This window comes from Zingiber officinale, chromosome 3A (assembly GCF_018446385.1).
Source record: "Zingiber officinale cultivar Zhangliang chromosome 3A, Zo_v1.1, whole genome shotgun sequence".
Classification (NCBI taxonomy): Eukaryota; Viridiplantae; Streptophyta; class Magnoliopsida; order Zingiberales; family Zingiberaceae; genus Zingiber; species Zingiber officinale.
The window spans coordinates 131,134,441-131,206,529 of NC_055990.1; the positions used below are offsets into that span (position 1 = coordinate 131,134,441).

General features: G+C 37.2%; 2 protein-coding genes across 20 annotated transcripts; both read right to left on the minus strand.

The window, feature by feature from the left end:
- Window positions 1–22,625: 22,625 nt before the first annotated feature.
- Window positions 22,626–45,043, minus strand: LOC122052444 (pentatricopeptide repeat-containing protein At1g66345, mitochondrial-like). 13 transcript variants are annotated; one of them, XM_042613958.1, is made up of 9 exons: window positions 44,035–44,646; window positions 43,834–43,939; window positions 43,540–43,699; window positions 43,160–43,339; window positions 41,111–42,903; window positions 40,814–41,018; window positions 40,513–40,710; window positions 31,129–31,197; window positions 28,410–28,496 (listed from the first exon to the last, which is right to left on the minus strand). In XM_042613958.1, the coding sequence occupies exons 2-5, from the start codon at window positions 43,856–43,858 to the stop codon at window positions 41,631–41,633; spliced, it is 1,638 nt and encodes a 545-aa protein (XP_042469892.1). In that variant the 5' UTR covers window positions 43,859–43,939; window positions 44,035–44,646; the 3' UTR covers window positions 28,410–28,496; window positions 31,129–31,197; window positions 40,513–40,710; window positions 40,814–41,018; window positions 41,111–41,630. The 13 variants fall into 13 exon arrangements, with proteins under 13 accessions (XP_042469880.1, XP_042469883.1, XP_042469893.1 ...); XM_042613954.1 differs by having other exon boundaries at window positions 40,513–40,736; XM_042613956.1 differs by having other exon boundaries at window positions 40,513–40,753.
- Window positions 44,800–50,242, minus strand: LOC122052446 (double-stranded RNA-binding protein 1-like). 7 transcript variants are annotated; one of them, XM_042613961.1, is made up of 7 exons: window positions 49,803–50,242; window positions 46,665–46,882; window positions 46,355–46,574; window positions 45,898–46,011; window positions 45,547–45,639; window positions 45,416–45,481; window positions 44,800–45,335 (listed from the first exon to the last, which is right to left on the minus strand). In XM_042613961.1, exons 1-7 carry the CDS (start codon window positions 50,083–50,085, stop codon window positions 45,040–45,042), a joined length of 1,290 nt encoding a protein of 429 aa, XP_042469895.1. In that variant the 5' UTR covers window positions 50,086–50,242; the 3' UTR covers window positions 44,800–45,039. The 7 variants fall into 7 exon arrangements, with proteins under 7 accessions (XP_042469895.1, XP_042469896.1, XP_042469894.1 ...); XM_042613962.1 differs by having other exon boundaries at window positions 45,547–45,627; window positions 45,889–46,011; XM_042613960.1 differs by having other exon boundaries at window positions 45,889–46,011.
- Window positions 50,243–72,089: the final 21,847 nt, after the last annotated feature.

Consider the following 72,089-nt stretch of genomic DNA (forward strand, 5'->3'; position numbering starts at 1 on the left):
CGCCTACTATCCCTTCAACTGGGACACATCACTTGATCACTCTCCTCCAGTGATTTACTTTTACTTACCATTTTGTCAGACATCCGGTCAGCCCATCGACCTATCTAGACTTCGTGCCAGCTATTCAGTCGACCCATTGACCTAGCTGGACTTCATACCAGCTATTCGGTCGGTTCGTCGACGTAGTTGAATTTTGTACCAGCTATCTGGTCGGCCCGTCGACCTAGCTGGATTTCGTACCAGCTATCCGGTCGACCCGTTGACCTAGCTAGATTTCGTACCAGCTATCCGGTCGGCCCGTCAACCTAGCTGGATTTCATACCAGCTATCCGATCGGCCCATTAACCTAGCTGGATTTCCTGCACACTTAATCAAGTGGTTAGATCATAACAAAGTCTAACTTAACTTACTCATCATTCATCAAAACCCGAGTTAGACCGTTAGTGCAAAATTGCACCAACAAGTTTAAATCGATTCAAGTAAATGGGTCGACACAAATCAAATCATAAATATTTGATTATGTTGCATCATCTTTACTACAAAATAGACTCTTACAAGTTTAATATTATTTCTTGTAGGTTAGATTGTGATTTTTTTATGATGCACTATGCAGAGAGTTTGATGTTTCAACGATCAACGGACTTTATACAAGCTGAAATGAGAGCTTATAGATTTAGGCTTGGCTATAAAATAATGACTGACAAAAACTTTAAATTGTGAATTGTATATTTGTAATTTCAAATAAGTGTAATATTCTGTTCTTATAATGACTGACAACCTGTCACATTTTAATTTACAAAAATAACAATCACCAATTTAAATTATCCCATATCTATTGTTTTACCTAGCCTATTTGAAATTCTAAACTAATTCACAAATCACAATCCGTAGCAAGTTTTTAGTTTATAGAATGGAGATATAGTCTCAGGTTTTAGATATCGGGATCAAAAAATTAGATTGTGATCGGTTAAACAAAGCAGGCGAGGGGCTAACCAATCAAACCCAACTTGGGCTTGATATCAGATAATATCATGCCCAATATTGGGCATAATATTATCTCATATTAGGCCCACAATCAAATTTTTGTAACGGTCGATAACCTATAGAGAGCTTTAAATAAGTAATGCATAGCACCGTTGGAGTCCTTTCAAGACTAGAAACTCAGACCACTTGAAATGGGTTCAATCAGAGAAGTCTAAGTCCATCAGTGGGTTTTGATCGAACCTCACTGATGGACCTATGACACTTAGATTTCTTTAACTTCACGTTCCCTAGGAAGGTTTGAGAGGGGAGAAGCAAGATATAGTGCTAAATCTTGGTTCCAACCACCACAAATAAAGTTCTTGCTCCGTTCCAGTTGGCACGAAACATTTCAATCTTATGGATTTCCATTCAATGAACAACACACAGCCTATCGAATTTTAATATCCAGGGATAACACCTATCACCAATTTATTTTTAAGTAAAAAATTACTTAGATATTTAAGCTAAATTACAATACAATTAGATATTTCCAATGTTCTTATTATAGACTTCAAATCAAGTGTTCAACCTAGCCTATTTGAAATTCTAAACTAATTCACAAATCACAATCCGTAGCAAGTTTTTAGTTTATAGAATGGAGATATAGTCTCAGGTTTTAAATATCGGGATCAAAAAATTAGATTGTGATCAGTTGAACAAAGCGGGTGAGGTGCCAACCAATCAGACCCACGTTGGGCCTGATATGATACCATATCAGGCCCAACATGGACTTGATATAAGAGAATATCATACCCAACTTGGGCCTGATATTAGATAATATCATGCCCATATTGAGCTTGATATTATCACAAATCAGGCCCACAATCAAACTGAAAATTTTCGTAACGGTCGATCACCTATAGAGAGCTTTAAATAAGTAATGCATAGCACTGTTAGAGTCCTTACAAGACTAGAAACTCTGACCACTTGAAATGAGTTCAATCAGAGAACTCTAGGACCATCAATGGGTTTTGATCGAAACTCACTGATGGACCTATGACACTTGGATTTCTTTAATTTCATGTTCCCTAGGAAGGTTTGAGAGGGGAGAAGCAAGATATGGTGCTAAATCTTGGTGCTAACCACCACAAATAAAGTTCTTGCTCCATGCTAGTTGGCACGGAACATCTGAATCTTATGGATTTTTATTCAATAAACAACGAATTTTAATATTCGAGGATAATAATAACCATTTGTTTTAACTCATAACTTAGTTACTTTAGAGTTCCCAAATTACATGCCTACTTTATATTTCCAAGCAGACCTTGTAGACTTCAAACCAGTGTCGGACCTAGCCTATTTGGATTTCTAATAAATCCCAACGGTTACCAAGTTTTAAGTTTTCATAAGAGAGATATGGTGTGAAGTTGTGTCTCTTTTCACTAATCTACACCATCATGGCAATTTGAATATTGTGATGTTTATTTCACTAAGCAATAGTATTGTTATTCCTGTGACAATTTAGTTTAAACATCTTATATCATACATACCATTGTATTCAACAACAAATACTACATACATAGATATAAAACTAACAACACTACATAATTGTACTTTTACAGTCCCTACCCAACTTTTTTACTTACAACACTATGGATAATTAATCCGATGTTTTATAGAACCTGTCCCTCAAAATTGATACAATTACATTAATTCTATTTTTTTTTTCATGTCTCCTTGTTTGAAGTCCATCTTTAGATCGTATAGAAGACATCGAATGTATTGCATCACAAAGAAGCCACAGTCAATGCTGTAAATAACATTAGAAATTTAATATTTGATATCTTATATCAATATGGCTTACATGGTTTCTTGTTGTGGGCATTCTATTGTGAGAGATACTCATTGGTCAAAGGGATGCTGCCTTTCAAACTTTTGATCAATAGCAGCAAGGTGCTCATGACTATATTGTTTTAAATCTAATACCTGTAAGATTAAACAAGGAATAAAAATTTTACATCAACTATCAATTATACTACATTTCTAACATACACATGAATATTGGATGTCCATCGCTGTTTCAAAATCATATTTGGATTTACTTCCACTTGCTAGAGAATTGTAATGATTGAACGTCATTGATTTGGTATCAGCCATTAATAATTGAAAGTGTACATTATCACTACACAAAGGTATAAAAATATACATAAACTCTTCATCTTCTTTATCTGTCTTTATCACTTGTTGCATGCCAAACTTGCTTGAAGATTTTATTGAAGACTACAAATATACAAAGTCATACATACTTAAAAAAATAATAAAATGTATTCAAATATTATATATTCTCAAATCATTTAGATTTCTTACTACGAAGAAGGTTGAACAATATATAGACTTGTTATATGGCCTACCAGAACAGGATGCCCCCCTAAATAGTATTTTACAATACGTGTCAATTACCTTCCCTTTTGTCAAAATCTCTCCATTCACACCAGATAAGAAGGAATGTACATTTAAACCAAAGGGTGGATCATTCCAAATTGATTCACTTGTAAAACTGCAAAGTAAATCAATGACTATAAATCACATAATAAAATTCAGAAAATCATATATTTATCTATATTAGAGAACCATTTAATTATCTTGACTTATTACTTAATTAAATCAACTATATATTTAACATACTTTATGGTCTCCAATTATTTTAACAAGTAGGTCACATCTTCGTCTTATTTTTTCTTCTTCGAAGTCTTAAATTGCTTCTTCACAAACTATGCCCACAAACATAAAACACATTTAATTAATGAATTAAATCAAACAAAATACTATTTTATATGCAAATACATACTTACAGCAATGGCTTGTTTCCTCATTTTGTTAAGTTGGGCAATCCTAGCTATATCTTTCTCTGTCTCTTCTTCATAATTGCCTTTCATTAATGTGGCAATGTCTCTTTCTTCTTCCATATCATCCACATCAAATTTTCATTTCCCCTTGTCCACAACATCGGATTCTTTGACAAATTTTTTACCCTTTACTTCTGGTAAAAATTCTCCATAGGCTCACATATTTGTATATTTCTCCGCTTCCTCTTAGGTAAAATCTGGAGTCACAATGGACTATCAATTGGAGTATCCCTATAATCTTAGCGACTTCTATCACGTCCTCTCCTACTTCTTGTTTCAAAAGCTACTAGTTTACATTGAGGATTGACAGCAAGATCGCTTGATTGAGATTACATGCCTTTATTTTCTATTATTTCTAGTAATTTTTTTACCCTTTCATTCAAATGCATGTTCTCTTTGTTAGTTCCTTAATTCGGTTTGCTTGACTAATACAATTACAACATCCCTTATTACTTTCACTTCCTACTTCATTGTCTTCAAATTGTAATGTCTCCTTTGGACGTGGAATGTCATCAACGAAATCAAGATTCTCAACCAATGATTTTTCATATTGGGTAGGGATTAGGTCAATCATAACCTGTCATATTATTAAAACAAATGGTAAAAAAAAGCATATTAACCTAACTAAAGTGACAATTTCAAACTTTACCTCTTCAGATGAGACTCAATCCAACAAATTCCTCACTTTACTAATATGTGAAGGAATATTCCTCAACTTAATTATTCATGCTCCTTCAATTTTGTATGGTTTTTGGATTGGAATATGCTCCAAAAACCATGCTTGATTCATCATCACAAGTGTTAGATATTCATACACATCCACAAAATTTTGTTACATTTAACATCAAAAATATGCTCACTGCCAAAAGACCAGCAAAGTCCTTTAGGTAAGAGAGGTTGGTGTTAGCATGTATTGCCTGAGTTGATGAAAATATGTCCCCAATCTTAGTTAATTGTGGAGCTATAAATTCATAGATGATTTCAACCCAATTGAATCTAACAAATTTCTCAAAATCATCTACTATATCTATAAGACATAAAAGGACCTTATATGTACTAGAAGAAAATAATGTTAGGATCATTGGCGGTCAGCTAGAAGGGGGGTTGAATATCCTCTGCACAAAAACAAAATAAACGAACCTTTCTCGAACAACTAACTTAAATAATGAACACTTGCATTAAATAATAAAGAAATCAAACAGACAGAGGTTCAGAGAGTTTTTACTTGGTTACAACCGGGGAGGTTATTAATCCATGGAAATAAGGTGCACTACTTTCTCCTTCAGGTGGAGAAACCTCTTTATAGCAATTAACGCACAGAAATGAAGACACTAAACAAAAAAAGAAAAGTGCACAAGTGTTGCTCAGTAATTCTTATTGTTTTTTAGCTTCTAGACCAAGGTTGTATTTATAGTCTTGGTCGGGGTACCTGGAAGTGTTCCAGGCGCCTGGAGTGGGCTAGAAATCTATCTCTGATGTAACGGTCAACATCCACATTGAAGTGGATAAATACGGGGTTCTGAGCGCCCGGAAGGGTTCCGGGCGCCCGGACCCTAAAAGTCAACATGGTTGACTTTTTAGTCTGGGCCCTCTGCTCCGGTTCCACTCACCTCGGTCCGGGTCTTCCGCTCTAGCTCCAGCTCTGCTCGCTTGGTGATTTCGGCCATCCGGAATAAGGCTCACCCGAACCCAACTTCGGACCTTCGAGCAAACTTTTGCTTCGGCTTCTCGTCCCTCGAAAATGTCACCCGCCTCCTTCTCGTCCACCCATGTACTCTTCCGTAGCACCTTGTCCCTCGGACGCACCGAGCCCACCGGCTCTCTTCCGTGCTGTCCTTCTCGCTAGCTGCATCTTTTACTCGACTTTCTGTGCTTCTAAGCTCCTGCACACTTAGACACAAGGTTAAACACAATAGGATCTAACTTAACTTGGTTGATCACATCAAAATCACCTTGGGGTACCAACAATCTCCCCCTTTGTGATGTGAGCAACCCAAGTTAAGTTAGGGTAAACCAACATAAAATAATATAAAGTAAAAATAATAAATTTTGCAATAAAATGCAAAAAATAAAAATTTTAAAGCTACCTCTCCCTAGACTTAATATTCCCTTCTTCCCCTTTGATCACATAAAAAATGGGGTACCTTAAAAAGTATAAGGATACTTTTTCAAAATTAAGAAAGTTTAACTCTTAAAACATTTTGAAAGTTTTACAAGTTTTTGTAAAGGAAAGCTGATATTAAAAAAAACTCTAAGTTAAACAAATTTGAGAGAAAATTTTCTAAGTTTTATAAGTTTTGACAAAAAATATCTAAGTTAAACAAATTTGCAAGCAAAAATATTTTTGAGAAATTTTCAAGTAAAAAAAATGTTTGAGTGACTATTTAAAGCATTATCTAATTTCAATTTAATGCTCTATCAGTTAGTCAATTAAATATTTTATTTCAATACTTGGCTTCCAGGCTGTGGCGAGACACTAGACCTTCTTGGTTATTGGAGCAACAACCACTTTCTAGACAAAGCCTCATAAGGAAATTAAATGTTTAATGTACTCTCCGAAAGCCCTAAGTCCAATTAAACTTTAATTAAGATAAGTCTTTGGAATCCAATATAGGTTCCTTCCAACTGGGTTAATTAGGAATTTCTTTGGAATGTATTTTTGAAAAAATTTCCTAATTTGTCCTTTACGATATTTAAAATATTAGTTCAAATTATATCTTCTAATACTTGTACTATATGTGCATGTATGATTTTTCAAGTTTTTTATTTCTTTTTGTAAATTGTCATTTTCTAGCTTTAATTTATCAAAATCTTCTAACATTAATTTTAATTCATTATTTTCTTTTTCTAGTTCGCAACAGTATTTAGATAATAATTTAACAAATTTAAATAACTTATCGGGAGGCAGAGATCGTACCTGACTTAGCTCATCGATCCCGTTATCCGTAGCTCCCCCTGAACTGCTGCTTTCTTCCGATGTAGCTCCCCCTTCATCGATGCTCATTTCGGACGAGCTTGTTGGGGCAATTTCCCTAGGTCAAGTTTGACCAGTTTGACTAAGCTTGAGTTGAGTCAAGCTTGAGTCAGGATTTCAGTTTTGATGTTTGACAATATATGGAGATTGCTAGGGCAATCGTCTGGTTGTGGAGATGGTCAAAGGGTTGACCAGGTTGATGAGAATACAAGTCAAGTAGGTCAGGGATGATAGGAGACTTGACTGGGTAAGTCCTAACTGGAGGTTAGACGTCTGTAAGTCCTAACTGGAGGTTAAGCGTCTAGAAGTCCTAACTAGAGGTTAAGCATCTGTAAGTCCTAACTGGAGGTTAAGCTCTTGAAGGCAAGGCGTGAAGGATGGGGAGATATCCGAGAGACACAAGGCTGATGGAGGAGACTAGAAGGCTAGTTCAAGGTTAGTCAGTGTGGTGGTATAATCCGACAACTAGGATAAGGCCGAAGGAAGCTCCTGAAGGCAAGGCGTGAAGGATGGGAGATATCCGAGGGACGCAAGGCTGATGGAGGAGGCTAGAAGGCTAGTTTGAGGTTGGTCGGGTGTGGCCAAATACTAGGCATGGAGACCCAACAGGTCACGGTTGACCGGGAGTTGGGTTGCAGGTTTTGAACTTGAGTTTGGGTCAAGTTCAAGCTGGTCAATCGATCAGACGATCGATTCAACCAGGGTCCAATTGATCAGTCGATCGATTGGAGTATGCTGCAATTGTGGGAAGGCCCAATCGATCGGTCGATCGATTGGGATGTGAAATCACGAGCACAGAAGCTTTCCCAATCGATCGGGCGATCGATTGGTAGCTACCAATCGATCAATCGATCGATTGGGTAGCAGAAGCTCTCGCGCGGACGCGAGAGCACAGAAAGGTGCTGAATCGATCGAGCGATCGATTCAAGCAGTCCTAATCGATTGGGAAGTGACCGTTGCACAGGATGTAGGTTATGGACGGCTCCGATGGAGCGGTGCTGACGTGACAATCGATTGGGGATGAATTCGATCGATTGGGAGCACTGCTTAAAGCCTGGGCGGAGCATTTTCTCCGCAGTTCTTTGCGAGCTTTCTTCCTGCGATTTTTCTACGATCTTCAGCGACTTTCTCCGATCTTCACTGCCAGTTCTTGAAGGCTCTTGAGAGTGTTCTCTCAAGGTTCAAGAGGCAACAACAAGCACAAGTAAGTAAGAAGAGTGTGTATTCATTTGTATTTGTATTTCTCTTTCTTGTGTGAGTGTTGTGTTGTAGTGTGAGTTTGTACGAGGCTTCTCCTCCTCCGGCTGCGACCGAGAAGGAGGTTTTCATAGTGGAGATAGCGTGTCGTATGTGGATCCTTGGATTAGTCATCTCTTCTTGAGGTGGATACCAAGTAAACCCTAGGTGTTAGCATTGTGAGTGTTTGTCTTCGAATATTCCGCTGCACAACAACAAGACGAAGCAAACCGACGCAAAGTGCGACGAAACGCTATTCGCCCCCCCCCTCTAGCGGGCACATCGATCCCAACAATTGGTATCAGAGTGAGGTCGCTCTTCTATGGACTAACCGCCAAGAGAGCAATAAGCTAGAGGAAGAAGAAGATGGAGTCCGAAGGACCGCTCGGATGGGGCATCCAGATTCCACCTCCGTATGACAAAGAGGACTTCAATTTTTGGAGAACTCGGTTGGAGACATGGTTCCAAATGGATTGGAACCAGTGGGTTATTTTGGAGGACCCATTTGAATCTCCAATAGACAAGAAGGATAAACGCCTCCAACCTCAACATTGGACCGAGGAATAAAGGGAGCAAGCGGAGGCGGTTAAGGAGGTAACAAAATTTTTGCTAAATTTATTACCTTCTAATATAATTTTGAGTGTAGGTGAATGCACGAGTGCAAGTAATCTTTGGAAAAAGATCATTGCCTCTCATGAGAACCCCACTCAATTTCAAGGAGTGGATGAGCCTAAGGAGAAGGGCTCATTGGTCCAAGAAGAGAAGGACCAATCCGATGTTGACATAAGGTCAACATTCGAGGAGAAGAAGGAAGAAGATGAGAGATCTTCTACATCTTCAAGAGAGGAAGAGGTGGAAGCATCCTCAAGGGTTGAAGAGGTTGAAGCATCCACATCCTCAAAAGGAGAAGAAGAAGAAGATGATGCAACCTCCACAATTCAAGTTACATCAAATGGAGAATCAAGCATCATCCCTACAAGCAAAGGTATAGAAACTTCAATTGTAAATAACAAAAATGATATCATTTGTTTTGAGTGTAGGAAGCATGGGCACTACAAGAGTAAGTGCACCAAATTGGCCAAGAAGAAGGGTCAAATAGTACCAAAGGACAAGGAGAAGCCCAAGGAGATTGGTCCCACGGAACGCAAGAGCAAGGAGCACATTGTGTGCTTCTCATGCAATCAAAATAGGCATTACCGGAGTCAATGCCCTAAAGGGAAGAAGTCAATCAAAGTTAGAGGAGGAAGCACAAGTCTAGGGGAGCTTTGAAGAGTAAACCCAAGGTAAACTTTAATAGTGCAATTCCTCTTAGTCATGATAAAATGCATGTTAGAAATAATTCTTATCATGTTAATGCAAATTATCATGAAAGTAGGAAGCATGTTAACGTTAAGGGAAAATACATTCCTCCTCACGCTAGATTTACCATACCTAATGTTAGGAAGGTAAATAACAACTTAGGCAATAACTCTAAGGACTTTAGATATATGCCTAAGAATAAAAATGCTCATAGGGGTCAAGAAAAATCCAAATCTATGGATTTAATGACGGAAAATCAAGTCTTGAGGACAAGACTTGATAATTTAGAAAGGACCCTAGCAAGAAAGGAAAACATGCATAGGGGTTAAAAAGAGCATAACCTAGGAAAAGCTAGACAAGAGCCATCCAATGGCTATAAGGGTTCGGAATACAAACCTAAAGCCAAGAAGGATGTGACTTCCTTTCACAGGGTTCCATATAGCTATGGGACCAACCCTAGGTTTAGAGGTCAAGTCAAAGATACTAGGGAAGGAATCCCTAAAAGTATTTTTGGCAAGATCAATGTGACTAAGACTTCTAAAAAGTCCAACAAAGTCACAAAAAAGGTCACAAGGGAGGTCATCCCTAAAGTTGACCTAGTAAAGGTGACTAAGGCTTCAAAAAGGCCAAATAAAGTCACAAAGAAGGTTACAAGGGAAGTTATTCCTAGAAGTGACCTAGTAGAAGTGACCAAGGCTTTTAAGAAGCCTAGAAAGGTCCTTAGGAAGGTATCTAGGGAAGTCATTCCTAGTGAGTACCTAGAGCATCCAAGGAGCGCTAATAGGTTTTGAGTTCCTAGGAGCATATTCTCTACACCCTAGATGAGTTTAAAGAGTATCAACTCCAATTGGAAGGGTAGTTAACCCAACCTTGTTAAAGTTGACACTTGAGAGCATTTTCAAGGTTATTGTTAACCTTTGAAAATGAAAAGGATTGTAGGGTTACTCTTTGAAAGAGTAATTAATATATGTGCCAAAATTTGAAGAGTTGAACTTAATCTAAATTGGCACACTTAAGAAAAGTATAAGAAAAATCAAGTTAGAATTTTGATACTTTCTTAAGGAATTAAGAGAAAACTCATGCTTTAATCAAATGTGATTTAAGTCTTGAAGAGCAAAAATGTGTCAAAGTTGGAGAAGTTGAATCTAATTTAAAATTGACACACTTGCGAGAAACAAAAGAAATGCCAAATTTGGAATTCAGCATTTTCTTATGGAATTAAGGGAAATGTAAACCTTAATCCAAATTATCACTCTTAGAAAGAGTAAAATGTGCCAAATCTTAAGGAATTATGGTTAAATTAAATTGGCAAAATTTGGAGAATCATATGAACTACCAAGTTGAGATTTTGGTATGTTCTTAGGGAGTCAAGGGTAAATCCGGTCTTAAAATATAAGGTAATTACTCCTTGGAAGAGTAAGTTGTGCCAAACTTTGAGGAATCACATTTAATGTAAGTTGGTACACTTGGAGAAAGGATAAGAAATGTCTAGTTGAGATATTAGTATCTTCTTAAGGGATTTTAAGAGCAAAATTAAGTCTAAATCTAAATGTTTGATCCTTAAAAGGAGTAATATGTGCCAAACAAATATTTGAGGATTGAAATCTTAATTTCAATTGGCACATTTAAAGGAAAACCATAAGAGATACTAAGTTGAGACTTTGATGTTCTCTTAATGGGTTAAGGAAAATATAAGCCTTAATCGGACTGATTACTCCTTTGGGAGGATAAATATGTCAAAATTTGAGGAATGTGCTTAATTTTAATTGGCATAAATAAATCAAGAGAGTAAAGAAATGTCAAGTTGGGGTTTGACACCTTCTTGATGAAATTGGGCAATCTAGGATTTAACTTTAAGATTAGCTAAGGTTTAAGGACACTTAGATAGGTAATCTAGGTACTTTATTTATGCTAATTTGCCATGATTTATTTTCCCATCATATGTCATGACATCATATTTATTCTTTTTGCATTCATTATTATTATGAAAAACACAAAAATACCATGTCATGTCTGCATACATCATGTAGCTATAGCATACTTTTTTTCTTTTGAAAAATGCTTATTTCGATGTATGCCATCAATCATCATGCATTATGTTAATTTCCTTATAAATTAAGGACTAAAGGCATTTATTATGGATGGAAATATCTCAACAAGTGGGATTATACCAAATGACATCATAGGTGGATGATCATAAGTCTCACAATGCCTAGGTAGATATGCATGATCCCTTAGTTTAGGGCAAAACCAAATTCACATCTCACAAAGAACCATAAGGTGGCTTGTATGTATTTTAGTACACATTAGATACAAGTGAGATGTTAGGATGGTGAACAAAACTCAAGATGTTGATCTAGTACATCTTATGGAGTTTTAGGTTCATCAAAACACATAGTTATGTGTCTTCCAATCATTGGGAAAGCTAATGTACAAGTCATGTGCATTGAGCCCAAACAACATGGTTGGATATTGGTTTTGAAAATGATTTTAAAATGCTTTTTGAAAACCTTGGTAAAGACTATCTTTTGATAGTAATCATCATTGAAAAGTTAAACACAAACTAGGAGAAAACATTGAAGTTTTCAAGGGTTTTTAAAGTTGTGTCAAACTTTGAAAATAGAAAGTATTTTCATAGAAAACTATTTTTCCTTGATAAAGTATACCCTAAATAATGACTACATGAGTTTTCATGATTTTTAGATTTTTGTAGAATTTTTGGGGAGTTTCTGAATTTCGCTGAAATTGGATTTCAGAGAAATCAGAAACTCAATCGATCATCCGATCGATTGGATTGGGTTCAATCGATCAGTCGATCTATTGGGAAGTCAATCCCCACAAATAAAAGGGTAGTGAATCGATCATCCAATCGATTGACCCAGGTTGGATCGATCAGTCGATCGATTCAGAGAGAATTTCTGTGAGCAGTAGCTTGCTAAATCGATCAATGGATCGATTGAAGTGAATTCAATCGATTGAGTTCCAACTTCAATTGATTGGGAAGTCTGATTTTAGCTGGAAAAGCCTGATTTCAGCACTTCAAGTCACTTTGAGTTCTGTTAACCACTCCAACCCCCTTGGAATACATTTGTTTACATTTAGGAGAAGTTTTCATGGTGAAAACAAATATGGATTGGTTAAGAAAAAAACCAAAGTGAAGTTTAGGATAAGATTTAGCTTCAATTTTGAATTTTGGAACCTTAAAACTTCAAGTTTTGATTTTCAAGGGTCGTTAACTATTCCAAACCCCTTGGAATACATTTATATACATTTAGGGGAGTTTTCTTGATGAAAACAAGTTTGGATTGGTTAAAATAAATCAAAGTGAAGTTTAAGATGGGGGTTTAGTTTCAATTTCGAATTTTAGAACTTTAAAACTTCAAGTTTTGATTTTCAAGGGTCATTAACCATTCCTAACCTTTTGGAATACACTTGTATACATTTAGGGGGAGCTTTCATGATGAAAACAAGTATGGATTGGTTAAGGTAGACTCAGGTGAAGTTTAGATTGAGGTTTAGTTTCATTATTGAATTTTGAACCTCAAAACTTCAAGTTTTGGTTTTCCTAACTGTTTAGGAACACCAAGTCATTGTTGGTACTATAATAGAAGTTTGACCATGTTTTTAGGGGGAGTTACTCTTTGAAAACATAAAAATCTTTTCAAAGACCTTGGAAGGGGGTTAAACCTTTGTGATGAATTAATACTCAGGGTCGAGTATTAGAGAGCAATGGAAGATTGGTTATCTTCATTGCTAGGATGATAAATGCTCTCGGATGAGCATTGTGGAGTAGATTACTGCTCAAGGGGGAGCATTGGGTTAATGAAGGAGATCGGACCTTCATTGGTAATATGAAAAATACTTTTGGATGAGCATGGAGAAGAAGATTACTGCTCAAGGGGGAGCATTGAATACAATGAATGGGAGTTTCATTGGGAAGTTGATGCATGCTCTAGGATGAGCATTGTGAAGTGAAGTAGAGCTCAAGGGGGAGCTTTGGCGGTAATAAAGACTATGACATCTTCATTGTGGGGTTGTTAACAACGTATGAGGTTGTAAACAATGAAGAGTTAACTCTTATGGAGACTGATTTGTTTTCTGATTTTGATGTGTGACAAAGGGGGAGAATGGAAGGTTAAGTTAGGCCTTCATCCCAAGAAGAGGTTAATGCTATAGGATTTAGCCTTGGTATAAAGAAGAGGTTAAGGCTATGAGAATTAGCCTAACTTAGAGGTATTGTCAAACATCAAAAAGGGGGAGATTATTAGGGCAATTTTCCTAGGTCAAGTTTGACCAGTTTGACTAAACTTGAGTTGAGTCAAGCTTGAGTCGGGATTTGAGTTTTGATGTTTGACAGTATATGGAGATTGCTAGGGCAATCGTCCGGTTGTGGAGATGGTCAAAGGGTTGATTAGGTTGATGAGAATACAAGTCAAGTAGGTCAGGGATGACAGGAGACTTGACTGGGTAAGTCCTAACTAGAGGTTAAGCGTCTGTAAGTCCTAACTGGAGGTTAAGAGTCTAGAAGTCCTAACTGGAGGTTAGGCAGTGGTGAAGTCCTAACTGGAGTTTAGGCAGTGGTGAAAGTCCTAACTGGATGTTAGACATTTGGAAAGTCCTAGTGAAGAGCTAGGCAAGGGAAAGTCCTGGTAAGGAGCCAAGCAACGGGAAGTCCTAGTGAGGAGCTAGGCAGGAGAAAGTCCTGGTGAGGAGTCAGGCATTTGGAAAGTCCTAGTGAGGAGCTAGGCAAGGGAAAGTCATGGTGAGGAGCCAGGCAACGGGACAGTCCTAGTGAGGAGCTAAGCAGGAGAAAGTCCTGGTGAGAAACCAGGCAATTGGAAAGTCCTGGTGAGGAGCCAGGCAAGTGGAAAGTCCTGGTGAGGAGCCAGGCAGTTGAAAAGTCCAAGTGTGATCTTGGTACAGGTTGTAAGTCCAAGCATGTGGTCTTGGCAAGGTAAGTCCTAGTGTGACTTGGCAAGGAGAACTAGATAACTAGGATGAGGCCGAAGGAAGCTCTTGAAGGCAAGCGTGAAGGATGGGGAGATATCCAGGGACAAAAGGCTGATGGAGGAGGCTAGAAGGCTAGTTCGAGGTTAGTCGAGTGTAGTGGTATAATCCGACAACTAGGATGAGGCCGAAGGAAGCTCCTGAAGGCAAGGCGTGAAGGATGGGAGATATCCGAGGGATGTAAGGCTGATGGAGGAGGCTAGAAAGCTTGTTCAAGGTGTTGGTTGCTACTCGGAAAACCTAGAGGTTCCACTGTACAAAAATTTTGTACAAAGGTCTGAACCTTTTTCCTAGCTACCATGTGTTCTTTTAAATTAAATTTTGGATCGCCTGCGGAACTTAACACGTTTGATCCAAAACTTAATCTATTTGTTCTTTTAGGTTTTAACTTGAATCTCCTGTGGAACTTAACACGTTCGACCCAAGTCTCCTTAAGTTATTAATTCCATTAAATACTAATTTCCATAAAAGGTTCCCAGTACTGACGTGGCGAGGCACATGGCCTTCTTGGATATGGGAGCAACCACCACCGACTAGACAAAACCTTTAATAGAAAGCTAATATTTAATTTCCTAAAATAACTTTAGGTTAACCAAAGAGAACAATCAAATCACAAGGAAAAGAAAGAAAACAAAAGAACACAACATCGAAAAACATATTCAAAATACTAGATCATAAGCCTCTTGTATTTGGTATTATTTCCATAAATAACTAGCATGATGCGGAAATAAAAATTACTAATTATACCTTGTAGAAAAACCTCTTGATCTTCTACCGTATTCCTCTTCTAACCTCGGACGTTGTGTGGGCAACGATCTACCAAGATGAGAAACCACCAACCACCTTCTTCTCCTCCAAGCAAGGTTCGGCCACAAAGGAAGAACTTTACCAAAGAAGAAAATCAAAATACTAACCAAGCTCCAAGAGATGCTAACTTTCTCTTCTTCTTCTTCTTCTCCAAGTAGTATCCGGCCACCACAAGAACTCCAAGGGAGAGGGAGAGGTTCGGCCACCACAAGAGGAAGAGAAGGAGATGATGGCCGGCCACACCAAGGAACAAAAGAGGGAGAGGAATAATAGATGTTGTGTCCCATGAAGGCACCCTCACCCCTTCTTTTATATTCCTTGGCCTAGGCAAATTAGGAAATTTAATTACAATAAATTTTCCTTAATTTCCTTGACTTGATTTAATTGAGAGAAATAAAATAAAATTTCCCAAATCAATTTCAAGGGGCCGGCCACATCATTGTAAAACAAAGGAGGAGAAGTTTTAATCAACAATTAAAACTTCCTAATTTGTTTCCGGAAATTTTAAAAAATAAAATTTCTCTTTAAAATCTCTTCATGGTTAATAAAAGGAAATATCTATAATTTTAATTTTATTAACATGTGAATAATTTTAAAGAGAAAATAAAACATCTCTCCAATCTACAAATAAGGAAAGAGATCTAATCTCTTTCTTTAATCTTTTGTAAATCTTTTACAAGAGAGATATTTTAATTCTAATTCTCTTTAAATTATATCTTCCACATTATAATAAAAATTAAAATTAAATTTCTTTTTAAATTTATTTTGGCCGGCCCTACTAGCTTGGGTTCAAGCTAGGGCCGGCCACCCAATAATATACCTAGGCCGGCCCTAGCTTGGTTCCCAAGCTAGCTTGGCCGGCCCCTTATTGGTGGGTATAGAAGGTGGGTATAGGTGGGTATAGAACTCTATAAATAAGAGGCTACGATAGGGACCGAGAGGAGGAATTGGTTTTGGTCTCCCGATAAAATTAAGCATCCCGTGTTCGCCCCGAACACACAACTTAATTTTATCAATGATAATTCATTCCACTAGAGAACTATCATTGAACTACCGCACCAATCCCAAATTACATTTTTGGGCTCCTTCTTATTATGAGTGTGTTAGTCTCCCTGTGTTTAAGATATCGAATGTCCATTAATTAAGTGAGTTACTGACAACTCATTTAATTAATATCTAAGTCCAAGAGTAGTACCACTCAACCTTATCGTCATGTCGGACTAAGTCCACCTGCAGGGTTTAACATGACAATCTTTATGAGCTCCTCTTGAGGACATTATCAACCTAGTATCTCTAGGACACAGTTTCCTTCTATAATCAACAACACACACTATAAGTGATATCATTTCCCAACTTATCGGGTTTATTGATTCAACGAACTAAATCTCACCCATTGATAAATTAAAGAAATAAATATCAAATATATGTGCTTGTTATTATATTAGGATTAAGAGCACACACTTCCATAATAACTGAGGTCTTTGTTCCTTTATAAAGTCAGTATAAAAGAAACGACCTCAAATGGTCCTACTCAATACACTCTGAGTGTACTAGTGTAATTATATAGTCAAGATAAACTAATACCTAATTACACTACGACCTTCTAATGGTTTGTTCCTTTTCCATTTTGGTCGTGAGCTACTGTTTATAATTTATAAGGTACTGATAACATCATCTTCTGTATGTGACACCACATACTATGCTATCTACAATATAAATTAAATGAACAACTACAAACAAATGTAGACAATTAAACCAAATGTGATTCTTTATAAATGTTTACAAAGCTTAGGCTTTCAGTATACATTCCAACACAAGGTTGGTCGGGTGTGGCCAAATACTAGGCATGGAGACCCAACAGGTCACGGTTGACCGGGAGTTGGGTTGGAGTCTTTGAACTTGAGTTTGGGTCAAGTTCAGGCTGGTCAATCGATAAGGCGATTGATTGAACTAGGGTCTAATCGATCAGTTGATTGATTGGAGTGTGCTGCGATTGTGGGAAGACCCAATCGATCAGTCGATCGATTGGGATGTGAAATCGCGAGCACGGAAGCTTTCCCAATCGATCGGGCGATCGATTGGGAGCTACTAATCGATCGGTCGATTGATTGGGTAGCAAAAGCTCTCGCGCAGATGCAAGAGCACAGAAAGGTGATGAATCGATCGGGCGATCGATTTAGGCAGTCCCAATCGATCGGTCAATCGATTGGGAAGTGACCGTTGAGCAGGATGTAAGTGATGGACGGCTGCGATGGAGCGGTGCTGACATGGTAATCGATTGGGGATGAATTTGATCGATTGGGAGAACTGTTTAAAGCCTGGGCGGAGCATTTTCTCCGCAGTTCTTTGCGAGCTTTCTTCCTGCGATTTTGCTGCGATCTTCAGTGACTTTCTCCGATCTTCACCACCAGTTCTTGAAGGCTCTTGAGAGTGTTCTCTCAAGGTTCAAGAGGCAACAACAAGCACAAGTAAGCAAAAAGAGAGTGTATTCATTTGTATTTGTATTTCTCTTTCTTGTGTGAGTGTTGTGTTGTAGTGTGAGTTTGTACAAGACTTCTCCTCCTCTGGTTGCGATCGAGAAAGAGGTTTTCATAGTAGAGATAGCGTGTCGTGTGTGGATCCTTGGATTAGTCACCTCTTCTTGAGGTGGATACCAAGTAAACCCTAGGTGTTAGCATTGTGAGTGTTTGACTTCGAGTATTCCGCTGCACAACAACAAGACGAAGTAAACCGACGCAAGCGCGACGAAACGCTATTCACCCCCCAACCCTCTAGCGGGCACATCGGTCCCAACAGAGCTTACTTCGTGTTCATTTCGATGACTTGCCATAAGTGCAATTCCAGCGGTTTCTTCAACTTCTGATTCAGACGACGTTTCATCCCACGCCACCTTTAGCGTCTTGTACTTGTTCATTTGGACAGACTTCTTATTCTTTCCTTTGTCCTTGTCGTTGTTATTTAACTTAGGGCAATTGTCTTTAACGTGTCATTCTTTGTTGCATTGGTAGCATCTGATTGTCTTTTTCTTCCTACCCTGTGGATGGTTAGTTTTTCTAGATTTAAATAATTTTTTAAATTGCCTTACCATCATTATTGTTTCGTCATCATCGAGAGAAGTTTCTGACTCTAGTTCATCCTTCGTTGCCTTAAATGCAATGTTGTGCTTCAGCTCCTTCTTCGTATCTGCACATCTCAATTCATGCACTTCAAAAGTTGAAAATAATTTTTCTAAAATAGTTGAATCTAAATCTTTATATATGTAATAAGCATCTGCTAAAGATGCCCATTTAGTATTCCTAGGGAATGCGTTAAGCGCGTAGCTTAGCGAATCTCGATTACTTACCTTTTCTCCGAGATTCGTGAGTTCAGTGATGAGCTCCTTTATCCTTGATTGAAGGTGTGCGACGGTTTCGCCTTGTTCCACTTTGATGTTGCTGATCTGGTTTCTGAGCAGATCCTATCTCGCGAGTTTCGCTTCCGAGGTTCCTTCATGTAGTTCCAAGAATTTTTCCCAAAGCTCCTTTGCAGACTCGTAGGTTCCGATCCGGTTGACTTCTTGTGGAGGTAGAACGCTCAGTAGGTGGAACTCTACTTTGTCGTTTGCCACGAATTAGCCTGCTCCTTTTTGGTCCAGTGGTATTTTTCTTTGCCTTCAAGTACTACAAAACCAAACTCCATTATTAAAAGCAAATCGAAATCAATTTTGAAAAATACCTCCATCTTCTTTTTCCAGCTGGTGAACTCCCCCTCGAGCTTTGATGGGTAGATGCTTGGTCCGGTCATCTCGTGTGCTTCATTTGGCAGTTAGTCCTCCTGAAACGTCTTGGTTCTGATACCACTTATTAATATCGTTGACGGCCAGCTAGAAGGGGGGTTGAATAGACCCTACACAAAAACAAAACAAACGAACCTTTCTCGGACAACTAACTTAAATAACGAACACTTGCATTAAATAATAAAGAAATCAAACAAAGGCTTAGAGAGTTTTTACTTGGTTACAACCGGAGAGGTTGTTAATCCAAGGAAATAAAGTGCACTACTTTCTCCTTCAGGTGAAGAAGCCTCTTTACAGCAATTAACGCACAGAAATGAAGAAGCGAAACAAGAAAGAAAAGCGCACAAGTGTTGCTCAGTAATTCTTGTTGTTTTTTAGCTTCTGAACTAAGGTTGTATTTATAGCCTCGGGGCGCCTGGAAGCGTTCCAAGCGCTTGGAGTGGGATAGAAATATATCCCTGACGCAACGATCAACATCCACGTTGAAGTGGATAAATACGGGGTTCTGAGCGCCCGAAAGGGTTCGTGGCGTTCGGACCCTTAAAGTCAACATGGGTGACTTTTCGATCCAGGCCCTCTACTCCGGTTTCGCTCACCTCGGTCCGGGTCTTCCGCTCCGGCTCCGCTCGCTTGAGTGATTTCGGCCATCCGGAATAGGACTCACCCAAATCCAACTTTCGACCTTCGAGTAAAATTCCACTTCGACTTCTTGTCCCTCGGAAATGTTGCGCGCCTCCTTCTCGTCCGCTCGCGTACTCTTCCGCAGCACCTCGTCCCTCGGACGCACCGAGCCATCAGCTCTCTCCCGTGTCGTCCTTCTCGCTAGCTGCGTCTTTTGCTCGACTTGCTGTACTCCTAAGCTCCTGCACACTTAGACACATGGTTAAACACAATAGGATCTAACCTAACTTGGTTGATCACATCAAAACCACTTTGGGGTACCAACAAATAAGACACAAACAAATATATACAAAATATAGAATTTTCATAATAATAAAACATCATAATCTTCTTCAACACGACTGGCATAAAATTTAAGCAACTCCTTAATTCTTGATCTGGTAGCTTCATTTTTATTTGAGAAGTTAGAAAGAGGTCACCTGATGTTTTAGTTAAATTTATCGAAACCGAAGCACCACGATTTGCAATACCAAGCAATAATGAAATGTCTCTTTTTGTGAATGCAACTGATACACCTAGAAAATGAATATCAGACCCAACGTTATAAATGATAATATATTATATATGGTGATATATAATATATGATAATATCATGACAAACATGGGTTTGAAATGATTCTATATCAAGCCCAACGTTAGGCCTAATATTCAATCATATTAGAACCACATTGGGCCTGATATGAGATCATTTCGAGCCCTCAGTTGCCATGATTTACGAATAACCAAGGCCGTCAGCGAACCAACATAAATAAATATTAAGATTTCCAAACTATTTTATTTTAATAAACTACTACTTCGTGCTTAAAATTCACAATTATACCTGACAATCTAAATGTTTGAGAAGTTGAATTCCAATTTTAAAATATATTGACCAATATACCACAGATATGTTGCATATCTTGTATGTCTAAGAAAATACTAAAGGAGAACTGTTTGATCATGACTACATGTCGATCATGTAAAATAACACATCTATGATGTCTTCCTTTCTTTGTGGATTTTTTAAAAAAACTATTAAAGTGACCTAACACGTTGTTCCAATGTAGTTTCTATCCAAACTGGTTCAGGCTTTGCAAATCTGATAGTTTCGAAGGTGAAACCTTTGCGGATAATTTAACAGCAGAGGATAAAACACCTAACCCACTTCCTTCCGCCATTATGAAAGGTGAGAATTGGCAGAAACCCTAAATTTCACTGCAAAGACTGAACCAGTATGGATTTTTGTCGGAAACCCTTGATGTCGCCTGACAGACACACGAAAATGCTTACGTACTCTTTCGTTGGGGGATAATCTCACAACTAAAAATGTGTGAAAGTTTTTCACAATCATAGAGTTAAAAAAGTGAGGCTTGCACGCGTTGAGAGAGGGAGGGAGAAAAATGTTGACGTCATTATAATTCGAATCATCAATGAACTTTTTAAATCTAAACAATTCAAATGTACTTCGAATGCCTAGAAAAATGGGATAGCAAAAGATAATGCTAACGAGAGGGGTATAAAAGGACTTTCATATTTATTAATACGCCTTTCGATAATTATAAAATTATAATACACCTTTTGGTAAATATATAATTCTGCTTACGTTGTTTTTTTTTAAATAAAAAGCCGTTTTTTTTTACACACTAAAATTTTATCGGATAAAAACTAAAAGACCGTATAACATCTTTTTTAAAAAAAAAACAAAAAATATAATTATAATTCTTATTGAAGTTTAATGACTGTTATAACATTAAAAAAATTCATTATCATTTAAATTACAATTATTATATATTAAATATTATTATATCAAAAAAAAACTTCGTCAATTTATCAAGATTACTTACTTCAACATTATTAAAATTACTTTAAATTAATTATAATCATTTTAAAACAGTTATATTAGCTACTTAATTAAACAACTAAATATGTAAAATTGCACATTATAATAATTAATCACAACGGTGGCCCTAAACCCCAACGAGTGGGTAGGGGGTGGTGTCAAATCGAATAAATTGAATCAATTTAGGTCGGGTTGAATTCTTTTTTAAAATCCCAACTCGATCCGAATTGAAATACAATCCGCAACCTTTAAATCCGAACCCAATCAACTAGACTAATAATAATCCGATTCAAAATAATTTTTTTTATTATTTTTTTAATAATTTTTCACTTTTATCTCAATATTCCATCATTATCATACTAACATTAATATTAATATACATAAAACATCTTAATTTTTAAAATAAAATTTAATTTAACATAAAAAAACCTACTAAACTCTAAATTCATGTCAACCCGATCTATAAATTTTCAACTAAAAAATTTTCCAACTCGAACTCAAAAATTTCCAATCTGAACTTGATTTCTTTTAAATAGTCTGTCTCGAACCGTCAAGTTATATTCATTTTTAACACCCTGCATGTTGATATAGTAACTACATATATGATTGTTCTAATACATCTTATAATCAATTCTCAACCAATATAAAATATTTAATTAGATATTTGATCTCTCTCAAAGGGTCATTATATATCCTCACGATTTATCTATCTATATCTGACCAAGTGACCGATGCTACTGCACCGCCGAGCCTTTTCACCTGTTTTACTCCAATTAATCAAAACTGCTTCAATAATACCAAAAGTAAACATATTTTCAGAATAAAGACGCCGTTTTAGCTCTTTTAGCTTTTGCCCATTCTGATTTGGTTTGAGATATCAAAAAATAATAAAATTACAAATCAAGCATTAAAAAAAACAAATTAATTTATACTTGCGATTTATTTTGATGCCACAACGAATTCATTCACAACATAGTAAAAAAATTTATGTTGACATATTAGGATATTTGATGCAAATTAGTTCAATAAAAATATGGAACCCAATCCAATTGATATATTGCACTAACTCTTATTCCATGAAAAATATGCACGAATTCTGTAATTTCTTGAGGGCATGAAACTTTAACAAACAGTCCATATGAAAGAGTTCAAAGCATCTGCATTAAAAGGCAACTCCCTTAAAATCATAAAATGCAAATGAATAGAAGTATCATAAAAGTATAGATGGTGACAATATTAAAAGTATAAACAATTGTCTTGATCGATTTTAGGATTCCAAACTGGCCACGACCCAGCTATCATCACTTGCAGATTCTTGATTCTTGATGCTTGACAAGACCATGATCAGCTGCAAATCATTTAGCTAACTATAAACAAACATGATGAACAACTAGAGCATGTATAATGGTTCACCTTGTAGGATTTCACCAATTTTAATGGCACTTCCAGGTTCTTGCTTCTGTACATGGTCATGTTCATCTTCTGCACGATCAGCTTCAAAATTTAAGCAATTATATTCAGACATGATAAAAATCTATACCATAGTGTTTCATCTAGTTGGGTTTCACCTTTCTGAATTGTAATTGCTTGCTCTCGTTCCTGTACAGGATCATGCACATCTACCTTATGAGATAAGCTGCAAATATCAGCTATTTACAGCATTTTTGTGACTAGAAGCATGAAAGCATCTGAACATGGCACTAACTCCTTTTGAATCATCTCATCGTAGAAAATAAGTGCTCTCTGTATATCACCTCTATTGCAATATGCTGTGATCAATGAATTATACATGCAGCTAGTAGGGGTCAAACCTTTCCTCCCCAAAATGCCAATAAATTTCTCAGCTTCACTCATTTTTCCACATTTGCAAAGGTTTTGAACCAAGGACTTGTAGACCCCCACATTGAGCTCAAGACCCATATGCACCATCTCATAGTAAAGTGTAATGATTTTCTGAGAATCTCTAGTAGTCCCATAGCCATCAATTAGAATCAAATATATTTCCTGATCAGGGACAAGCCCCATGTTCAACAAAGATGTCAGAGTTTTGTTGGCTTCCTCAATATTTCCTACTATGCAAAGTGTCTTTATCATCTCATTGCAAGTGCCAAGACTGGGCAAAAATCCACCTTCAAGCATCTTTTCACTATATCTCAAGCACTGATTTGTCCACCCATTTCTTGATAGACCAATTATCAGATGATTATATGTCTCATCATATGGTTTTAGTCCTACTGAAACCATCTCTTCCATCATTTGAACAGCCTCTTCGATTCTTCCTTTTTGAGAATAAAATCCTATTAGACAAGTGTAAACAAATGAATTAGAGGTGCATCCCCTGTTGATCATTTCGCCCTTGGATTGAAGTGCGGAGTCTAGTTTGGACAGCATGCAATAGCTAGCTACAATCAAAGAGTATGCAATATCATCAAACATCATGTTTCTTTGCAACATTCTCTTCAAAAGTGTGATTGCTTCTTCCGCCCTGCCCTCCTCAATGATCCTAAAAGCCAGTGCAGTGTTCACAATAATGCTAGGGGCACATCTACTCCCGCGAATTCTATCCAAAACACTCACTAACTTTGGCAAAACCCCTTCCTTGAGCATCACATCAATCATAATTTCGGTCGTCGTTTGATTTGGGTATATTCTTCTTACCAACATATATTCAAATATCTTCCAAGCCAAGTTATTCTGATCAGATCTCTGTGAAATATGAAGCATTGTGTTAAAGCTAATTATATTCGCATCGAGCCCATGATCTCCCAAGTATTCGCAAGCATCAAACGCTTCACTGACCATTCTCTTCTTCGAATACACCTGCAGCAAAAGATCAAAAACACGATGTCCGGGAAAAACTGCTTCGTAAGTGCCAAGAAGCACCTCCACAATCGATGCATTTTTGGATGCAACTCTCTCTGTATACTTGCTGACTGCCGACTCTAGCAAAGCACGCGCATCGATAAGAAGACCAGAACGAACAAGGACATGAACAATGAAGCAATAAGATTGCAGGCCATGTTCGAAATGTTTGGTCTGGGAGCACCAATGGAAGAAAGTTAGCGCCTTTTTTGCATCAGTGGGCTCCTTGAGGTAAAGTATCACTCGCTCCACTTGGGGTTCGGTGAGTTGTACTGATCCGAAACTAGTGGTTAGGTTGTCAAAGCTCCAACCTTTGTTGTTCACATCGTTGATTACAGAGGAAAGATTGCAAAAGATTGGTTCGTTTTGCAGTTGTCGACAGTGGACTGATTCTGCATGGGAATTATTAGCAGAGAGGTGGAGAGATTGGTGACGAACGAGTATCAATTCACTGCCGAAGTAGCTGCTTGGATCATATTTTGAGACGAACATCAATTTTGCCCTATTGATCCAAAAAAAATATTTAACTTGGAAAGAAAAAAATGTTAAGCAGTTCAATTTGAATTCACAAGAGACAAGAAAGAAACAGTTTAAAAAATAGAATCAGAGTGCAGATTCAATGTAACAAAGAACAAAGAGTCCGAAGTCATTGCTTTGCAAACTCTTGGGATTAGTAGCAATGTGCAATCCAAAGACAAAATTTACTGATATATTCTAACAAGAAACTTAAAGAGTTTTAGGATAAGCTAACCTTATCTTCTTCAGCCTCTCAAGGTTATCCCTCAGATTCAAGTCCAAGACATTTGAAACAACCTGAGAATACCTGCCATCTTTGTAATCTTTCTTCCTGTTCAAGAACCAATCAGGAATCTTGAACTGGTGTGGGTTCGCAACAACCGTCATCAGATTCTCAAGTTCAGCAGCAGAAAGCTCGCCAGCCCTACAGAAAAGTAAAACTTACTAACGCAATGAAATAAACTCAAAAGACTACTCTGGAGCAGCTTCATTAAAGAATCTTTAGAAAGAAAAAACTTTTAGATCCTTTCACTGTGACAGAAAAGATGAACTTGCAAAGATATTTAAAGGAACGATAGGATCAACAACTTCCAATGATAGCAATCCATAGGAGAAAAAATGAAACAACCTTTTGCTCATCTCGACGTCGGCCTTCTTGTAAACAATATTGGCGAACCTGCGGCCAATACCTTTGATAGAGGTAAAGGCGAACATGCTCTTTTGCTTCCCATCAACGTTCGCGTTCAGAACACGAAAATATGCTGGAAATCCTCGTTGGCGATCAGCGACCGCCGAAAACAAAAAACCCCCTAGTTATTCGGAAGAAGGAAAAGGCAATTCCAGATGGAAACAACCGGGAGATCCATCGTAGAACTCACCATGGCGACAGCTAGGGTTCTAGTACGCTCTTCTTCTCGCAGTGAGCGGCGGCAAAGCAAAAAGTAAAACACTAGGAGCGATCGATCTATTCATTAGGGTAACTGGGTAAGAAGAGTTTGATTTTTTAATCATGCTTGTCATTGGATAAGAGGTCGTTTAACAAGTAGGTCCCACTCTTTTTTTTTCCATTTACATATGCTTTAAGGTGAGGTCGAAAGGGTCGAACACGCGTGCGGGTTGGAACCAGACAGAAATGACTCGGGTCGAATCGAATTGTAATCACCTTTTTTTTTTTTTTACATAATTCTTATTTGATTTGAGTTAATAAAAAAATCTAATTTTAATTTCTTATAAATCAAGCAAATTTTCTTTAAAAAACAAATTTATTTATCCTCGAGACTTATTTTGAAAAAACAATGAATTCATCCACAACATAGGAAAAAAGAAACTCAAGAGATTAGAATATTTGATGCAAATTAGTTCAATATTTTATTGAATTGAATCCAATTTGTATATCTCCACTAACCTATTCCATGAAAAACATGTATGAATACTTAAATTTTTTAAGGGCATGAAAATTTCATAAATAGTTCATATGAAAGGGTTTATAGCATATGCATTAAAAGGCAACTCCCCTAAAATGCAAGCGCATATAAGTATTCGAGGTCACAAAAGTATAGATGATGATAATATTAAAAGAAAAGGAAAACAATACTCATCAATCAATATTCAATTTAAGCCACAAAGATGTCTTTCTGAGAACCAAGAATTTGTCTCTGCACATAGTGATATAGAAAGAGAATACGCAGCAAGGACCCAGGAAGCTGTCTGTGCACAATCGCATTGTTATAACATGACAAGGTCTGCCGCCTAAAGAACAATTGCCTTGATGGATTTTAGAATTCCAAATTGACGGCGACCCAGCTATCATCGCTGAAGGGTAGAGCGATTCCACCTTCAGGTAAAACCATGTCAGCTTTGCGAGGATAAACTTGGACCCTATTGCACAGCATTGAGCGACTGCTTCCCGGCATGGGAAGTTCACTGTGTGCGCTTGTGAAGTTATGACGAGTGGAGCAGTCAGGACTGTAGGATGATGCTGAGCTACCAGATTCAGGGAGATCTTGTAGGGGTTGTTTTCCATTCTTACTAGCACTGATATGCCCTTGCTTCTCCACAGGATCATGCTCATCTGCCCATTATCAGATGAAAAAAAAAAAGGCAAATTGAAATTGGAATTTGATTAATATTGCAAGTGCAATGATTCACCTTGCAGAATTTCTTTAATTGTAATGGCACTTGCAGATTCTTGATTCTTGACATGACCAAGATCAGCTGCAAATCAATTAGCTAACTATAAACAAACATGATGAACAACTAGAGAATGTAAAATGGTCCAACAAACATGATGAACAACTAGAGAATGTAAAATGGTCCACCTTGCAGGATTTCGCTAATTTTAATTTCACTTCCAGATTCTTGCTTCTGTACATGGTTATGGTCATGTACATTGTCATGTTCATCTTCTGCCCCACCAACTTCAAAATTTTAGCAATTATAATCAGACTTGATAAAAATTCATACCATAGCGTTTAAGACTTCATTATGTATGCCAAAAGCAAAATTGTTATAGCTACTCATGAGTTGGATGGAAGATGGAGTATATGAATGAGGCTCAATTTATAAGCATTATATGTGGTTTTTATACATTATATAGTGCTCAGACCATGCATAGACAAGTATACTTAAATTGAAGAATAAGCTAAACAAGAAAATCATCTACACACCAATACAACCTGTCTTTGAAGAGTTTGTGTTGATTATTGGCACTAATGTTGAAGCAGCAGGTTCAGATTCCATATGCTCTTCCAATATTGAAGATAAATGGGAAGAAAATCTGCTCGACCTACCTGAAAGGTATTAAATAAAATTGATTTTTTAATTCAATATAGAATAGCTAGATAAAGAATCAAAATAACTTCAAAATCACTTGAGCTGATTGTCTAAACAATATATTCAATTCTCCATGAGTTAAACAAATTTCTAAAGTAAATTATAAAACAAAAATATTATTAAATAATCTCACACAACCCTTACCATCATATTTTGACAGAGGGTAATACTATTAAAATTTCTAATAAGACAGGAAAAAAGTAGTTTTAGGATAATATGGGTGGGGACGACTACCACCCATACTACCCCTACTGAGAAACCATAAAATATGACATATTTGAGGGGGAAAACCGTAACTTACTTTGGTAAAGATAAGAATATGCGATCTTTGCATTCTGCCTGTCTTTTGGTTTTCGCTGCATCTCCCTGAAATAATTTGCCTTTGATTTCAACAGTGGCAGAGAAAGTAGGAACATGACTTTCACCATATCTCGTTGTGTTATACTCTGGCATAGGCAACCCTTCTTTTTGGACTAATTCCTGCAATAGATTCTTATACATAATGCCATCATCCTGCAAAAGAAAAAAAAAACAAATTAATGAATCAGAGCCAATTATTAATTGTAAAAAAAATAATGCTTAAAAAGCTGAACCATTGCACCTGCTGATCACCAAACAATGACATCAAAGCAACTTTTGCAGCAGAATGTTCAGCTTCCTTAACAGTATGACAATATGATGTGCTCTCAAAAGTTTGCTCATCAACTTTAACAGTAGCTTTGAATTGAAGAGCATGACAAACATAGGTATATGTTGGTAGACATTTAGCTTGCTTCTGAAGATATATCTGAGGTTGGTTCTTGTATGAAACTTGATTGCCTTTCAACAAATTCAACAAAATGTCATTATTATAGCAGCTTATGGAAATACATGATAGAGTTACAAACAGAACTAACTTTAGATTATACTAATTCTCAAACCATATTTATTTGAAATTTAGGATTCTTTAAAGCACCTGAATTTCACATCTGTACACTGGGAAAAAATATTTTCCACTGAAGTAACAATATTAATTTCAATAAATAGTTAATTAATCATCTTCCATGATCCTATTTGCCATTAAGAAATATTTTGCTAATTATATATATATCTTAAAAGAGTCCATAATATTTGGAACAACCACTGCTCGGTGGCAATGATGATATATTGCAAGAAGATGTAAAGTTAAACCATATATAAGAAACTTGATGGAAAACTTTTGAGCAAACTTCCATCAGCTCTGAAAATTTCCAGCTCATAACAGTAAGATAAATCCCTTGCATGAGGAGGGCATAAATACCCCAACAAAAATACAAACTAAAAAAACACATTTTGTAAAATTTGTTTTATCCAATAAACAAAAGCAAAAAAATTAAAATAGAAATAACATGCCCAAAGTAGTCCAAGGCTAAGTTCTATTTGTGATTGTCCAGTCCAATTTCAAGAACGAAAACATGCCTGATGCAACAAGAATATCGTAACACAGAAAAGCTCAGACTTTAGACTCACCTTAGAGGGAAAATATTATTAAACTAAAAGATTAACAAATTCATGGGATCCTAATCCCATTTATAGACTTGGAATAAGATCAAATCGTCAAAGAAAAAGTCTGCTTTACCTCTAATATTTAAAAAGAACTTTTAAAGACTTTATTTTTTTAAAAAAAAAATACTAAAATGAACTTTTACCGCTCTTGAATATCAAAGAACATATAAAAATTTTTAATTCAACAATATCAAATTGAAAATAAAAATCTAAATTGATCTCCAAATTGAGTCCATGATTATATACTTCTCACCCAACTATTCAAAAAAAAGTCATATATCATAACTGGAATTGCTTGAAGGCATAAAAACTTTTCACATAGTTCTCAATGATAACTTGAAAGAATTTGAATAAAATAGCAGATCCTATAGTGTCAAAGAAAAGAGGTACTTAAGACACAAAAACTAATGATTTCATTGATCCAAACCAAGGTGAAGGGAAAAAAAGAGATGGTAACACACTCAAACATATAGCATCTTCTTCCCAAGTAAATTAGCATTCAAAATATTCCACCGAAAATAAAATTATCTAACTAGTTTAAAAACTATTTATCATAGAAATTTTGTCATCTAAGTTTTATGGTACAACTATATGGAATAGTTTCCTATGGAGACTTTCAAATGTGTAAATTTATAGGACAAATTGTCAATATTATACTAGCATAAGTAAATTATTAGAATATCACATGTAAATCACTGCATGACCATATACTTAGCATGCTTAATATGAACAGGTCTTACAAGTGCAGAGAACATTCTGAAGTCGGAATGTACAAGGAACAAACAGGCACACATCACAAAATTTCTCATCTCCATCTAGCAAGTAGGAATTTTATTTGTATGAAAATAAAGTTGCTCTTATTTACTTTGGTATATCAATTATCAAAATTTATCTGAAAAAGGATATAAATTGATAATAACATGGGCTACTAAAATTGTTTCCAAAAGCAGCATGTGCTATGCAAGGCTTTGCAGTATGCATATGTGATATGCACCATCATTATTTGATCAAAATAAAAGCAAAATTAATCTACCAATTATGTAGATATATAGCAATATGTGACCACATGTAGATCACATCTTAGATTGGATCAAGTAAATTCTTATCAAGCATAATCATCTTACAAGTTACAACCAATGGAATATGTTGGACAGGAAAAAAATAAATGATAAATGGTTGACTTTATGTAGCATCCCTGCAAATTTGAGTGAACAACAAAAAATCAAAAGAAACCTTGAGTACAAAAGGCCAAACAAGATCCATAATCCATTGGCTACAAAAAAGCGGAAGAAAGTGCAAATAACTAGTTGATTGATAATTTTAAGAAAATGTAACACCAAAAGGGGCAGATTATTCTATTGAGAAAACAACAAATAATGTTTTTTAAGCATAGAGGAATTAAAATCTTATTTTTCTGGTATTATTCATTAAGTTCTTGTATCTATTGTGTGATTGTTTAGATTAATTAAGTTCTTAAACATTGTTTAAATTATAAAAACTCCAAAAAAAATTGTCCATACAATTTTCAGTAACGCCCTATTCTGTATCGAGGTTATGATTATGTTGTGCTTGCGAGCAACCTACACACTATGTGTTGACCCTACTGCATACATCCAGATGTCTTTTCAAAATCTTGGCTATACAGTAAATTTATATCATGTCTCACTTAACAAGATCAATAAAAAAAAAAACTTTAGAGGATGTTTTGATATTATAAAGTTTATTTATTTTTTTTCAAATTGCATTAGAAAAATCTGCTGGGGCAACTAGAGCAACAATCCAAAGCTAGTAATCCACCATAAAAAGAGATATATGCATATGAAGATAAGCAGAGTACTAAATGGTGATTTGAAAAACTTGAATTAAGCAAATTATCGATAAAATGAAAGCAAACATGATGCCTGAAAGTTATAGCTAATTTACATACTCAGTCAATTTTAAGCCACTAAACTAGAAGATGCCTCTCTATGCTACGCTAGCTATACACAACGGAAACCTACACAAAACAAGAAAAAACAAGAGAAAAAAATGTTAGCAAAACTTAAAAAAAGGAAAAACTTCGATTTCAAATACAAAGATCAAATAGAAGAAATTTGATTTAAAATTCCGCCTCAAGCAATGCGCATATTCCATAGAACCATTTATGCTCGATCGGGCTTTGCCCGGCCAAGTGTGTATGAGCACGTGGGTACTCGCTTGGCCTTCGATCAGCCGGTAATGTACTAGAAATCATATATTAGGCTAAGTGTCTTTATGCTCGGGCGGGCTTTGCCCGACCGAGTATGTATGAACATATGGATGTTCTCTCGGCCTCTACTCGGCCTGTAATATATTAAAACTATACAAAAAGCTAAGTGCCTCTACGCTCGGTCGGGCTCTACCCGGCCGAGCGTGTATGAGCATATGGATACTCACTCGGCCTTCACTCGACTGGCTTTATACCTTTCCTATCCTTCTCGACCTTGACCCCTCCTTCATTTGCCAGACCGACCTATCATAACCCGTATCACGTTGCAATATGAAATGTGATTATTATTAGTAGTAGTAGTCGTTGTAGTAGTGTTTTATTTTTCTATTATAGCAAAAAGTGATTATATTTATCTCAGTTATCTTTCACAACCCGTCTCCAAGTTATATGAGGGGAGAAAAATCATGAGTCAGCTTATAGTCGACTGTCCAAGTGGATAAGGGATGGGAGGGTTTTTTCTCTGAGTGCATGTGTCCGATAAGAATTGAACTCTTACCCCATTATAATAATTCTATCACCCTCTAATCAATTGGGCATTCCATGGAGACATTGTTTTGTTCCCTTATAAATTATCACTTATTTATTTGTTTGCTTATGATTGAAAATTTATTTTAATGTCACCCATCTATCTTTCAAAAGACTGAATTTATCTTATATTTGCTCTAAAATATAAATTAAATATAAAAAAATGAATGGTACGAGAGTTGAAACACTTTTATTCATTCACCTATTGAAAAAATAATTGATGGACAGAGTTTAAATTCATCCACAAACAATTTTGACACATTTTTCATCCATCCAAAACCAGGTAAAATAATCTTTTCATACTTGATCAAAAAAAAAAATGACTACAAGAATAATGAACTTTGATTGTGAATCTCAATCTCAAACATAAAAAAAATGGGCATTGCGAGCTTGTAGCAGCGATACCAAGTGAGTCAAGGCCACACCACAAACTCACACTCATTCCGACTCACTGCAAACTCGCGATGACATTGTAGCTAACCTCTCCACGGTCTTTGCGAGCAGAAAGGCCATGCAAGTTCACAGTGACTCCATGAACTCATAGCAGTTGCTGAGAGGTTACGAGCTAGTGGTTGTTGCGAGTTCACGACATCATGGCCGCAAGCTCGAGCTCGTCTAGTTGGTCCCGGCTGACCGGGGATTTCTTTCCTTTCACATTTCTTTCTCCAGGATCTTGCTATATTTTAGACCACCAAACACGCATCCCCACAATGGATTATAAAAAAGATCCATCTCCTAGCACAATTCCATTAGCTAGAGATATCCATGGAAACTTTGAGTGAAAAGAGATAGCCAACATCACATTTGAAAGGAAAAGAGATGAACTTACTTTTGATTCTCTCTTCACACACGTCCAACAAGGTAGCTTAAATCTGCACAATCCTGAATGCATGGATCTGCTTATTATTGTTCGAATGCCCAAGCCAGCAATTTTCATTTTGGGAAAGTAAATGAATCAACAAACGGTTTGCCCCAAAGTCATAAAATGTTACAAGTGCAGATCTTGCTGCTAAATACAAACTCCCAAAGAAAATTCAAGCATGTTGGAAGTTTTGCCATCATAAATGCATGACTTGCTTAGTGTTCTTCAAGTCAAAAACCATGCACTAAACTAAAACATTCAAGAAGTCAAAAACCATGCACTGAATTGTCTTCATTCAAATGTATCTTCTTTTCAACATGCCCCAGTGGCTTCAAAACATTCAAGAAGTCAACCAACAATGAGCCTCATCTCAATGAGTGAACCAAAATTTGCAATGAATGGAAACAAGGCAGCCAAAATACTTGACCCATAAAGAATGAAGTTCATCATAAAGTATGAAGTTATAGTCATCAGCAGAGAAGGGTACTCAAGCATGAGTATGCAATTTTCATTTCCAAAAAACTTGAATAAGGACAGGCCATCTACTTCAACACACGGCAAGCTATCTTGCTCGTAACACAGTTAAGTTCTTTAATTTGCTAACAGAAAAGGTGTGCTAGAGCTGAAGAGCAAAAGCATGATGCATTATACTTGATTTCGTAGAATGTATGAGTCATTTTTTCTTATATTAATGCTCATATATACATATTGTTGGAGTATTATTCCCTGGAAAATAGTATTTTCATAACTCCTACTGAATGATATAGCCTAACTTCCTTAGATGCTATCCTTTCAAGCAAGTAAAAACTCCTCCCATCATAACCATCTCTCGAGGTGATCATGTCAAATTCTTCTAAATGTGTAGACCACTTACCAAACAAAATTCAGTCTCGAGAGTGCAATATAAACATCTAACCATTTGAATTTTGTTGAAATCTCACTGTTCAACTTCTAGCATTTTTTTTTTTAGGGCTAAAAGCATAAAAGCATCTGAACATGGCACCAACTCCATTTGAATCATCCAATAGAAAATAAGTGCTCTCTGTTTACCGCCTCTGTTACAATATGCTATGATCAATGAATTATACACACAATTAGTAGGGGTCAAACCTTTCCACCCCAAAATGCCAATAAATTTCTCAGCTTCACTCATTTGTCCACATTTGCAGAGGTTTTGAACCAAGGACTTATAAAACCTCACAGGGCTCAAGACCCATATGCACCATCTCATAGTAAAGTGTGATGATTTTCTGATAATCTCCAGTTGTTCCATAGCCATCAATTAGAATCAAGAATATTTCTTGATCAGGGACAAGCCCCATGTTCAACAAAGATGTCAGAGTTCTGTTGGTTTCCACGATACTATGTAGAGTGTCTTTATCATCTCATTGCAAGTGTCAAGACTGGGCAAAAATCCACCTTCAAGCATCTTTTCACTATATCTCAAGCACTAATTTGTCCATCCATTTCTCGACAGACCAATTATCAGATGATTATATGTCTCGTCATATGGTTTCAGTCTTATTGAGCTCATCTCTTCCATCATTTGAACACCCTCTTCGATTCTTTCTTCCTGAGAAAAAAATCCTATTAGACAAGTGTAAACATATGAATTCAAGCTGCATCCCTTGTTGATCATTTCTTCCTTGGATTGAAGTGTCGAGTCTAGTTTGCACAACTTGCAATAGCTAGTTACAATCAAAGAGTATGCAATATCATCAAACATCATGTTTCTTTGCAGCATTCTCTTCAAAAGAGTGATTGTTTCTTCAGCCCTATCCTCCTCAATGATCCCAAAAGCCAGTGTAGTATTCACAATAATGCCAGGGGCACATCTACTCCCATGAATTCTATCCAAAACACTCACTAACTTTGGCAAAACCCCTTCCTTGAGCATCACATCATTCATAACTTCAGTCGTTGTTTGGTTTTGGTATATTCTTCTTACAAACGTATATTCAAATATCTTCCAAGCCAAATTATTCTGATCAGATCTCTGTGAAACATGAAGCATTGTGTTAAAGCTAATTATATTAGCATCCAGCCCATGATCTCCCAAGTATCTGCAAGCATCAAACGCTTCATTAACCATTCTCTTCTTCAAATACACCTGCAGCAAAAGATCAAAAACACGATGTCCGGGAAAAACTGCTTCGTAAGTGCCGAGAAGCACCTCCACAATTGATGCATGTTTAGATGCAACTCTCTCTGTATACTTACTAACTGTCAACCCAGCAAAGCACGCACATCGATAAAAAGGCCGGAACGAATAAGGACATGAACAATTAAGTAATAAGATCGCAAGTCATGTTCGAAATGTTTAGTCTGGGAGCACCAGTGGGAGAAAGTTAGCGCCATTTTTGCGTCAATGGGTTCCTTGAGGTAAAGTATCACTCGCTCCACCAGGACTTCGGTGAGTTGTACTGATCTGAAGCCAACGGTTAGGCTGTCAAAGCTCTAACCTTTGCTTCTCACATTGTTGATTATAGAGGAAAGATTGCAAAAATTTGATTCTTTTTGCGGTTGTCAGCAATGGACTGAGTCTGCGTAGGAATCATTAGCAGGGAGGTGGAGAGCTTGGCGATGAGCGAGAACGAATTCACCGCCGAAGTAGTGATTTGGATCATATTTCGAGACAAGAGTTAGGGAGCAATGGAGACAGGCGGAGAGGTATCGAACTACCGTGGCTCGCATAGAAATGAACCTCGATGAGATGGAGAAGGGTCGAGATTCCGGACACCATATAAACCCTAATCCACCAACTCATTGTATCACCATGACCAATTCTAATGTAGTGTTTTTTTTCATGGGATGGAAATAGAGAAACAAAAATTCAAAAGGGTAAAAATGGAATACAATTTTCTTACACTTAGTTTCATGTGAAATAATGTTTTTACAATTAACGGACCGTTTTGTTTAAATTTGTGAATCGGAATAGTAATGAGATTGATTATGGGGTCAATAGGAATGAAAATCAAGATTATATTATCAGTGTTTGTTTCGAGTCAATATCAATAATGAGAATCAAATAAATTTTTAATTTTACCCTTAGTACTAATGAGTTCAAATTTATAATGAACAACAACAACTATTGTTGCTATTCAAAGGCAAAAAACCATTGATGTAACCAGCACACTGTTCACATTTCAAAAACGTGAATTGAATTTCATGATTACTGCTCACGTTTTGTTTCAAAACGTGAAGTTCACGTGTTGTTTCAAAACGTGAATGACTTTCTACGGAGACCAGAAGTTACCGACAGATTTCCTTGCATGAGCAACAGTACAAGAAGGAAGGAAGAGCCGGTGGCACATGTCGCGGCACAAGAATTTGGCCGACGTAAATAGATCCGACGCAGGGCTGTTCGGCAGGCGCAATCTCCAACAGTAGCAGCTTGGTCTTGGCACCTATTTGAGACAGCAACTTTAGCCGACTTCGAAGCGGCTGGTGGCTGGCGGGAGGGCCGCTGACTGGTGTCAGACGTTGGCCGGTGGAGTTGGGTGGCGGCGGTGAAAAAGGCAAAGCTCCTTTTCCTTTTTGTCGGCGGCAGAACCCACTATAGTTATTTTTGGTATTAAGAGAATATTTTATTAATGAAAATAAAGTAATCGATTGATTGAGAGATTGATATAGGAATGAGTGATTACCAAGTATAAGAATTCATTCCTTTATTCATATTTTTATTTATATAATTTAAATATTAACAATGATAATCATTTATTTTCATTCCTATTTTCCACCTTTATTTTCTTACCCCAAACGCCCCTTAATATTTTTTTTACTATTTAATTATTTTCTTTATAGACAAATATATAATTTAAAATGATAAAATAGACAATTTAATATTTCATTTACTTTTTCATCTTTACCTTTTATCTTTTACAATAAAATTTCTATTTTTTTCCTTACAACTTATCTCTTATTCAAAATATTTTTGTACGTAGGTTTTTTTTTTAAAGACAAAAGGACGAAGGAAACTTCTTATGTTAGACCTGTTATTAAGGTATTTAGCAATGCTTGATCTCGCATGACAAACTACATCAATTATCGATTGGCACAGATGAAATTTCTCATTTCACCAATGACACGAATTGCCATTCTCATTTCACCACTGATACGGGTTTTTATGAGTAAGTCTTTCAGGTGATGTGATAATTAAAGCTAAGAAGAGGGGGTGACGTCTAGACCCGATCGAGCATAAGGTTATGTATATATTCAGACGGGAAGGATCAGTCGGACGCTAAGATACTTAGCCTTATCTAAGATATAGCGTACGATTGGCCAGATGATAGCCATCGAATATAAATTTCTCTGTATATGCCCAAGCGAAAAGTATCGGTCGGGCCTAGAGGAGCTTAAATATATCAAGCTTTCAATATGTAAATGGTCAAGCAAAGGACGATCGAATGAAGGCTTCCATTCATATGCTCGGACGAATATAAATTCGTCTGGGCCTAAAGGCATTTAATCTTGTTTAGTCTATGAAATATGATCAGTAAAGCAAAGGCTGACTGAAGGCTTCCATGCGTATGCCCGGACAGATATAAATCCGGACGGGCCTAAAGGTGTTTAGCCTTTTCAAGCCTTCAATATATGAGTGATCGCGTGAAGACCGACTGAATATAAGGTTCTATGTATGTGCCCGGTCGGACTTAAAGGCGTCTAGTCTTATTAAGCCTGTATTATATGAATGGTCGGACAAAGACTGACCGAATAATGATATGCTAGGTCTAACGTATTCACTCGGTCAGGAAAGGCCAGATGGGCCTAAATAGGCTTAATCTGGTCAGGATTCCTGAATACGACTAGCGAGATAAAGGTTGGCTAAATATAATGTTCTTTATATGTATATATTCAAGTAGGCAATAACCGGTCAGGCTATCTACCACAGAAGGTTTCCAAATATATGACCAGTCATATTCTAAATATATGACCAGCCAGGTTATTTACCATAGAAGGTATTCTAAATATATAACCGGTCGGGTTATCTACCTCGTCGGGGTATCTGCAACAAAAGGTATCCCAAATATATGATTGACTGAGATACATGTAACAAAAGACTGGTTGAGATAGGTGACCGATCAAGATATGTTCAGTAGACAAGTGGTAGACAACATTAAGACAGCCTCACAAAGTTGTCGAGGAATATTCCCTCAAAGCCCCTTCATTGAGTAGTTACAATGACGTACTCTCGCAAGCACTTCATGAAGAACTCAACTCACAAATGACAAAGAAGGTACATCTAGGCACGAAGTTCAGGTTGTACTTTTCCCATCTCTTAATAAACTCTAACAAACTGGGGATAAACTCATGACTACGAAAGTTAAATAAGGTATTATAAAAGAGGGAATCCTCTCCGTTGGCCAGGTACGCAAACAGACTCAACCCTAACTCTCTGCATTTGAAGCTTTGTTTTCTGCTACTGTTATTCTTCCACTTGCAAGAGAGGAAACTAACTTAAGCGTCGGAGGGCCTAGCTAGGAATTCCCACCCCGATCTTAGGTCACTAACGCTTTGTTGATTCGTCTAAGTATGCGCAGGATCGTCGAGGAGTTCTTCCAGATCTCTAGAGGTTCATCGTCCTTGGAGCAACCACCTACCAAAACTAGCATACCATCTTCCAGCTTTCAGGCAGGATCAAATTTGGCATCGTGGGAATCTTCGCCTGAATCTAAAACTTTAAGATGGAAGAAGCTGGGAAACTTACTACTGTTACTTTAACACAAGAAGATATGGATCTACTCATCGAGGCCCGATTTCAAAGGGCGTTGCAACAACAACAAGCAAACACTGGTGATACTCTGCCACCGCCACAACCTGCAGCATCTGCAATAGTACATCACCGAGAGAGGCGCGCTCAAGAGGAGGATCCAGCTCGAGTACTTCCTGCACCTCTCTCCCCTCTCCGTTGTCCTAGGGCGTCATTTCATACACCGCTAGAACAAGTGGAGCCAGAGGATCTGCATCAGGGATCTTCTGGAGAAGGGCATGTTCGTAATAGGCACAGAGGAAAGGCCCCAGTGAGTGATAGTTCGCAGAGAAAACTGTCACCTTATTTTCTCAGTGAATATTAGAAGACCCGTTACCAAAACATTACCCAAATCTGAGCATCGGGAAGTGATCTGGTGTGGAAACATATCAAATTGGTAGGAGACGTCAACAAGATAGAACCCCAATGGAGAGAACCTTTTAAAGTGATACAAAAACTCACCTCGAGCTTTTATTATCTTGAAGAAGCTGAAGGTCGAAGACTAGATAGACCTTGGAATGCTAATCACTTACAATCTTACAGAATTTAACAAGTAGGCCTGTAACTTATCCGTGTATTTTATCCAACTTTTTCATACAATTAATGAAAAGTGCAGGTATAATGTTTATATACTCTCCCGAGCGAGTGAATTGATTCTCCCTCAATAGTTGATCGGCGATCTTAAAGGGTGACTGGGCAGGCTCTCTTAAGGGACGATCGGAGACATTTTAGGGCAATGCTAAATGGCCAAAATCTGGCCAGCTAGAATATACTTTTAAGATCATTATCAAGGGTATTTAAATAAAATTATCTCTCTCCATATTACTAATTAAGTACAACTTAAAATTGCTATTACAATCCATTTTCTAACTGGCCATATTTTAGTCAGCAAGATTTATTATTTTTCTATAAACCTAGTCCTAAGATTTTGATTTACTATTTTTCTATAAACCTAGTCCTAAGATTTTGAGACAAGTTTATAAAAAAATTATAAATCTACCTATGTATTAAGAGAGGAGTTATAATGAAAGATTTATAACATAAATCACATATTATAAAGTTTTCATTGAAGATGCTCTTAAATGAGGTCGGACACTGAGACGACTCATGTCAAATCGAAATTGAAGTTTTTTTTACACATTAAAATTTTATCGAATAAAAATTAAAAGACAGTCTTTTAACAAAAAAATAAAAAAATCTAATTATATATAAAAAAATTATTTATTTCATTTAAATTAAAATTATTATATATAAAATTTTATTATATGAAAATAATATCTATCAACTTATCAAAATTACTTAAACTTCATTAAACTTAATTGAAATTAATTATAATCATTTTAAAACAGCTATAACTTATATTAGCTACTTAGTTAAACAACTAGCCATTATAATACTAAAAGTGAAAATATTTTCAAAATAACAATATAACAAGACATCGTTTTATCTCTTTTAACTTTTGCCCATTCTTATTTGGTTTGAGATACTTAAAAAATAATAAAATTATAAATCAAGCATTTAAAAAAACAAATTAATTTATACTTGCGATTTATTTTGATGGCACAACGAATTATTGTCAAAATTTTATATTAACACTTAAGATACTAGGATATATTTGATGCAAATTAGTTCAATAAAAATATGGAACCCGAATCCAATTGTACATCGCACTAACTCTTATTCCATGAAAAACATGCAAGAATACTATAATTTCTTGAGGGCATGAAAAGTTCACAAACCGTGCATATGAAAGAGATGAAAGCGTCTACATCAAATGGCATCTCCCTTAAAATGCAAATGTATATTAGTATCACAAAAGTATAGATGATGACCATATTAAAATTATAGAACAATTGTCTTGATCGATTTTAGAATTCCATACTGACCGCTACCCAGCTATTATCACTAAAGGGTAGAGTGATTCCACCTTCAAGTAAAACCATGAGGATAAACTTGGACTCTATTGCACAGCAGTGAGAGACTACTTCCGCGCAAGGGAAGTTCGCTGTGTGCTTGTGAACTTATGACAACTGGAGCAGTCAGGACTGTAGGAATGATGTTGAGCTGCTAGATTCAGGGAGATCTTGTAGAGGTTGTTTTCTATTCTTACTAGCACTGATACGCTCTGCTTCTCCACAGGATCATGCTCATCTGGCCATGATCAGATGCTAAAAAAAAAAGGCAAATTGAAATAGGATTTTAATTAATATTGAAAGCGAATGATTCACCTTGCAGAATTTCTTTAATTGTAGTGACACTTGCAGGTTCTTGATTCTCGACATGGCCATGATCAGCTGTAGATCATTTAGCTAACTATAAACAAACATGATGAACACCTATGACCTGTAGCATGTATAATGGTTCGCCTTGTAGGATTTCTCCAATTTAAATGGCACTTCCAGGTTCTTGCTTCTGTGCATGGTCATGCGCATCCTATACACAATCAGCTTCAAAATTTTAGCATTTATAATCAAAATTGATAAAAAAAACCTTAACCGTAGTGTTTTAATCTAGTTGGGTTTGACCTTTCTGAATTGCAATTGCTGGCTCTCATTCCTGTACAGGATCATGCACATCTAACCTATGATAAGCTGTAAATTTCAGCTATTTACAGCATTTTCTTTGCTAGAAGCATTAAAGCATCTGAACATGGCACCAACTCCTTTTCAATCATCTTATCATAGAAAATAAGTGCTCTCTGTATACCACCTCTGTTACAGTATGCTGTGATCAATGAATTATACATGCAGCTTGTAGGGGTCAAATCTTTCCTCCCCAAAATGCCAATAAATTTCTCAGCTTCACTCAATTTTCCACATTTGCAGAGGTTTTGAACCAAGGACTTATAGACCCTCATACTGAGCTCAAGACCCATATGCACCATCTCATAGTAAAGTGTAATGATTTTCTGAGAATCCCCCATAGTTCCATAGCCATCAATTAGAATCAAATATATTTCCTGATCAGGGACAAGCCCCATGTTTAACAAAGATGTCAGAGTTCTGTTGGCTTCCTCAATATTTCCTGCTATGCAGAGTGTCTTTATCATCTCATTGCAAGTGCCAAGACCGGGCAAAAATCCACCTTCAGCATCTTTTCACTATATCTCAAGCACTGATTTGTCCACCCATTTCTCGACAGACCAATTATCAGATGATTATACGTCTCATCATATGGTTTCAGTTCTATTGACGCCATCTCATCCATCATTTGAACAGCCTCTTCGATTCTTTCTTCCTCAGAATAAAATCCTATTAGACAAGTGAAAACATATGAATTCAAGTTGCATCCCTTGTTGATCATTTCGTCCTTGGATTGAAGTGCCAAGTCCAGTTTGCACAACTTGCAATAGCTAGCTACAATCAAAGAGTATGCAATATCATCAAACATCATGTTTCTTTGTAGCATTCTCTTCAAAAGAGTGATTGCTTCTTCAGCCCTATCCTCCTCAATGATCCTAAAAGCCAGTGTAGTGTTCACAATAATGTCAGGGGCACATCTACTCCCACGAATTCTATCCAAAACACTCACTAACTTTGGCAAAACCCATTCCTTGAGCATCACATCAATCATAACTTCAATCGTTGTTTGGTTTGGGTATATTCTTCTTACAAACATATATTCAAATATCTTCCAAGCCAAATTATTCTGATCAGATCTCTGTGAAACATGAAGCATTGTGTTAAAGATAATTATATTAGCATCCAGCCCATGATCTCCCAAGTATCTGCAAGCATCAAACGCTTCATTGACCATTCTCTTCTTCAAATACACCTGCAGCAAAAGATCAAAGACACGATGTCCCGGAAAAACTGCTTCGTAAGTGCCAAGAAGCACCTCCACAATCGATGCATGTTTGGATGCAACTCTCTCTGTATACTTGCTGACTGCCGACTCCAGCAAAGCACGTGCATCGATAAGAAGGCTAGAACGAACAAGGACATGAACAATGAAGCAATAAGATCGCAGGCCATGTTCGAAATGTTTGGTCTGGGAGCACCAGTGGAAGAAAGTTAGCGCCTTTTTTGAGTCAATGGGTTCCTTGAGGGAAAGTATCACTCTCTCCACCAGGGGTTCGGTGAGTTGTTCTGATCTGAAACCAGCGGTTAGGCTGTCTAAGCTCCAACCTTTGTTGCTCACATCGTTGATTATAGAGGAAAGATTGCAAAAATTTGTTTCTTTTTGCGGTTGTCGGCAATGGCCTGAGTCTGCGTGGGAATAATTAGCAGGGAGGTGGAGAGATTGACGATGAACAAGTATCAATTCACTGCCGAAGTAGCTGCTTGGATCATATTTTGAGACGAACATCAATTTTGCCCTATTGATCCAAAAAATATTTAACTTGGAAAGAAAAAAAAATGTTAAGCAATTCAATTTGAATTCACAAGCGAAAAGAAAGAAACAGTTTAAAAAGTCAAATCAGAGTGCAGATTCAATGTAACAAAGAACAAAGAGTAGAGAGTCTGAAGTCATTGCTTTGTAAACTCTAGGGATTAGTAACAATGCGCAATCTAGAGACAAAATCTACTGAAATATTCTAACAAGAAACTTAAAGAGTTTTAGGATAAGCTAACCTTCTCTTCTTCAGCCTCTCAAGGTTATCCCCTAGCTTCATGCCCAAGGCATTGGAAACAACCTGAGAATACCTGCAATCTTTCTTCCTGTTCAAGAACCAATCAGGAATCCTGAACTGGCGTGGACTCGCAACAACTGTCATCATATTCTCAAGTTCAGCAGCAGAAAGCTCGCCAGTCCTACAGAAAAGTGAAACTTACTAGCGCAATTAAATAAATTCAGACGATTACTCTGGAGCAGCTTAATCAAAGAATATTTAGAAAGAAAAAACTTTTAGATCCTTTCACTGTAACAAAAAGATGAACTTGCAAAGATATTTAAAGGAACACTAGGATCAACAACCTCCAAGGATAGCAATCCATAGGAGAAAAAGAACAACCTTTTGTTCATGTCGACGTCGGCCTTCTTGCAAACAATATTGGCGAAGCGGCGGCCAATACCTTTGATAGAGGTAAAGGCGAACATGCTCTTCTGCTTCCCATCAACGTTCGTGTTCAGAACACGAAAATATGCTGGAAATCCTCGTTGGCGATCAGCGACTACCGAAAAAAAAAAATCAACTAATTACTCGGAAGAAGGAAAAGACAATTCAAGATCGAAACAACCGGGAGATCTATATTGGCGACGTTGGCCTTCTTGCAAACAATATTGGCGAAGCGGCGGCGACCAATACCTTTGACAGAGGTAAGGGCGAACATGCGATCTTCTGCTTCCCATCAACGTTCGTTCGTGCTCAGAACACGAAGAATATACTGGAAATGCTCGATGGCGACCAGCGACTGCAACAATAAAAATAAAAAATTCACTAATTACTCGAAAGAAGGAAAAGGTGGTTCAAGATCGAAACAACCTTTAGATCCATCGTATAACTCACCATGGTGTCAGCTAGGGTTCTACGCTCTTCTTCTCGCTCTGAGCGGCGCAAAGCAAAGAGCGAAAAACTAGGAACCAACGATCTATTCATTGGGATAAGAAGAGTTTGATTTCTTAATCTTGTTTTTCATTGGCTAAGAGTTGGTGTAACAAGTAGGTCCCACGTTTTCCCATTTACAGTCCATACAGTGCCTTGTCAGCCTTACACAATTCTTATTTGATTTAAGTTAATTAGAAAATAAAATTCGAATTTAAATTTCTTAAAAATCAAGCAAAATTTCAAAAAACGAATTAATTTATGCTCGAAATTTATTTTGAAGGCACAGTAAATTCATTCACACCATAGTAAAAAAGAAACTCAAGAGATTAGGATATTTGATGCAAATTTGTTCAATAAATTGAATCCAATTGATATCTCCACTAAAAACATGCATGAATACTGTAATTTCTTAAGGGCATGTAAATATCATAAATTCTAAAAACAAAAAAACAAATGAAACCATCCCTGACTGTCTCTAGACCACACTGTTAGGAAGAAATAAATCAGAAAATCAAAACAAAATCATCATGTCAGGAGTATATATGCCGGCTTCACCAGTACTAAACGGTTCAATTTTGCAAATCTACCAGTGGTGACATATGGTGACAGGCTCTGCTATACTCTGAACTCTGAAGGCAAGAAAATTTCATAAATAGTTCATATGAAAGGGTTCATAGCATATGCATTAAAAGGCGACTCCAAAATGCAAACGCATAGAAGTATTCGTGGGCACAAAAGCATAGATGATAATATTAAAAGAAAAAGGAAAACAATACTCGTCAAAATCAATTCAAGCCACAAACCATGTGTAATAAAATGTCTTTCTACGAACCAAGGAATCTGTCTCTGCACATACTGATATGGAAAGAGCATACGTAGCAATGACCCACGAAGCTGTCTGTGCCCTATCGCATTGTTATAACATGACAAGGTCTGCTGCCTAAAGAACAATTGCCTTGATGGATTTTAGAAGTCCAAACTGACGGCGACCCAGCTATCATCGCTGAAGGGTAGAATGGTTCCACCTTCAGGCAAAACCATGTCAGCTTTGCGAGGATAAACTTGGACCCTATTGCACAGCATTGAGCGACTGCTTCCCGGCATGGGAAGTTCACTGTGTGCGCTTGTGAATTTATGACGAGTGGAGCAGTCAGGACTGTAGGATGATGCTGAGCTGCCAGATTCAGGGAGATCTTGTAGGGGTTGTTTTCCATTCTTACTAGCACTGATATGCCCTTGCTTCTCCACAGGATCATGCTCATCTACCCACGATCAGATGCAAAAAAAAAAAAAGGCAAATTGAAATTGGAAATTGATTAATATTGCAAGTGCAATGATTCACCTTGCAGAATTTCTTTAATTGTAATGGCACTTGCAGATTCTTGATTCTTGACATGGCCAAGATCAGCTGCAAATCAATTAGCTAACTATAAACAAACATGATGAACAACTAGAGAATGTAAAATGGTCCACCTTGCAGGATTTCGCTAATTTTAATTTCACTTCCAGGTTCTTGCTTCTGTACATGGGCATGGTCATGGTCATGTTCATCTTCTGCACCATCATCTTCAAAATTTTAGCAATTATAATCAGACTTGATAAAAATCCATACCATAGCGTTTAAGACTTCATTATGTATGCCAAAAGCAAAATTGTTATAGCTACTCATGAGTTGGATGGAAGATGGAGTATATGAATGAGGCTCAATTTATAAGCATTATATGTGGTTTTTATACATTATATAGTGCTCAGACCATGCATAGACAAGTATACTTAAGTTGAAGAATAAGCTAAACAAGAAAATCATCTACACACCAATACAACCTGTCTTTGAAGAGTTTGTGTTGATTATTGGCACTAATGTTGAAGCAGCAGGTTCAGATTCCATATGCTCTTCCAATATTGAAGATAAATGGGAAGAAAATCTGCTTGACCTACCTGAAAGGTATTAAATAAAACTGTTTTTTTAATTCCATATAGAATAGCTAGATAAAGAATCAAACTAACTTCAAAATCACTTGAGCTGATTGTCTAAACAATATATACAATTCTCCATGAGTTAAACAAATTTCTAAAGTAAATTATAAAACAAAAAAAATTATTAAATAATCTCACACAACCCTTACCATCATATTTTGACAGGGGGTAATACTATTAAAGTTTCTAACAAGACAGGAAAAAAGTAGTTTTAGGATAGTATGGGTGGGGATGACTACCATCCATACTACCCCTACTGAGAAACCATAAAATGACATATTTGAGGGGGAAAACCGTAACTTACTTTGGTAAAGATAAGAATATGCGATCTTTGCAGCATTCGTTTCTGCCTGTCTCTTGGTTTTCGCTGCATCTCCCTGAAATAATTTGCCTTTGATTTCAACAGTGGCAGAGAAAGTAGGAACATGACTTTCACCATATCTCGTTGTGTTATACTCTGGCATAGGCAACCCTTCTTTTTGTACTAATTCCTGCAATAGATTCTTGTACATAATGCCATCATCCTGCAAAAGAAAAAAAAAAACAAATTAATGAATCAGAGCCAATTGTCGATTGTAAAAAAAAATAATGCTTAAAAAGCTGAACCCTTGCACCTGCTGATCACCAAACAATGACATCAAAGCAACTTTTGCAGCAGAATGTTCAGCTTCCTTGACAGTATGACAATATGATGTGCTCTCAAAAGTTTGCTCATCAACTTTAACAGTAGCTTTGAATTGAAGAGCATGACAAACATAGGTATATGTTGGTAGACATTTAGCTTGCTTCTGAAGATATATCTGAAGTTGGTTCTTGTATGAAACTTGATTGCCTTTCAACAAATTCAACAAAATGTCATTATTATAGCAGCTTGTGGAAATACATGATAGAGTTACAAACAGAACTAACTTTAGATTATACTAATTCTCAAACCATATTTATTTGAAATTTAGGATTCTTTAAAGCACCTGAATTTCACATCTGTACACTGGGAAAAAATATTTTCCACTGAAGTAACAATATTAATTTCAATAAATAGTTAATTAATCATCTTCCATGATCCTATTTGGCATTAAGAAATATTTTGCTAATTATATATATATCTTAAAAGAGTCCATAATATTTGGAACAACCACTGCTCGGTGGCAATGATGATATATTGCAAGAAGATGTAAAGTTAAACCATATATAAGAAACTTGATGGAAAACTTTTGAGCAAACTTCCATCAGCTCTGAAAATTTCCAGCTCAAAACAGTAAGATAAATCTCTTGCATGAGGAGGGCATAAATACCCCAACAAAAATACAAACTAAAAAAACACATTTTGTAAAATTTGTTTTATCCAATAAACAAAAGCAAAAAAATTAAAATAGAAATAACATGCCCAAAGTAGTCCAAGGCTAAGTTCTATTTGTGATTGTCCAGTCCAATTTCAAGAACGAAAACATGCCTGATGCAACAAGAATATCGTAACACAGAAAAGCTCAGACTTTAGACTCACCTTAGAGGGAAAATATTATTAAACTAAAAGATTAACAAATTCATGGGATCCTAATCCCATTTATAGACTTGGAATAAGATCAAATCGTCAAAGAAAAAGTCTGCTTTACCTCTAATATTTAAAAAGAACTTTTAAAGGCTTTATTTTTTTTTTTTGAAAAAAACTAAACGAACTTTTACCGCTCTTGAATATCAAAGAACATATAAAATTTTTTAATTCAACAATATCAAATTGAAAATAAAAATCTAAATTGATCTCCAAATTGAGTCCATGATTATATACTTCTCACCCAACTATTCAAAAAAAAGTCATATATCATAACTGGAATTGCTTGAAGGCATAAAAACTTTTCACATAGTTCTCAATGATAACTTGAAAGAATTTGAATAAAATAGCAAATCCTATAGTGTCAAAGAAAAGAGGTACCTAAGACACAAAAACTAATGATTTCATTGATCCAAACCAAGGTGAAGGGAAAAAATGAGATGGTAACACACTCAAACATATAGCATCTTCTTCCCAAGTAAATTAGCATTCAAAATATTCCACCGAAAATAAAATTATCTAACTAGTTTAAAAACTATTTATCATAGAAATTTTGTCATCTAAGTTTTATGGTACAATTATATGGAATAGTTTCCTATGGAGACTTTCAAATGTTTAAATTTATAGGACAAATTGTCAATATTATACTAGCATAAGTAAATTATTAGAATATCACATGTAAATCACTGCATGGCCATATACTTAGCATGCTTAATATGAACAGGTCTTACAAGTGCAGAGAACATTCTGAAGTCGGAATGTACAAGGAACAAACAGGCACACATCACAAAATTTCTCATCTCCATCTAGCAAGTAGGAATTTTATTTGTATGAAAATAAAGTTGCTCTTATTTACTTTGGTATATCAATTATCAAAATTTATCTGAAAAAGGATATAAATTGATAATAACATGGGCTACTAAAATTGTTTCCAAAAGCAGCATGTGCTATGCAAGGCTTTGCAGTATGCATATGTGATATGCACCATCATTATTTGATCAAAATAAAAGCAAAATTAATCTACCAATTATGTAGATATATAGCAATATGTGACCACATGTAGATCACATCTTAGATTGGATCAAGTAAATTCTTATCAAGCATAATCATCTTACAAGTTACAACCAATGGAATATGTTGGACAGGAAAAAAATAAATGATAAATGGTTGACTTTATGTAGCATCCCTGCAAATTTGAGTGAACAACAAAAAATCAAAAGAAACCTTGAGTACAAAAGGCCAAACAAGATCCATAATCCATTGGCTACAAAAAAGCGGAAGAAAGTGCAAATAACTAGTTGATTGATAATTTTAAGAAAATGTAACACCAAAAGGGGCAGATTATTCTATTGAGAAAACAACAAATAATGTTTTTTAAGCATAGAGGAATTAAAATCTTATTTTTCTGGTATTATTCATTAAGTTCTTGTATCTATTGTGTGATTGTTTAGATTAATTAAGTTCTTAAACATTGTTTAAATTATAAAAACTCCAAAAAAAATTGTCCATACAATTTTCAGCGACACCCTATTCTGTATCGAGGTTATGATTATGTTGTGCTTGCGAGCAACCTACACACTATGTGTTGACCCTACTGCACACATCCAGATGTCTTTTCAAAATCTTGGCTATACAGTAAATTTATATCATGTCTCACTTAACAAGATCAATAAAAAAAAAAACTTTAGAGGATGTTTTGATATTATAAAGTTTATTTATTTATTTTCGAATTGCATTAGAAAAATCTGCTGGGGCAACTAGAGCAACAATCCAAAGCTAGTAATCCACCATAAAAAGAGATATATGCATATGAAGATAAGCAGAGTACTAAATGGTGATTTGAAAAACTTGAATTAAGCAAATTATCGATAAAATGAAAGCTAACATGATGCCTGAAAGTTATAGCTAATTTACATACTCAGTCAATTTTAAGCCACTAAACTAGAAGATGCCTCTCTATGCTACGCTAGCTATACACAACGGAAACCTACACAAAACAAGAAAAAACAAGAGAAAAAAATGTTAGCAAAACTTAAAAAATGGAAAAACTTCGATTTCAAATACAAAGATCAAATAGAAGAAATTTGATTTAAAATTCCGCCTCAAGCAATGCGCATATTCCATAGAACCATTAATCAACCGAGCTTCCCCGTCGAAAAAGCACTCCCAGACGCAAAATACAAGATACAAGAATAGAAAAGCTCACCAAGATCTATAGGAAGGGCCGGTGCAGGGGTTGGAGGCGGTGGTAAGTCCACGGGCGGCGACTGCGGGACCACGTCAGAGAGCTGCTCGAAAGCGACCAGCGCGGCCTTGTTCTGAGCTTCCTTGGATGTCCGGGAGAGATCGGGGGAGTGGAACGAGGAGCCGTTGACGGTGACGGTAGCGCTAAAGCGGAAATTGTGGGCAGGGCCGTCATGTGAGGTGGCGTACTCCGGAAGCGACCATTGCTGGCGCTGGCAGAGCTCCTGGAGCCGGCTCTTGTGCATATCCGGGACGATTCCCGATTGCGATCGGCGACGAGGAGAGGAAAATGGGTGGGGGAAGTGAATCGAAAGTCAAAGTAGCGGTGGAATGGAAAGGGTAAAGGGAGGGTTTTGGTGGAGTGCAACCGGCAGTGTAGGCCGCGCGACCCGAGGAGACTGATGGGACGGTTACATTTACTAAATAAACCCGATAATAAAATAAAATTGGGCAGAGAGTCTTCACGAGTTCATATTATTTTCGTGTTTAGAGAATAAAAAACTTCGACGTTCCAAGTTGTCAATTCCATTTTCGTCTCGTGAATAGATGTCATGTTGTACAGAAGTTTATACACTAGTTTAATAATATATATATATATATATATATATTTGAATAAAAATTAAGACTGAGATATATTTTATCATAATATTTTTAATGATAAAAGCTCTAAATAAATTTTGTTAGGATCCTATTATATGACATTAATAATATGAAAGTTCATTAAAAATATTTTCAATGATTAAAACTCTAAATAAATTTTTTTTAAGATCCAATTCATAACATGAGCATGCTTTCATGAATATTATATCAAATTCAAGATAAAAGAATATATTTATATTTTCACTACTACTTTTAAATTAAAACCTCAAACCTCATCTCTACAATGGTTGAACATTTTTTATTCAGCTTTTTAGATTTTACAAACCTCTTATAAATCTTACATTGAAGTTGTCTTCAGAATCATACTAATTTTTTTTAATAAAAAAATGTCTCATCTATTTGTCTATATAAAATGATAAAATTATGTAACTAGTCTCTAGTTGTTACATAAATAGAGGAAACAATACTTCTCAACCTCTAATGTGAAAGAAGATAAAGAGAATAATATTGGAAGGGTGGAAGAAGATGTGGAGGAGGACGATAAAGAAGTGTGAAGTGAAGGAGGAGAAAAGAGAAAAGGAGGATCCTGAGTTTCTTGGGGGGTAAAGGAATTTGTTCTGGGAAGGACATAACAAACTCAGCACTTTGAATGGAAGGGTCTTCCTGTGGATGAATAGGGGGGAAGCGAGAATAAGATATAAGGAAGATAGGGTAGGTTCAGGAGAAGTGATTTGAATATCTCCTTTAGGCATATCTTCAGGAACAGAAATAACTCATTTCTTGAGGAGGGGCGCTAAGGTTAACCGTCGCCTAGGGTGTTTTCTTGTAGGAGTAGTTTCCGGTGTCTGCTCTTGTAGCTCCAAAGGGGTGTAATCTGGCGCGCAGGGGGGGGGGGGGTAAATTTGTGGTCGTCTCCTCGGAAATGGTGTGAGAGCTAGAAGCGATCACGGGTTGGATAGAGGGTTCAGACAAAGGAGTATCAGAAGGTTGAACTGGCTCGGCATTAAGCTCTGCATTGAGCTCTCGTTCCTTGGCCAATAATACCTCCTCTTCTAGGTTAATTTTCTTGTCAACCAGAGCTTTGAATACAGCATCCACTACAATAAATAAAAGAGTATTTTAGTTAGTAAAAGAGTAATAGTTAAGATGTCAAAACTTACCAAAGGAACATTGTAATCTCTTTTGATCAGAGTTCAGGCCAAAAAGATACAGAAGATCACTACGTATCCATTCATGAATAAAAAAGTCATGACTAAGCAATCTATTGTAATAATAAAAAAAGACTGGTTGTTGATGAAGTTCTTTTACATCATGAAGAGGGGAGAAAGAAGATTACCATGGGGTAGACCATGCAACAGGTCTAGGAAATTTTATAAAGAAAAAACGTGATTTCCAACCCTTGTTGGATGACGGCATGTCTGTAAAGAACAACATCTTGGGACGAGATTGGAAGAGGAATACTCCCGGCTCCGATTTTTTTAGATAAGAGAACATGAAGAAGTTTTGAAGAGTGAGAGGGATACTGAAAAGGCAAAATAACATGAACAACCTATATAGATATCGAAAAGCATTCGGAGCAAATTGTTATAAAGGAATACCGAAATACTAGCTTATCTCCGATAATAATGGAGGAATAGGGAAGCATAAACCTGCCACCAATTGATCTTTGAAGAAGGTAACATAGTCATCAAGAGGAAGATGGGGATAAGCCTCAGGGTGCGGTACCTTGATATGATATTCTTTAAGGATTTCGTACTGAGAGCGAATGGAAATTCGATCGACAGTACTAAAGGAAGAATGGGTCTGAGCATACCAAGGAGCTAGTAATTCCTCATCGGAGAAAGTCGAAAGAGAGAATCACCAGAAAGTGAGTTGAGGAAGATGAAGAGAAAAGAAATAAGAAAGATTTAGGGTTTTAGGGGGATATAAGGATCGTCGTTAAATTGAAACAGCTCGTGAAAGGAGGAGCATTGATTTACTAATAAGAATGTGATGGGACATTGATAAAAAAGCATATTAAAGGTAGCTTCAAGAAATAGGAAAAAATGCTATGTGACACTCATCTATAAAGAGACATTTATGATAGACAGAACAGACCAAATCATATGCTGAGATGTCATATCTTCGAACATTCTCTTTCCATTGAAAGACCAATCACCGATGAGATAATTTTGAAAAACCGCACGACTCTCAAGATACGGTTAAAAGAAAAGGAAAAAGAAAGCATAGGGAAAAAAGTACTATTGTATGTATATACGCTCGGTCGGACAAAGCCCGATCGAGCATAAAGATATTTAGCATTATATATAATTTTTAGTATATTATCGGCTGACTAAAGGCCGAGCGAGTACTATTATATGTATATACGCTCTGTCGGGCAAAGCCCAATCGAGCGTAAAGACACTTAGCCTTATATATAGTTTTTAGTATATTACCGGCCGACTAAAGGCCGAGCGAGTACTATTATACGTATATGCACTCGACCGGGCAAAGTCCGATCGAGCATAAAGGCACTTAGCCTTATATATAGTTTTTAGTATATTACTAGTCGATTAAAGGCCGAGCGAGTACTATTGTACGTATATGCGCTCGGCCGGGCAAAGCCCGATCCAGCGTAAATGCACTTAGCCTTATATATAGTTTTTAGTATATTACCGACTAACTAAAGGTCGAACAAGTACTATTGTACGTATATGCGCTCGGTCGGGCAATGCTCGATTGAGTGCAAAGCTACTTAACTTTATATATAGAAGCTTTTAGTATGTTACCGGTCGACTAAAGGTCGAACGAGTACTATCGTACGTATACGCGTTTGGCCGGGCAAAGCTCGATTGAGTGTAAAGGTACTTAACCTTATATATAGAAGCTTTTAGTATGTTACCAGTCAAGTGAAGGCTGAGCGAGCGCTCATGTGCTTATACGCGCCCGGTCAGACAGAGTCCGACCGAGCATAAAAGTATTTAGCCTTATAAAAACTTTTAATATATCATCGATCGAATAAAGGCCGAGCGAGCACCAGTGAGTGTATAGGGGCACGGCCTGGCAAAACCTGGCCGAGCGTAAAGGTGCTCAGCCTTATAAAGCTCATAGATATTCTCGGCCGAAACATGCTTAGAAGGTATTCTTAATATATACACAACCGACTTGAATGATCGGTCGAGACATGCTTAACAGAAGTATATAAATATGATAGCCTAATAAATTTGGCCGGAAATATCTTCTAGAAGCTTCTTCAGTTATAGTAACGTGTTCCTATGCATATTTCATCATAAATATGAGTCACAAACAATAAAAGAGGTACATCTGGGGTACAAAAATGATTCCTTAAAGGATTATTACAGGAAACTTAGAAGGTGACTTCATCTCCTAACAAATTTTAACAAATCGGGGACCACTTCATGACTATGGAGGATACATGAGGTAGTATAAAAAGGGGATCCTCTCCGTTGGCAAGGTAAGCAAGTTCTAGCATCTAAACTCTATTTTAAAGTACTTCAGTTACTGTACTTCTTCTTCTTCTTCCACCCTTGAGAGAGGAACTGCCTTGAGCATCGAAGAGCCTAGCCAGGGATCCTCACCCTGGTCTTAGGTCACTAACGCTTTGTTGGCTCGTCTCATTGTGTGTAGGATCGTTGAGGAGCTCTTCAAGATCTTCAAAAGTTCGTCTTCATCAGAAACTGCCTTTCGCTGGAGCTAGCGCACCACCTCGCAGATTTCAGACAGGATCACTACCCCTTACGGATCCTAACTAGTTAGACCAAGATTTTATACTAAGTTCAGTGGATAGGACTATTTGAAAAATCCCAAAGGCATGACTACTCTAATGATGTCTAGGTGACTCACCATAGTCCAGAAGTTTATCCAAAAAATATTTATTTGTTGAACCCAAAACTAAACTTGAATATAACACAAAGTTAAACTAAACCCTGAAATTGAACTTAATTCATTTCATAAAATCATAGGTTTCCTTGATTGAAAATATAGATCAGGTGAGATGATTAAGGCAAAATATTTAAAAATAAAGTCCAACATGAAGACCAGAAGCCTTGGGTGCTGAGAAAAAGTCCAGTCGGTCTGGAGGACCAGTCTGGCTACACGTAAACTCTCCTAAGAGGAGTAGGTGAGGGCGCGTTCCCCGGTGAGGGAAAAGTAGGCGTTAGTTCGACCTAGGGTTTCCGGAGGTGAAATCCGAAGTCGGAACCGGACAGTCTGGAAACTATAACTTATTATTTCATATTTTATTGTGCTAACTCTATTTTATAGGTTATATTTTATATTTTGGACTAACGCATCTTGCAGAGAGAGAAAAAGACTTAAAAGCCTCGGATGAACAGTTCCCGAGGCACCCTCCATGGAGCTTGGAGACGCCTCGGGTGCCTTGGTTAAAAGCCTTGCACAGCAAGGCGCGAAGGTGCCTTCCAAGGAGATGGAAGGCGCCTTGAACGCAAGATGGAGGGCGCCCTCCATGGAGCTTGGAGGCGCCTTCGGTGGATAAGCGGCGCAGGCAGCGGAGCTTATCGGCATCCTGGAAATGGGGATAGAACCTTGGCTGAAGGCACCCTCAATGGAGGTTGGAGGCGCCCTCAATGGCTTACTTAAGCCTAGTTCGAGCATAGGCAAATTAACAATTAGAAATTTGCAAATCTTCTTCTGTGTGCTGCTCAAAAGACATTCCGGCAAAGTCATAACACTGTTCCGACAACCTAAAGCTCAAATTCCAGATTTCTTAGTTGTTGGTATATTTTTACTACACTTAATTAACTATTCTTTAATTTATAATATTTCATATTGATAATGAATTACCCAAAGTAAACACTCAACGAATGTGGGCCTTGGAGTAGCAGTCGTCACAGGCTTCGAACCAAGTAAAACCAACTTGTGTCATTATTTTCTTTAATTGTTCTTATTCCGCTATAATTTACTCGATTCTTTTAAAATGAACGAATTAGCCAAGAGTAATATTCACCCCCCCCTTGCACTTTTCGATCCTACTGTTAGGATGTATACTAAAAGCCAAGCTTTTGGTATAAACATTTATCTAGAAATAAGAATCACATTGGTCAAATGTCTACATTTACGATAAATGTAGTTGCTCAATTAATTTATATTGTAGATAACATGGTGTGTGGTGTCACACACAGAAGATCATGTTATCGATTCCTTATAAATTATAAACAGTAGCTCCCGATCAAGATGGAAAGGAACAAACCATTGGAAGGTCGTAGTGTAATTAGGTGTTAGTTTATCTTAACTATATAATTACACTAGTACACTTAGAGTGTATTGAGTAGGACCATCTGAGGTCGTTCCTTTTATACTGACTTTATGAAGGAACAAAGACCTCAGTTATTATGGAAGTGTGTGCTCTTAATCCTAATATAATAACAAGCACATATATTTGATATTTATTTCTTTAATTTATCAATGGGTGAGATTTAGTTCGATAAATCAATAAGCCCGATAAGTTGGGAAATGATATCACTTATAGTGTGTGTTGTTGATTATAGAAGGAAACTGTGTCCTAGTGATCTAGGTTGAGAATGTCCCCAAGAGGAGCTCATAAGGATTGTCATGTTAAACCCTGCAGGTGGACTTAGTCCGACATGACGATGAAGTTGAGTGGTACTACTCTTGGAGCTAGATATTAATTAAGTGAGTTGTCAGTAATTTACTTAATTAGTGGACATTTGTTATCTTAAACACAGGGAGACTAACACACTCATAATAAGAATGAGCCCAAAATGTAATTTGGGATTGGTGCGGTAGTTCAATAATAGTTCTCTAGTGGAATGAATTATTATTGATAAAATTAAGTTGTGTGTTCGGGGCGAACACGGGATGCTTAATTTTATCGGGAGACCAAAACCAAATCCTCCTCTCGGTCCCTATCGTAGCCTCTTAATTATAGAGTACTATACCCACCTATACCCACCTTCTTACCCATCCCATAGGGGTCGGCCAAGCTAGTTTGGAGACCAAGCTAGGGCCGGCCAAAGTTTGGTTCATGGGTGCTTCAAGGTGGCCGGCCCTAGCTTGGGTTCAAGCTTGGTGTGGCCGGCCCAAATTAAAATAAAAGGATTTTTATTTTTAAAATTTTTCTTATATGGATAACATGATTTAAAAGAGAGTTTAAAAATTTAAATCTTTCCTTTTATAAGATTCTACAAAAGATTAAGAGAAGAGCTAAATCTCTTTCCTTATTTGTAGATTAAAAGGTTTATTTTAATTTTGGTAAAAACTTTCCTTTTAACCATGTTCATGATTTAAAAGAAAGTTTAAAAAATTAATAATTCTCTTTTATTAGTTTCTACAAAAGATTAAGAAAAGATTTGATATCTTTCCTTATTTGTAGATTGAAAGGAGATTTTAATTTTTAGAAATAACTTTTCGGAAATTATCCACATGTTTAAAGAAATATTTAATTTATAAAATTTCCTTTTAACCAATCATGAAGGGATAAAAATTATTGGAGAAATTTTTTATAAATTTCCGGAAGCAAATAAGGAAGTTTTAATTTGTGTTAAAATTTTATTTGCTTGGAAATTTTATGGTGTGGCCGGCCATTGTAAATTGAAAAGAAAAATTATTTTAATTAAATAAATTTTCCTTTTCAATGGCAAAAGAATTAAGGAAGTTTTTATTAAATTTTCCTTATTTGTCAAGACCAAGGATTATAAAAGAGGGGGTAGAGAAGGCTTCATTGTGAACAACTCTATTCTATTTTCTCCCTCTTTTTCTTCCTTGGTGTGGCCGGCCATCCTCTCCTCCTTTCTTCTCTTTGATGGCCGAACTTCATCCTTCTTGTGGAGACTCATATGGTGGCCGGATCAAGTTTAGAGAAGAAGAAGAAGAAGGAGAGAAAGAAAGTTTTGTTTCTAGCATCCCTTGGAGCATGGTGGTGGTGGCCGAACCTCTTCATCCTAAGAGAAGTTTTGATGGCCGAAACTTGTAAGGAAGAAGAAGGTGCTTGGTGGTTCTCATCTCGGAAGATCGTTGCCCACACAACGTCCGAGGTTAGAAGAGGAATACGGTAGAAGATCAAGAGGTCTTTCTAAAAGGTATAACTAATATTTTTCCTTTCCACATCATACTAATTATTTTTGGAAATAATACCAAATACAAGAGGCATGCGATTCTAGTATTTCGAATTTGTTTTCGATGTTGTGTTCTTTTGTTTTTTCTTTTCCTTGTGATTTGATTGTTCTTTTCGGTTGACCTAAAGTTATTTAAGGAAATTAAATATTAACTTTCCTTAAAAGGCTTTATCTAGTCGGTGGTGGTTGTTCCCATATCCAAGAAGGCCATGTGTCTCGCCACGTCAGTACTGGAAGCCAATTTTGGAAACTAATATTTAATGAAATTAATAACTTAAGTGATTTGGATCGAACGTGTTAAGTTCCATAGGAGATCCGAATCTAAACCTAAAAGAACAAATAGATTAAACTTTGGATCAAACGTGTTAAGTTTTGCAGGCGATCCAAGTTTAATTTAAAAGAACACATGGTAGCTAGGAAAAGATTCAGACCTTTGTACAAAATTTTTGTACAATGGAACCATTAGGTTTTCCGAATAACACCTACAATTCCTACCTTTTTTGTAGGAAACAAAGTGAATATTGGACAGTGGATATTTTAGACACATGACTGGACATCACACTAAATTTACTTAACTAATATACAAAAGCTTAGGAACAGTTGCCTTTGGGAACAACGACAAACTCAAGGTAATTGGCATAGGTAATATCAAACTCAAAATTGACTTTATTGTTTAAAAAAGTGTTATTAGTTGATAACTTCAAATATAATCTACTTAGCATTAGTCAACTGTGCTCCCACATGCTTAGCAGCCTGTAAGCTTGCTATCAATGCTTCATATTCTGCCTCATTATTGGTGGCTCTATAATTCAATCTAACAGATAGCTGTATTCGATTTTCTCTAGGAGATATAAGAAGAATCTCAATTCTACTATCTTGTCGAGTAGAAGATCCATCCACATAGATGATCTAGATTTTCTCTGTTTCTAGACTTGGTATTTCTGTTATGAAATCCATCAAAGCTTGAGCTTTAATTGCCGCCCAAGGCTGATACTAAATATCATATTCACTAAGTTTGGTCGTCCACTTGATCAATCTTCTGGACACTTTTGGGTTAATGAGTACCCGACCAAGAGTGTGTTGGTGCGGGAAGCATCCGACGATTGAACCTTAGTTTTGATAATGGCAAAGGGATTCAAAGTTAAGTTTAATTATTATCTAATGTATATGACTGAGTGTTTCAGGAAAGTTCTAGCTGTGGTTAGGCAAGGGAAAACCCTAAGGGGTGGTAACCCTAGGTCATAGGGGGTGGTAACCCTGTGCGGGAAGTCTTGGCGGGTCGACGCTTCGGGCAAAAATCCTAGGGGGTGGTAACCTTAGGTTAAAATCCTGGTGTCGTGAACCGGGTAGAAGTCTGGATGGGTCGAGGACCAGACATCCAGCATGAAGACCGGAAGCATTGGACACTGAGCAAAAGTCCAGTCGATCTGGAGGATCGTACTGGCAACAGGTAAATCTCCTGAGAGGAGTAGGTGAGGATGCATTCCCCGGAAGAGGAAACAGTAGGCGTCGGGTCGACCTAAGGTTTCCGGTTGGAAACATTAAGTCAGACCCGGATAGTCCGAAGGCTGTCAGTTTATTCGTTTATATATTCCATTGTGTTCTAACTCTGTTTTGCAGGTAACTAACATTTTTATGCAGAGTTAGAAGTGACCAGGATCGGTCGACCAAACCTTGGGATCGGTCGACCAAACCCCCATACTAGAATATCAGATCTCCAGAAGCTGGACCGGGCTCGACCAAGGGATCGGTCGACTGAACCTTGGGATCGGTCGACCGAACCAGGGTTGGGCGTCGACTGGATCAGGCTAGGTTGACAGAGTTAGGACAGCTGATCGGTCGACCGAACATGGTGATCGGTCGACCGAACATGGTGATCGGTCGACCGAACCTCGGATGGAATTTGTCCGGATCGAAGCGGAGCGAGAAGATCGAGCGGATCAGATAGGAGGGATCGCCTGATCGGTCGACCGAACCTTGGGATCGGTCGACCGATCCGCGTCGGGTTAAACTTGATCCCGAAGCTTGGGGATCTGGATCAGACTTTGCAGAGCTATAAAAGGAGACCTCGAGGTGCAGCTCAGAACAACAACTCTCAGAAAGAAGAACCTGTGCTCTTGTGTGTTGCTCCATACGCTTCAACAAGGCCCTGCTGCTCCAATAACTTAAAGCTCCAAAGTTCCATATTTATTGTTCGTTGGTATAATTTTTCTTACTGCACTTAACTGTAATTAATCTTGTAATCATCGATTCTATAGTTGTTGCCCACCGAAAGCGGTCAACGACCACGGGCCTTCGAGTAGGAGTCGAGCTAGGCTCCGAACGAAGTAATTCGACTGTGTCTTCTGTGTGTGTTTGCATTTACTTTCCGCTGCATTTAGTTACTCGAACGATTTCTGAAAAACGTGAAAGAGCCGCGAGCGCTATTCATCCCCCCTCTAGCGCCCTCGATCCAACAATTGGTATCAGAGCGGGGTCGTTTTGAATCGGTGCAACCACCATTCAAAATAATTTTTCGTGGTATTTTCAGTTTTTCGGAGTCGACCGGAATTAGTATAGTTACTATATTCCGATCTATTTCTCGTTTGAATCGGTTTTGCTCAAAGCTGGTGCAACACCACTCGAGTACGTCTTATTTCCTTATTCCCGCACTACTAATCCAAGACCAAGTCTTGGAATAGATTTTTCTATTTTTGTCGTGCAAGGTATCAATGGCCCAACAAGAGGGTTATAGCACTGTCCGTCCCCCGCTCTTCACCGGAGAGGACTTTGGTTACTAGAAGGACAGAATGGAGAACTTCCTGAAGATCCAGTTCGAGACGTGGATGATCGTCAAGACTGGTTTGGATCTGCCAACGGATAAAGATGGCAATCCTACACCCTGCGAGGACTGGGAACCTGCATTAATCAAGAAGGTGGAGGCAAATGCCAGAGCAACTTGTACCCTCCAGTGCGGACTAACAAAGGAGGAACTAAACCGCATCGGTCCATTCTCAAGCGCCAAGGAGCTATGGGAGAAGCTGATCGAGCTTCATGAAGGGACCTCCGATACCAAAGTAAGTAAGCGTGATTTATTATTCAATAAATTGTATAACTTAAAAATACAGGAAAATGAGACGGTAAGCCAACTTCACGTGCGCATTCAGGACCTCCTAAACGACCTTCATGCAATCGGCCAAAGAATAGAAAACCGCGACATAATAAGGTACGCACTTAGCGCTTTTCCAAGGAACACCTTGTGGGCATCCATAGTTGATGCTTATAAGGTTTCTAAGGACCTATCTTCAATCAAATTAGACGAACTTTTTTCAGAATTAGAATTGCATGAACAGACTAATGCACGCCCGGTCGAGAAAGGTGTTGCTTTGGTTGCAGGTACCAGCAGAACGTGTGAACCAATGTCGAGGCGCAAAACTAAGCCCAAGTCCAAAGATGAATCAGATGCTGAGGACGATGACGAAGTTATTTCTGAACTGATAAAGCTCGTACGAAAAATATGCAAGTCGAAAAAGGTGAATCAAACAAACACGAAGGACAAATCTGATGTCACCTATTACGGCTGTAACCAAAAGGGGCACTACAAGTCAGATTGTCCAAAAAAGAAGAAAAGAAGGAAGGTATTAAAGGCGACCTGGTCCGAGTCATCAGATGAATCCGATTCCGACGTAGAAGAACCGACAAGCTTCCTCGCGTTGCCAGTACAAGTAAATATTGACGAAACTGAGTCCGAATTCGAGTCCGAAACTGAGAGCGAGTCGGAAACTGAGTCCGAGCGAGGCCACGGATACACATCTATTTCCGAAGGACCAAAATCCACAGTAAGTGCTTTAATGTCTAGTATTAACTTAGATGACTCGAAAAATTTAATTCCGTACTTGCTTAAAAAGTTGGTTAAATCCAACGTCCGGGTTAAGTCGCTCCAAAAGGAGGTAACAACCCTTAAGGGAGCGACTGACTCGAGTTCTTTAACTGAGTTAGTTCAAATTGGAAGTTCAACTCAAGTCCAACAACTTGAGGAAGAAAATTCCAATTTGAAAACTCAAATTAAAGAACTCAAGGACACGTTGGAACGGTTCACCTTGGGTTCCAAGAATCTGGATCTGATTCTTGGAAAACACCAAGCCGTTTACAACAAATCCGGACTTGGATTTAAGACCAAAACAAAGTTTAAATCATACTTGTCGTTAGTAAATAGAAATAATAGAAACATAATTCAAGCATGGGTCCCCAAGTCGAACTTGGTTAATCAAGTTGGACCTGGTAACTATTGGGTCTCCAAATATCATATCCATTTCCTTGATAGACCATATCGAGGCTATGATCCAGGGGGAGCAAATAGAAAAACTATCTCAATAAATAGATAAAATTGATAAATGCTTGTTTATTTATTTTCCTTGCAATATATATGATTAGACTAGGATAGCTTAAGGATCTAGGCATAATTTACACTTGCGAGTTAAATCTAGGAGTTTCAAAAAGAAAATTAAATATATATTTCTTTGAGCGATTCTGTCTAGGAAGGGGTGGATGATCTCATACCCAATAAGGCCTAGAGCCTCGCCTTGACCTTGTAATCAATCATGGAAAGACATATTTAATTGACTAATTGGAAAACCTATGTTTAACTCAAATGTAAATTAATCCTTAGAAATAACCTAAATTAAAGATAATCATCTCAAAAAAAAAATATAGGATTCTCTGATTGAAAATTTAGATCGGGAGAGATAACTAAGGAATAAAAATTAATAATTAAAAATCAAATTAAAAAAATTAAAAAAAATAAAATTTTAAAAATCTTTTAAAAACTTAATTTCAAAATTATTTGAAAAATCCTTTCAAAATCATTTTAAAAATCTTTTAAAAAACTTGTTTTCAAAATTATTTAAAAAATCATTTTAAAAATCTTTTAAAAACTTAATTTCAAAATTATTTGAAAAATCCTTTCAAAACCATTTTAATCTTTTAAAAACTTAATTTCAAAATTACTAGAAAAATCCTTTCAAAATCAAAACTTAATTTCAAAATTATTTGAAAAATCCTTTCAAAATCATTTTAAAAATCTTTTAAAAACTTAATTTCAAAATTATTTGAAAAATCCTTTCAAAATCATTTTAAAAATCTTTTAAAAACTTAATTTCAAAATTATTTGAAAAATCATTTCAAAATCATTTTAAAAACTTAATTTCAAAATTATTTGAAAAATCCTTTCAAAATCATTTTAAAAATCTTTTGAAAACTTAATTTCAAAATTATTTGAAAAAACTTTCAAAATCATTTTAATCTTTTAAAAACTTAATTTCAAAATTATTTGAAAAATCCATTCAAAATCATTTTAAAAATCTTTTAAAACTTAATTTCAAAATTATTTGAAAAATCCTTTCAAAATCATTTTAAAAATCTTTTAAAAAACTTAATTTCAAAATTATTTAAAAAATCCTTTCAAAATCTTTTAAAAATTAATTTCGAAATTATTTGAAAAATCCTTTCAAAAAAATCATTTTAAAAATCTTTTAAAAACTTTATTTCAAAATTATTTGAAAAATCCTTTCAAAATCCTTTCAAAATCCTTTTAATCTTTTAAAAACTTAATTTCAAAATTATTTGAAAAATTCTTTCAAAATTCTTTTAAAAATCTTTTAAAAACTTAATTTCAAAATTATTTGAAAAATCCTTGAAAAGTTAATTACAAAATCATTTGAAAAATCCTTTGAAAATTAATTTCAAACTTATTTGAAAAATCCTTCAAAAGTTAATTTCAAAATCATTTGAAAATTAATTTCAAAATTATTTGAAAAATCCCTTGAAAAGTTAATTTCAAAATCATTTGAAAAATCCTTTGAAAATTAATTTAAAAAATTATTTGAAAAATCATTTGAAAAATCATTTGAAAATTAATTTAAAAAATTATTTGAAAAATCATTTGAAAATTAATTTCAAAAATTATTTTAAAAATCATTTGAAATATCCTTTGAAAATTAATTTCAAAAATTATTTGAAAAATCATTTGAAAAATCCTTTGAAAATTAATTTCAAAAATTATTTTAAAAATCATTTGAAAAATCCTTTGAAAATTAATTCCAAAAGCTAAGTGTTTAGAAGAAATTTTTAAAAAAAATTTTAAAAGAAAGACTTAGACTTTAATATTTACAAGAAAATTAATCTGAAAAGCTAAATTTTTTACTTCAGTACTCATTTTTTTTCTCTTTCTCTCTCCTCTTTATTTTGATTTATGACAAAGGGGGAGAGTATAAGGAAATTCAAATTGAAAAGGAAACTAATTCAAATTAAATTCAAATGAAACTAAAATTCAAAAATTCAAAATTAAAAGAAATCAGTTTAGGGGGGAGCTCCCATTAAGGGGGAACTTCAATGTGCTTAGGTTTTATTTATGCTTGTACTCATTTATATTTACCTTTATTGCATTTTTTTACTTAACTTTGAATTTCGGTTGTCATAATCAAAAAGGGGGAGATTGTTGGTGCGGGAAGCATCCGACGATCGAACCATAGTTTTGATAATGACAAAGGGATTCAAAGCTAAGTTTAATTGTTATCTAATATGTATGACTGAGTGTTTCAGGAAAGTCCTAACTGTGGTTAGGCAAGGGAAACCCCTAGGGGGTGATAACCCTAGGCCATAGGGGGTGGTATCCCTGTGCGGGAAGTCTTGGCGGGTCGACGCTTCGGACAAAAATCCTAGGGGTGGTAACCCTAGGTTAAAATCCTGGTATCGCGAACCGGGTAGAAGTCTGGATGGGTCGAGGACCGGACATCCAACATGAAAACCGGAAGCATCGGACGCTGAGTAAAAGTCCAGTCGATCTGGACGATCGTACTAGCAACAGGTAAATCTCCTGAGAGGAGTAGGTGAGGACGCGTTCCCCAAAAGAGGGAACAGTAGGCGTCGGGTCGACCTAGGGTTTCCGGTTGGAAATCCGAAGTCAGACCCGGACAGTCCGAAGGCTGTCAGTTTATTCGTTTATATATTCCATTGTGTTCTAACTCTGTTTTGCAGGTAACTAACATTTTTATGCAGAGTTAGAAGTGACCAGGATCGGTCGACCGAACCTTGGGATCGGTCAACCAAACCCCCATACTAACATATCAGATCTCCAGAAGTTGGACCGGGCTCGACCAGGGAATCGGTCGACCGAACCTTGGGATCGGTCGACCGAACCAGGGTTGGGCGTCGACTGGATCAGGCTAGGTTGACAGAGTCAGGACAGCTGATCGGTCGACCGAACATGGTGATCGATCGACCGAACCTCGGATGGAATTTAACCGGATCGAAGCGGAGCAAGAAGATCGAGCAGATCAGATAGGAGGGATCACCTGATCGGTCGACCGAACCTTGGGATCGGTCGACCGATCCGCGTCGGGTCAAACTTGATCCCCAAGCTTGGGGATCTGGATCAGACTTTGTAGAGCTATAAAAGGAGGCCTCGAAGTGCAGCTCAGAACAACAACTCTTAGAAAGAAGAACCTGTGCTCTTGTGTGCTGCTCCATACGCTTCAACAAGGCCTTGCTGCTCCAACAACTTAAAACTCCAAAGTTCCATATTTACTGCTCGTTGGTATAATTTTTCTTACTACACTTAACTGTAATTAATCTTATAATCATTGATTCTATAGTTGTTGCCCACCAAAAGCGGTCAACGACCACGGGCCTTCGAGTAGTAGTCGAGCTAGGCTCCGAACGAAGTAATTCGACTGTGTCTTCTATGTGTGTTTGCATTTACTTTCCGCTGCGTTTAGTTACTCGAACGATTTCCGAAAAACGTGAAAGAGCTGCGAGCGCTATTCACCCCCCTCTAGCACCCTCAATCCAACAGAGTGTTGTTAGTCAATACTATAATTGGGTGTGACAGAAAATAAGGACGTAATCTCCGAGCTGCTAAAACCAATCCATAAGCTAACTTCTCGAATGTCGTATATCGGCACTCACCTCCTTTTAATAAATAGCTCAAAAAATACACAGGTAACTATTCTTTCTCTTCCCGCCTCACTAATACAGAACCAACAGCATGATTGTTGGTTGATATGTACACTCACAAAGTCTCTCCTACTATTGGTTTAGCTAATACAGGGAGGTAGACAAATATTCTTTCAGCTCCTCAAATGCCTTACTGCAATCCTCACCCTATTGAAATTTAGTTTCTTGTCGAAGTACTTTGAAGAAGGGGAGACTCCGATCGGCCGACCGAGAGATGAAGCGAGACAGGACGGTAATCCTCCCTGTCAATCTTTGTGCTTCCTTTAGGGTCCGTGGAGGCGTCATGTCTTGCAGTGCTTTTACTTTGCTGGGATTGGCTTCTATTCCCCGCTCGGTCACCATGTATCCTAGGAACTTCCCACTCTTGGCCCTAAATAAATATTTGTTGGGATTGAGATTGAGTCCATACCTCCTAAGAGTCCTACAAGTTTCTTTAATATCAGCACATAAACTAGAAGCCTGTGTAGATTTAATAAGAATATCATCCACGTAAACTTCCATATTTCTTCCAATCTGCTTTTGAAAAACCTTGTTCATGAGCCTTTAATAAGTAGCTCCTGCATTTTTTAAACCAAAAGGCATAACATTGTAACAATAAGTACCTTCAGCAGTTATAAATCTAATATTTCCCTGATCCGCCTTAGCAAGTGGAATTTGGTGATACTCCTAATAGGCGTCCAGCATACTAATGAATTCACATCCAGCCGTGGAGTCCATCACTTGATCTATATGAGGAAGAGGATAATAATCCTTCGGGCAAGTCTTGTTGAGATCCCTGAAATCAATATATACTCGCCACTTATTATCTGCCTTAGAAACCAAGACAACGTTAGCCAACCAGCTTGGAAATTGTACTTCTCGAATATATCCAGCCTCCAACAATTTATCCACTTCCTTCTTGATAATTTTATTCTGATCATCTCCGAAGTCCCTTTTCTTTTGTTTGACCAGCCAGACATCTGGGTATACATGAAGAGCATGCTCCATAACCGTTGATGCTACACCTTGCACCTCCTTAGGTGTCCAGGTGAACACATCACTATTTTTCATAAGACATTTTATCAAGCCCTCCTTGAGATCATGAGCAAAGTCGAACGCGATGTGGGTAGTGGCTTCCGATCGACCGACTTGTATCTACACCTCTTCCTTCTCCTCATATATAAGGGTGGGCAATTTTTCATGGATGACATTGATATCCATCCTCTGAGCCTTTCGGGCGGCATTAGCTTCTGCCCTCACAACCTTCACATAGCACTTGTGTGCTACTATTTGATCTCCTTTGACTTCGCCCACTTGGTCATCAATAGGGAATTTAATTTCCTGACAGAAATAAGAAATGACCGCCCTGAATTCATTCAAGGCCGGCCCACCCAAGATAACATTATACGCTGATGGGGCGTCCACCACTATTAAGACCGATCGGCGTGTCCGCATAAGGGGCTCCTCCCCTAAAGATATGGCTTATTTTATTTGACCTAGTGGTTGTACATCATTGCATGTGAACCCGTATAATGAAGTAACCATAGGCTGAAGCTCACTCAGGTCGATCCACAATTGATGAAAGCTTATTTAAAGATAATATTAATAGAGGTACCAATATCAATAAAAGTACATGAAATGTTGTAATTGGTTATAACAACCTTAATTATTAATGCATCATCATGGGGTACTTCCACCCCTACTAAATCTCTGGGCCCAAAATTGATTTCCGGCCCTACCGCCTTCTCAACACTACATCCAACGACATGAATCATTAATTTCTGAGCATGCGACTTTCTCGCCCGGTTAGAATCACCATCAGTAGATCCTCCCGCTATCATATTGATATTACCCCTAGCAGCATTATTGCAATTTTCTTCCTGTCGAGTCGATGGTGGCTCTGATTGTACTTGGTCAAGTCTTTGTACTTGTACAGCAGAGAGAGGTAATATTCCCTCTTGTATCCTCTCGGTTGATATTCAATTTTGAGAGGACTATTCTGTCGTGGATATCGCCGACGATTTGGGATTGGAGAACGCCGATGATAGCGAGTGTTACCCACCTGCTGATTCTTTAGAGTAAAATAATTTTCTGTGTTGTGGGTGCTGGTCAGATGATACATGCACCACCTTTGAGAAAAATGTGGGGGAGCATCTACATGCTGTACTGCTTAGAGCCGAGGCTCTGGATGACGATGATGTGGATCTGCCTAAGGTCCTATAGGGGGTTGGACAGGTTCCACCAGACGTGCTACAGCAGGAATAGACATAGAAGTAATAATATCCTTCTTCCGAGTGGCTTGAGCTTCCTCGACATAGATGAACTCTGAAGCTCGTTCAATTAATATGTCAAAATTGGTGGGAGGTTTCTTGACTAAGTCTTTAAATAAATCATTATCGTTAAGCCCCTGGAAAAAGATGCTTACCAAGATCTTTGTTGTGGTCGAAGGGAAATTGATGACCACTTGGTTAAACCTCTTAATATAAGCTCTGATAGATTCTTTAGGCCCTTGTTTGATTGAAAAAAAGACTCCAAGGGGTTTTCTGATATCTCCGATTGCTAGAGAAATGATGTAGGAATACCTTGCGGAAATCCTTAAAGCGATGAATAGAATTTTTCGATAGTCGTTTGAACCACCTCTGAGCTACTCCTCCAAATATAGTAAGGAACATCCGACATTTAACTCCATCGGTAAATTGTTGGAGGAGCGCCGCATGTTCAAATTTAAGAAGATGATCCTCGGGATCAGTTGTTCCCGAGTATTCTCTGACATTTAAATTTTGATAATGCTTCGGCAAAGGATCATCCATCACTCGTTGAGAAAATGGAGTGATAATCCTTTCAGGAGAACTATCATTGACTACAATCTTCCCTTTTCATTTTTCTCTTATGGGAGTTTCTCCAAAATACTCTTGAAGAATTACCTTTCGTCCTCCTTGTTCAAGAGGCGTTCGGAAATATGCTTTAGGGCGTTGAGTGGGAGAGAGAGGGGCAGAGAGCAACTGAACCGGATCACCCCCCTTGACCTCTCTCTCTATGATGAGAAGTTACCTACATCGTCAAAGGTGGTGTCATAGGTAGAATGCCACCAGTGCTGACTTGTTGTTGTTGTTGTAATATCTTTTGCACCCTAGAGTTGATGAGCACCTCCGAATCCTCCTGTGATATAGTAATAGTGTTAGGTTTTCCAGCTTCCTCCATCCTCGTAGCTTCAGATGCAGGTGAATACTTTCACACAGACGATGCCAAATTTAATTTTATTTGAAATCTGCGAAGACGTGCGCTGGCTTCGGTAAACGATGATCCTTGATGAAGGTAGCCTCCGGGAGCCCTAAAAGAACCTCTCCACAATCCTATGCACAGTGAGACAAACCAACAAAGTCTTAGTGACCTAAGACCGAGGTGGGGATCCCTGGCTAGGCCCTCCGATGCTCAAGTCAGTTTCTCTCTCAAGGGTGGAAGGAAAAAGAAGAAGAATAGTAACTGAAGTAGTTTGAAACAGAGTTTAGATACTAGAACTTGTGTACCTTGCCAACGGAGAAGATCCCCCTTTTTATACTACCTCATGTGGCCTCTGTAGTCGTGAAGTAGTCCCCAGTTTATTAGGTTTGTTAGGAGATGAAGTCATCTTCTATACTTCGTGCAATAATCCTTTAAGGAATACTTTTTATACCCCAGATGTACCTCTTTTGTCATTTATGACTTATATTTATAATGGTGACACATCATCATAACTAAAAAAGGTTCTAAAAGATATTTCCCGTCAAATATTCTGTTGGGCATGTCTCGATCGGTCGTTCAATCTGGCTACATATATTAAGGATACCTTTTGCTACACATGTCTTAATCAGTCGTTCAAGCCAGCTGTATATATTAAGAATACCTTCTGTTGAGCATATCCTGGCTGGTCGTATATAAGGAATACCTTTTATTGAGCATATCTCAGCCGATCGTTCAAGCCGGTCTTATATGAAGAATACCTTTTGTTGAGCATGTTCCGTTCAAGAATGTACTATAAGGCTGAGTGACTTTACGTTCGGTCGGGCTTTGCTCGGCTGGTAACATATTAAGAACCATGTATAAGGCTAATTGTCTTCATGCTCGGGCGAGATTTGTCTGGCTGAGCGTATATGAGCACATGGATGCTCGCTCGGCCTTTGGTCGACCGGTAACATCCTGAAACCATATATAAGGCTAAGTGCCTTTATGCTCGTGCGGGCTTTGCCCGACCGAGTGTGCATGAGCACGTGAGTACTCACTCGGCCTTCAATCGGCCGGTAATATACTAGAAATCATATATTAGGCTAAGTGCTTTTATGCTTAGGCGGGCTTTGCCCGGCCAAGTGTGTATGAGCACGTGAGTACTCGCTTGGCCTTCGATCAGCCGGTAATATACTAGAAATCATATATTAGGCTAAATGCCTTTATGCTCGGGCGGGCTTTGCCCGGCCGAGTATGTATGAACATATGGATGTTCTCTCGGCCTCTACTCGGCATGTAATATATTAAAACTATACAAAAGGCTAAGTGCCTCTACGCTTGGTCGGGCTCTACCCGACCGAGCGTGTATGAGCATATGGATACTCACTCGGCCTTCACTCGACTGGCTATATACCTTCCCTATCCTTCTCGACCTTGACCCCTCCTTCATTCGCCAGACCGACCTATCATAACCCGTATCACGTTGCAATATGAAATGTGATTATTATTAGTAGTAGTAGTCGTTGTAGTAGTGTTTTATTTTTCTATTATAGCAAAAAGTGATTATATTTATCTCAGTTATCTTTCACAACCCGTCTCCAGGTTATACGAGGGGAGAAAAATCATGGGTTAGCTTATAGTCGACTGTCCAAGTGGATAAGGGATGGGAGAGTTTTTTCTCTGAGTGCATGTGTCCGATAAGAATTGATCTCTTACCCCATTATAATAATTCTATCACCCTCTAATCAATTGGGCATTCCATGGAGACATTGTTTTGTTCCCTTATAAATTATCACTTATTTATTTGTTTGCTTATTATTGAAAATTTATTTTAATGTCACCCATATATCTTTAAAAAGACTGAATTTATCTTATATTTGCTCTAAAATATAAATTAAATATAAAAAAAATGAATGGTACGAGAGTTGAAACACTTTTATTCATTCACCTATTGAAAAAATAATTGATGGACAGAGTTTAAATTCATCCACAAATAATTTTGACACATTTTTCATCCATTCAAAACCAGGTAAAATAATCTTTTCATACTTGATCAAAAAAAAAATGACTACAAGAATAATGAACTTTGATTGGGAATCTCAATCTCAAACATCAAAAAAATGGCCATTGTAGCAGCGATACCAAGTGAGTCAAGGCCACACCACAAACTCACACTCATTCCGACTCACTGCAAACTCGCGATGTCATCTACTAAAATAATGCTGTACAGAAAATCCGAAGCAAGGAAAACAAAGTACACTAGCTACTCTTAGACTTCTCGCCATCCCAATGCTGAACAGAAAATCCGAAGCAAGGAAAACTAATTACTGAGCTATTAAAAACGTGTAAACCATTTCTGCTCATAGCCTTAATCCATGAAACCAACAGCATACACTAGCTTACACATTCTAAATTATTTCTAACAGGGCAAAGCATGTCTGTACCTAGAAACAAGTTGTACCACTTCAATTGCCAACTAAAAACAAGGTAGGTTTTCTTGATAGATAAAAATCTAGAATCAGGTAAATCTTAAACCTCCTAAACTAGATGGTAGGTTTATTCCCTTGCTTTGAGGTTCACGACAGCACTTCAAACACAGCAGCACTTCAAATTCAGAATTGATTTCATGACAGCAACCATCACAAACAACCCGAAACCACAGCTCTTCACCTGTTCAATGCCTGCTGCTCTATCTCAAAAGGAATAAAAATGTTCAACATACCTACCCTTTCATGTTCTTTCTTAGAGTCTCACGGCAACAACCCTAAACACAATCTCCACAGCAAAATTCAAAAACTAGATCTCTAGAAATCCATCATTCTTCACGGCTTATTCCGAAAAACCAAAAGAAAAGAGAATCAAAGCTCGAAACTACTCTTACCGCAGGTGAGTAACAACTTACAATGGTTTCTTGGACTCACAACCGGAGAAAGGAACTTCTAGGGTTCGGATAGCTCAAATCTCCGGCCTCTCCTTGCGCCCACAGACTCTCCTCGACGAGAAGATCACCACCGCGTGAAGAATTCCTCGGAGAACACCCTCACCGGCTGCCAGAGATGTGCCCTAGACTCTTCTCTGTTTCCGCCCGAGCCGTTGTTGTCGCACGAGAGAGGTGAGGAGAGGGATTAGGTTAGGTCACGGAAATAAACTAAATTCTCCCTTAATAACTAATGTTTCTGCTATCAACTACCCTTTAAATTATTTCTGACCTCTATTTGATTAGCAGTGCCCGCTTGAAGACTTGGTCAGCCGAATTCGCTTAAGAGTTGGCTCGGTCGGAGGTCGCGGGTTTGAATCTCGGCTTGGACATTATTTTTGTCGAAACTTCTTTCGTTTAGTAAAAATACCAAACGACCTCCAAAAATTACATAAAAATACTCTAA

What these genes read in the sequence shown, in the direction of transcription:
- LOC122052444 (XM_042613951.1), bottom strand. Translation starts at nt 43,858, where the DNA reads ATGTTCGCCCTTACCTCTGTCAAAG. An exon ending in CGCCCTTACCTCTGTCAAAG is followed by an intron (nt 43,700 to 43,833) that starts GTATTGGTCGCC and finishes TTTTTTCGGTAG; the next exon opens with TCGCTGATCGCCAACGAGGA. An exon ending in GACGTCGACATGAACAAAAG is followed by an intron (nt 25,270 to 43,539) that starts GTTGTTCTTTTT and finishes ACTTTTCTGTAG; the next exon opens with GGCTGGCGAGCTTTCTGCTG.
- LOC122052446 (XM_042613960.1), bottom strand. Translation starts at nt 50,085, where the DNA reads ATGCACAAGAGCCGGCTCCAGGAGCTCTGCCAGCGCCAGCAATGGTCG. An exon ending in GGCCCTTCCTATAGATCTTG is followed by an intron (nt 46,883 to 49,802) that starts GTGAGCTTTTCT and finishes ATTTGTTGAAAG; the next exon opens with GCAATCAAGTTTCATACAAG. An exon ending in CATTGTTTGGTGATCAGCAG is followed by an intron (nt 46,575 to 46,664) that starts GTGCAAGGGTTC and finishes TTTCTTTTGCAG; the next exon opens with GATGATGGCATTATGTACAA.